This window comes from Ranitomeya imitator, chromosome 4 (assembly GCF_032444005.1).
Source record: "Ranitomeya imitator isolate aRanImi1 chromosome 4, aRanImi1.pri, whole genome shotgun sequence".
NCBI lineage: Eukaryota > Metazoa > Chordata > Amphibia > Anura > Dendrobatidae > Ranitomeya > Ranitomeya imitator.
In genome coordinates, this window is record NC_091285.1 from 134855163 (window position 1) to 134927251 (window position 72089).

Genomic DNA, 72089 nt, shown 5'->3' on the forward strand with positions numbered 1-72089 from the left:
GTCCTCAGAAGAAGCTGCAGCAAGATCCGCATGATTTTGTGTCAATTTGTAGCTGTTAGTTCCCCGTTGAATATATAACGTGGTATTGCGTCTGCAACAGATCTGCTGCTTATGAATATGATCATTTACTGGGAGTGAATTCTACAGTCGGTGTAAAGTGTTTACAGGACTGAGAATTTTGGCCGGGTCACACAGAAAGCCTGCCAGTATCTTGTTTTTGTACATACCTTGGCATAGCGAGCTGGTGTGTCCTTCCAGCATCTTTTTACTGCAATTTCCTGCGTGGTTTGACCAGAGCGGGGTTTCACAATGCAGGTCTTCCTGCACATTTCTTCATCCTCTGATTTCAACCTTTTTTTTTTAACTCTCTTCTTTTCTCCATTTTATCTGAAACTTACCTTAACTTAGGGCAGGTTCCTGAGAAGGGGTTGTTGAGCACTCATACCATTTCTGTCTGCAATGTGCCATCTTCCCTTCTTATTGTGTGACGTGTTGCTTGTCTTACCAATGGATGAGTGCACAAGCTTTGTGGTGTGGCACAGGATATGTCACATAGCAGTGACATGACGACACCCTATGTAGAACCAGGAGGTGGCCCACTGTGCTATCCCAGCTATACTCTCTCTTCCTGGCACACTGAAGCATGGGCACTTACCCACTGATCCCTCTTAGCAGGCGATATGCTTATTGTTGAAAACTGTAGTGAGTACATGCAGGAATATAGCCAAACTACGGCAACAAGATCAGAAACACGTAGCGGTTTTTATATTACTTTATTTTCACTTCATTTATATAATCATTGTATTTGCATCCAAAAATATGATATGTTTTTAAATAATTTTATTAATACAAAATGGTTACATGACAGTTTCTAAATCACATTACAAGTTAAATGTAGAAATAAGAACACCTATTTTACAGACATTTTGCATTGTTGTGCTCATACACATTTCAAGTAAGAAAGTCTGAAGAAGATTTAGAATAAATATGGCCGATACTGAGTAGTAGTTAAAGCTTTCTCTTCACAACACGACTCAGATCAGGCGGTTACGTGTTCGCCATCAGCTTCCAACATTTCATATTCAGTATAAGGCAAATAAGGAGAAACTGCCAAAAATACCCAAAATCTGAACCATTTTACTGGACAAACACTGCACAATGACCAGAACGGCATGTTCATTATTCACGATTTGGATAAGCATGGCAGCTTTCCATGGTTAGTATGTTACAGCTCCAGATCAAACAAGCACTGGACTAAAGCCATCTTATTCTTCTCTGTAGAGCACAAGATCAGTCTTGCTTAAATTTGCTGCACAGTTTAATATTCCGTCAGTTGCTATAAACGGTTTCCTTAGCAACAGACTACACACTGTATTATGCAAAATGAAGCAGGTAGTCTGTTGCTATGGAGCCAGGAGAACATAGAGTGGGAAATTATCATGAAATTGAAATTAGTCTTTTAAATTATTTACATTTTTAGTCAATTTGATAGTGCTTTTTTCACCTACAACATATCAGGATTTTGCATTCGGTTGACGTATCCATGAAAAAAAAAACAACAAAAAACACACACACCAAGATCTTCATTTATGTTGACACCAGCATGGTAGCCTCAATGTAGAACGGAAACTACTGAATTCAGACATCCAATACTACCGTGCCCAATGGACATTATTAAGTTATCCATAGTTTTGACATGGAGAATACTGGTGCATCCCAGTTAGCTTTCCTCTCAAATGGACAGAAGCAACCAACAAAAATGTGAAAAGTGCCTGAAAAGTACATCACAATAACGTGACAGTCAGCCGTCGTTTGTTAAGAAGCTACCGGTAATTAAAAAGTGGAACCAATCTAGCTGCTGATAATTTAGCATTCAGCGCTTGTCATCAGAGACTGACATTTTCCTATGTCTCAGTAACTGGAAAACAAAATAAGTAGCAAATGGAACATCTGCTTTATCAAAATGCTTTATACTCATAACTTCATACCATGTACAGTGCAAAGGTGCAAAAAAAAAGAGATGAAAGGGAATCTCTCAGCTGGTTTTGCTACATACCGTAATCTTACAACAGCAGGAGATAGGGGCTGAAACACAGATTTCAACCATGTGTCCCTTATTAGGTTGTGTACAGTTGTCTACTTACAATGAAGGTTTTATCATCAGGACATTATCACTGTCTGGACTACACGGCACACAAGCACTGGTCTGACCATGCCCCCTCCTCTGATAAGCAGCTCAATGTCAATAGATCATATACATAGAGAACCTTGTGGGGGCGAGGGCAGGGGCAGAATATAAAGCTCTAGCTAGGAACAAGGTATATTTGCAATCTCCAGTGCATCATTTTTCCATACCAGAAGATGACCATACAAAGCAGATGTAAGACTGATGGAAAAGATTCATGCTAAAGCAGTCTATTCTAGTATGTAACCATTTAGCATGATTAAGGACTGCAAGTCCTGGCCTAATCACGCTTCATCGTAGAGATTTACCTAGAACATGTGCCCGTGGTACAGCCATCAGAACAAAGCCTTCATGTGTCCATTCAGATTTCTGTACTATACAGATAACAGTCTATTTGTAGCATCATTGAAAGCAGCATGAAATGAAAGGGACAAACCTTTGGAGGGGTTCACATTTACCAAGCTGTGGGCGTTACACGACTACATGTAAACTGATTGGCGGTTGTTTAAAAGCTTGTTTAGACAGGCTGACCACACTTTCATGTACATGGTGTGATTGTGCGGTGCGAGTAGATTGTAATTGTTCTCAACAGCAAAAGTCCTGTTAAATAGGGAAATGTGCTGCCAAGAACAATGATTTTTAAGCTAGTTTCAAAGCTTCACCCTAGGAACAAGCGTATTGCTCTTTAGTCTGGTAATTGGCAGCCTGTTTAAAGGGAACCTGTCACTAAAAGAGCCACCTTGTGCAGCACTAAGGCTGCATTCTGTCACGGTGGCTCTTCTTTTTGTGCTCCCTTCCAACGCAGCAATATTAATTTTCATAATTTTGGAGCCATACCTTTAGTCTGTCCCGGGACATGTCTTTTCCCCCGGACACAACCGCCTCCCAGCCATCAGTCAGCCCCTCCATGCGCCTGGCCCCGCCTCCTCTATCTTCAGTAACATACACGGCGCTGTGCTTTTCTTTTTCGGGCAAGCGCTGTTTGCGCTGCCCTTCGACTCACATCATCTGATGGAATTCATCATACCCGAAATCCCACCCCGCAGTATGAATAAATCAGAACACACTGCGGGGCGGGATCTTGGGTACACGCAGGCGCGAGATCACCATGTGATATTTTAGTTTTTCTTTTTTAATAAATTTGCTAAAATTCCTGGGGCGTTTTTTCAGTCAAGATGGGGTGCAGAGTGTACATTAATGAGAAAAATATGAACTTTTTGAATTTACCAAATGGCTGCAATGAAACTTTAAAGGGGTCTGAATACTTTCCGTACACACTGTATATTTGTCTGACAAATGTTACACAGTAGAAGGTCTCTGGGCACCGACAGATAATCTACCGATGAAAATTACAAGCCAACGGATAAAGCTCTGTTGGTACATGGTTAGGGGTCCTAAGTTTCCATCAAGCCGCCTGGTATTTTTGACTGTGGAAATAGGACAACACCGCTGGAATGGCACCGGCATGGGAAGCGAGTATTGGTGTTTTTATTTCCACGGGGCAAACATTCAGAGAGAGAAGAGGCTGTCCTAGTGGTGGACAACACTTTTAGGCTACTTTCACACTTGCGTTTTTAGCAATCCGTCATTTTGGGCAAAAAATGGATCCTGCAAATGTGCTTGCAGGATGCGTTTTTCGCCCATAGACTTTTATTAGCGACGGATGGCCACACGTCGCGTCCGTCGTGTGGATCCGTGTTTTTGCGGACCGTCGTCACAAAAAACGTTCAATGTAACGTTTTTCTGCCATTTTCTACCACGCATGCGCGGTCGAAACTCCGCCCCCCCTCATCCTCGGACTTCAGAATAGGCAGCGGATGCGTTGAAAAACTGCATCCGCTGCCCAGGTCATGCACAAATTTTACAACGTGCGTCGGTACGTCAGCCCGACACATAGCGACTGACCCATACCGACGCAAGTGTAAAAGTAGTAGTGCATGGAGGTCTTCATTCATTCAAGGGATGAATCAAGTGAACTTGGTTAGATAGAGCTACACCTTGGCACCACTCATGTTCTAATAGTAGGATTTGTATAGCTGCAGAATCCGCAAAAAGAATTGACATGCTGCGGAAAATAAACCGCAGCGTTTCCGTGTGGTATTTTGCACAGCATGTGCCCTGAGAATTTTGTTTTCCATAGGTTTACATGGTACTGTAAACCTGATGGAAAACTGCTGCAGATCCGCAGGCAAATCCGCAACGTGTGCACATAGCCTTACTGTAGCAGCCGCCATGGCTCTGGTAATATGGCCAGTGAAGTCACTAGAGTATGTAAGGCCGCCATTTGGTGTAATAGTAGTCATTTATTGCGGCTCTGTAGTCAGAGTCATTGCTTATACTTTATTACAAGCTTGTTCACAGGAGAAACAAGACAGAAACTGACAGCAGACAAGGATCAGCCGTGCAGCAGACGGAGGTGACAACTCCACTAGACAATGGACATCCAAGGGACCTGTCAGGCAAATCATACTGTCCAACTATACGCAACATGAAATGACTGGATTTAGAGACACTTTATATGGGTGGTACAATTGTTCAATAAAGAAAATCCATCTAACGTGATATAAAACTAAAAGTTAAAGGGGCAGTCCCATTTCCAAGATCCTATCCCAATGTGTATTAGGTGTAATAATAAAATTAGCAAATACCTTCAATTAGAAATGCAGTATAGTTCTTCTGATTCGCTATGACGCTTACCCCATATGCAGGGCATTGCAGTAGCTGATATATCCATGGTTACAATCAGTCATATAGTGACAGTTCGTTATCTGTTAGTGGTCGTAACAATGGATACCTAAGCTACTGCAAAGCCCTTTGCATGGGGTAAACGACATAGCGAATCAGAAGTACTATATAACATTTCTATTTGGAGGTATTTGCTATTAATAATAATAAACCTACTACATATTGAGACAGGAACTTGGAGATGGGAATACACCTTTAATGGAGGGCATCACTATTCGGGGTCTTCATCTGTCTGGTCAGAGTGGAGAAAAGTGTCTAAGAGCATCTCTCGATCTGGATGACCTGTCTGGACCTGCACTGACTTGAATGAATGGTGTAATTCTTCATGTCCCCTGTGGTGGCGCTGCAGTGACACTGAACACTAGGTTTCCCCACAGATTACGGGTGACTGCTGGGGATTCCAATGAATAGAAGAGACAATCCCTTTACAAATGCTACTGTCCTGCACGGAATTACCTCATGCTGCACACATGGAAATAATGGGGCGACATCTCAAAATAAAATGACTAGATGTCAAATCTGCCAGTGTAGAAGAGCTCCAGAGCGCTGGAGAAAGCCATCACCACCCATATTACCGGGTGGCACCATTACTGTAAGCGGTAATGAATATATACTGGATATAGAGTGGGAAACCTTTGAAATCTCCATAGCTGGTGATCTGAATGCCTACTACATATACGTTACCATGAAGTTAGTCTATCAGCTGCCATCTGCTTGAGGTGGCACAGAGGTCACTCTCTGCAGCCCCAAATAAAACCGTACTTAGTGCACAGATGCTAATAGAATAAGGTGCAGTCCGAGGGAAGAAATCTGGAATAGTAAGTAGTTCCGTCTAAAAATGACCAGGATATAGTAGATGAATGCCTCATTTACAGTACGCTTGCACTAGCGTACAGCATGTCGGATGATATATGCAGATGACCCTCGTCTCATACTCTGCTGTGAGCGAGATCTGAGTGGCATTTACTGTAATACGATTCTCTTGCATACAAGAATCAGATCACAGTGCGGAGAAGACATATTTTTTGTCCATCTTCTCCAATGTGTGAGTCAGACTGCAGTCAGATGAAATCCGAATGCAGTCCAATGTTTTGCATACACCCATAGACTGCCAATCAGAGAATGCAGTGATTTATTTTCCTCATACCGACTAGACAAAAAAAGAAAACGCTAGTCAGCACTGCTCCATAGTATAACATTGCAGCAAGTGTTATCTGATGAAACACATCGTCCAAGTTATACACTGGCTTAAGGCTCAGTCACATTCTTCTTTAGGACTTTTTTGAAGTACCGTAGTTTTTTTTGGAGACCAAAGCTTAATATTGCGACAATTTCCAAGTATTACCATTCGCAAGTGTATCCTCAGAGGGTAGTGGAATGCAGATAAATGTATACATGGGTACATGTACACTGACATAGAAAGGTGCCTGTAGTGTCCTTGGCAAATATACATAGAAAATAAATAAAGCACACCATCATATATACAGAAACTACTGCTCATAAATGTATTACCAGTGGCGGGACTTTAATATCTTCCATATGCCCTACTGTGACCTCCTCTTCAGTGAGTAGACGCAGATTGTGCAATCCATTCAGTGGACGAGCGGAGACATCGATGAGCGGCCTCAGCATTGCTTTGTCACGGACGTCCTCCACACTGAGTAGTCTGGGAAAGGAAGGGGATTTCGTCTATAGCTCAGAGCCCTATAATGCCGTATTTGAAAGAACCTTCAGCTTCCCATTGCTCGGCTTCTGAAATGTCGCACCTTTTTTAATTCCCTTCTTATATTTGAATCTGGAAAGAGATAAATTGGAATAATATGTGTGACACCACTGGACATAATGGCTGAAGTTCCCACAGATTTAGCATTTTTCTTTTCTGAATGTAGTTATTGGTTTTCTGTAATGACTGATGAGGTCAAAACTATTGAATTCTGTCCGAAATAGCGCGATTACCGAGGTTTGGAGCAATACTGTCAGATGTGCCAATGTCTGCTGCTCCTTCAGGGCGGATATAAGTGATAGGAAGGGAGGAGAGGAATACTGAGGGAAGAAGAAAGAATGGCAGAGTGTGGAGGAAAGGGGGTCTGGGGAAAAAAACGGAGAGGGATGTGCAAAGTTACACATGTAACATAGAAAACAGAGGACGAGCATATTAATTAGTGCGAGAAACCGGATATTCCAGAAATCATCATTATTGCGGTTTGTGGGTTTCACTGTCTGTAAGGAGGCCATGAGTTTCTTACTGTACACACATGGTATGGTTTGTAGGACGCCAGGATCTTACACATTTATCCTGGCCCACACATCTGGTCTTCATTTAGCCCACTTACTTAATGGAGACTATGTGATGAGGGAAGCTTCATTACAACATCAGCAGAAGACATGTGGGTCCTTATCGCTGGTACTGTTTGAGCTTTCCAAGTTAGGAACGTTTTTAGGCAGACTGCGTAGGACTGGGACCACAGATTGACCATTTTGTGGATCTTTAAGAGGTGCAGAGGCACACTACCTGCCACTCATCCTCACAATAGGCTCCCCTAAAAAGAGGTATGCATGAGCTGTGCATCAACATTATTTTTAACACCTTCACAACCGGTCAATTTCCGTATTTTGGTTCCACTCCTTCCCATTCCAAGAGCCATAACTTTTTTATTTAGCTGTACGAGGGCTTATTTTTTTCAGGACGAGTTGTACTTTGAATTCATACTTTCATTCATTTTATCATGTGATGAACTACAAAGTGGGAAAAAAAAATCCAAGTGCACGTGCTGTCAGGATTCACTGATATTGGTGGTGAGAGTGGAAAGTCACGTGACAGAAACTATGCGATTTGCATACGTGCGGTCACGTGCCGACTAGACATGCTCGGCTTCTGTCAATTCACTGGTATTGAGAAAAGCCAGGCAAGTCTAGTTGGAATGCGGCCAGAGGCATCTTTGTGATCAAGTGACTCTCCGATCCGGTGACAGCTTGCGGTGTCATTAGTCAGTAGTCTGAAGTCAGACATATTGTGACACATTGGACAACCCATTTATATCTAGCCTGTGCTTTTTTTTTCCTGTTAAAAAATCCCTTCATGACTGAAGTTTTCAGCTATTGATTTTTCATTTTTTTTACTCCTCCTCCATGACCCATAACTTTTTTTATTTCTTCAATGACATAATTATATGAGGGTTATTTTTTATGGGATGAGTTGTAGTTTTGAATGGCACCATTCTTCACCAAGTAATGAACTAAAAAATACAATTCCAAGTGTGGCACAACAAAAACACACAATTCCACTGTAGGCTTTTTGTTTTTACAGAATTCGTTAGTTGTTAAAAATTATTTGGCAGTATTATTCTTCACGTCAGTATGAGTGATGTCAAACTTATAAAATACTATTTTAAAATACATATACGACGTTTTGATCTGATTTTATTGTGCTCTCTGTGGGGGTGTCCAAAAAATACGCCGTTCTTGCATATTGACTTCTTTTCTTTTAGATATATAATATATTGTGAAAATAATTTTATATCTTGATAGATCAGACTTTTATGGATGTGGTAATACCAAATATATTTGTTTTTTTATTTTCTAAATGAAAAGGGGAGCGATTTATCTACATACACATTATACATACACACAGGAGAAGCATGTCTGGTAGAAATGATTAATTAGGGTCCTGCCAGAGAAAAAACGCCTTGTTCTAGCTGGTGAGCACACATGAATAGGCAAGTTTGTGAAAACCTTCATTTTATAAGTATATTCTATAAATCTATAGTGAAGCTTAAATTTGACAATGCATATATCCTATCATATACAGAGTGCTGTTGTACTCTTTGGTTTATATACAGTGCCTTGCAAAAGTATTCGGCCCCCTGGAACTTTTCACCCTTTTCCCACATATCATGCTTCAAACATACAGTAAAGATATCAAATGTAAATTTTTGGTGAAGAATCAACAAGTGGAACACAATTGTGAAGTTGAACAAAATTTATTTGTTATTTTACATTTTTGTGGAAATTCAAAAACTGAAAAGTGGGGCGTGCAATATTATTCGGCCCCATTAACGTAATACTTTTTTGCGCCACCTTTTGCTGTGATTACAGCTGCAAGTCGCTAGGGGTACGTCTCTATCAGTTTTGTTCATCGAGAGACTGAAATTCTTGCCCATTCTTCCTTGGCAAACAGCTCGAGCTCAGTGAGGTTTGATGGAGATCGTTTGTGAACAGCAGTTTTCAGCTCTTTCCACAGATTCTCGATTGGATTGAGGTCTGGACTTTGACTTGGCCATTCTAACACATGGATACATTTATTTGTGAACCATTCCATTGTAGATTTTGCTTTATGTTTCAGATCATTGTCTTGTTGAAAGACAAATCTCCGTCCCAGTCTCAGGTCTTTTGCAGACTCCAACAGATTTTCTTCAAGAATGGTCCTGTATTTGGCTCCATCCATCTTCCCATCAATTTGAACCATCTTCCCTGTCCCTGCTGAAGAAAAGCAGGCCCAAACCATGATGCTGCCACCACCATGTTTGACAGTGGGGATGGTGTGTTCAGGGTGATGAGCTCTGTTGCCTTTACGCCAAACATATTATTTGGCATAGTTCAATTTTGGTTTCATCTGACCAGAGCACCTTCTTCCACGTGTTTGGTGTGTCTCCCAGGTGGCTTGTTGCAAACTTTAAACAACACTTTTTATGGATATCTTTGAGAAATTGCTTTCTTCTTGCCACTCTTCCAATAAAGGCCAGATTTGTGCAGTTTGCGACTGATTGTTGTCCTATGGACAGACTGTCCCACCTCAGCTGTAGATCTCTGCAGTTCATCCAGAGTGATCATGGGCCTCTTGGCTGCATCTCTGATCAGTCTTCTCCTTGTTTGAGATGAAAGTTTAGAGGGACGGCCGGGTTCTTGGTAGATTTGCAGTGGTATGATACTCCTTCCATTTCAATATGATCGCTTGCACAGTGCTCCTTGGGATGTTTAAAGTTTTGGAATACATTTTGTATCCAAATCCGGCTTTAAACTTCTCCACAACAGTATCACGGACCTGCCTGTTGTGTTCCTTGGACTTCATGATGCTCTCTGTGCTTCAAACAGAACCCTGAGACTATCACAGAGCAGGTGCATTTATACGGAGACTTGAATACACACAGGTGGATTATATTTATCATCATTAGGCATTTAGGACAACATTGGATCATTGAGAGATCCACAATGAACTTCTGGAGTGAGTTTGCTGCACTGAAAGTAGAGGGGCCGAATAATATTGCACGCCCCACTTTTCAGTTTTTGAATTTCCACAAAAATTTAAAATGACCAATAAATTTCGATCAACTTCACAATTGTGTTCTCTTGTTGTTGATTCTTCACCAAAAATTTACATTTGGTATCTTTATGTTTGAAGCATGATATGTGGGAAAAGGTTGAAAAGTTCCAGGGGGCTGAATACTTTCGCAAGGCACTGTAGATAACATTTTATTAAGTATTTTCTATACAAAAACTGAATTAATAGAAAAAAATAGAGACCTCAGATATGAGACACTTCAGGCTACAGACTCCTTTAAAGGGACACTGTCACCTGAATTTGGAGGGAACAATCTTCAGCCATGGAGGCGGGGTTTTTGGGTGTTTGATTCACCCTTTCCTTACCCGCAGGCTGCATGCTGGCTGCAATATTGGATTGAAGTTCATTCTATGCCCTCCATAGTACACGCCTGCGCTGTGCAAGATTGCCTTGTGCAGGCATATACTACGGAGGACAGAGAATGAACTTCAATCCAATATTGCAGCCAGCGGGTAAGGAAAGGGTGAATCAAACACCCCAAAACCCCGCCTCCATGGCTGAAGATTGTTCCCTCCAAATTCAGGTGACAGTGTCCCTTTAAACACACACTACTAAGTACAATGTATTGCTATGGTTTAATAAATATGTGAAAAAATCCACAGAGAAGAGTATGCATGTTAGTCACTGTTTGCATATATCTTAGCTGTTGCACTCTTTGGTTAGTATATTAGTCATAGCATCTTGCACCTGTTCACACTTGCTTCATTCTATCAGACGGTGCTGGTCAATTTTTCTTTTGTATTAGGAGACCTGATCAGATGCCCAACTGTTGTATAATATTTATCATTGGGTCAATAGACGACTATGTGTGTCTTGGATACAAAAAAAAATTGTCTGTGTATTACAGCATGCATTATTTAACCCCTCACTGACAACAGCTGTATATGTACTGCGCAAGTCAATAGTGGGTGTATGGAGCGGAGTCACCGGGTGAGCTTGCCTCATAATTGGCAGGCAATGGCCTGTTAAATGGCACTGTCAATTTCTCGGTGGGCCAGTGAGGTTATCGCAGTGCGCTGATTGCTTGCTATGACAGCCAAGCACCCTAGAAACCCAGCCTGTGTCTGGGCTTAAATGAAGGCTGTGATTTTCACTATATACAGCAATACTGGGGTATTGCTGGGTATAGTAAAAGAGTTTGGACGATCACAGGTTCAAGTCCCCGAAGGAGACTAATAAAGACAGTGAAAAGTAAAAAAAAATTTGAGTAAAAACCCCATAAAAGTTAAAATCGCTCTACTTTTCCCCTATTAAAAAAACAAGTGTGCTATTAACTCGTCCAGAAAAATCAAATCTATCAAAATATAAAACTGATCAACCCAATAGGTAAACAGCGTAAATAGAAAACAAATGCACAAAACACTATGGTTTTTTTCTTTGGTCGCTGCAAATCAACAAAAAAAAAATGCTATAAGAAGTGATCTAAAAGTCATCTCCCCCTAATTTTCTCTACCCTATATTGTATCACTCCATGTGCGCTTGTCTCTTTTCTCTCTTGTGCAAATTGTCTCTTCAGGGAGGAAGAGAACTAGAACTCTAGTGCCACCTATAGGAAGTAAGTCATGTGACAAGGCTCGTTAAAGAGTCGATATTGACTTTTAGGATTGCTACTTCCTATACGTGGCACTAGAGTTCTAGTCCTCTTCCTCTATGAAGAGAATTTGCATAGAGGAGCATTACGGCATGAAAGTCTCCTCATCTCCGCATTGTGATGCTAGTCACTTCTAGCGGCCAAGCCTTGAGTCAGAGTGGTCAAGGAGTCCAAGGTCAGAAGCCAGATGGGTACGTCATAGACAGAAGGAAGAGACAAAAGTGAACGAAAGCAAGGCGGTTGCAGCGGTGACGACCAGGGCGCGTCAGAGGGTAAGTAAATCGATATTTTTTATTTTTATTCTTTATTTTACACATGAATATGGATCCCAGGGCCTGAAGGAGAGTTTCCTCTCCTTCAGACCCTGGGATCCATTACAGGATACCTTCCGATATTTGTGTCCCATTGACTTGTATTGGTATCGGATATCGGCGATATCCGATATTTTTCGGATATCGGCCGATACCATCCGATACCGATACTTTCAAATATCGGACGGTATCGCTCAACACTAATTAGCATCTATCGTGTTCCAATAGATGCTACTGCGCAAGCGCCGCCTTCGGCTCCTTGTTGCTGCAGTCCAAAAAAAAAATTACACTAAAAAAAAATGGCGCCAGAGGCGGTGCATGCGCTGTAGCATCTCTCAGTATGAGTTTGAATTTACTGGATTGAAAAACAAACAAACAAAGAAAACTATATAAAGTACTGTAATATTTTCCCCAGATGTAGCTGTGCTGCTGGTGTGTATCTAAAACAAGAAAATTGAAAAATAATTCACCACCTACCCTTTTACTCTAAGCATCTCTTCGATTGTGTCAGGCAAAGGCATACCATGGGTTTCTGGCAGGAACAAGGTAAAAATACCCACCAGAACTGTGAGGCTGCCCATCAGGACAAAAGGCAAATGTTTGTCATAGGCACCTGGAGAAGGAACAAATGTAAAGATGAACATGAGGGAAGTTCCAGAAATGATCTACAATTATAGAGGTAGAATATTAGTGTGGCAGGTGGGCTCACCGAAATTGAAGTAATGGAATTTAAGAGTGATTACAATGCAACATATACCTATGTATCTTAGTGTCCGCTAAGTCCGGCTGCTTTCTGCGCTGGTATACGTATAGTTGTTCATACACACAAAGAATATTACTAAATAAAAACGTCACATTAGCGTCCAGCATTTGTCTAACCGGTAACAAATTACTTATCCAAAATACAAGCTCAGTATCATAACTTCTAGCAGGTATAATTTTATTGAAACATTTATAATGTACCAGGACTTACCAAGGTAAACAAAATAAGGTGATAAAATGCTGCCTAATCTGGAAGCCATAGAACTGGCTCCGACCCCCATGTTCCTTACGACTGTGGGGTACAGCTCAGCAGTGTATACATAAACCATGGAGAACGCAGAAGTGATGCCAAACTTCCCAAGCATGACCAGAAGGAGAGACAGGATACTCAGATCTGCAATAAAAACAGATACGGCATGTTCCCACTGGGGCACCAAGATCAAGAACATATGGCATCTAGATCAAATTACTAAATATTGAGGTCTTTGAGGAACCAAACTGTCTGGGGCCTGGGGACTCAAAACACAGCTCCCACCTCGCCCAAATCACATCAACAAGAACATAAGGAATTAAACGTTTGTGTTGGCTTTGATGTGTAAGTACATTTTAAAACAGCAGAACAAAGAATATTCTGTGTTTTAGGAAAATAATACATGGAATAAAGCAAAGTGAAATGTTAAAGCTAGTCATTCACATCAGGCTGGCTTTTCCAATGGTGAGATATCCAGAAAAAAAGGAGAGGTTCCAACACTAAATTGTTAAAATCCAAAACTTTTATTTCATCCTTTTACAATTGTGCCTCATATCAGGATATGAGTCAAAGCCACTGTCGTTGAAAAGCATGAGCCGTTTTTCAGGGGTGCCTAATCTGCAGCCTTGGTTGAGATGGAGATGTGGTCATGCATTGTGCGGCAAGTTTTATTGTAGTTTTCTGTGAGTAGTGAAACATGTATCCATTTCAGCAACTCACATAACCCACATAAAACATTCATGCATGGTCACCTTTCTGGAGTGCGAACAGGGAGTGGAGTAGAAGACCTCTACTCCTGACGAGTTGGGAGTCCTAAAAGTGGACCTGCCACCCATCACACATTTATGCCATATATTGTCTATGGCATGAATGTCTCAAACATGACAGTGTGCGCCCCTTGGAACAGAAAAGTCGTGCACGCCTACTGTATACGGTGCCAACATGATTCGAATAGTCAGTTGCTGGATCTCCTAACTAATGGTGGATATTTCTTTGGCTTGTCATTCTACAATCATCTGTACACCCTCAGCATAGGCTTAAGCTGTATCATAGTGTGTTTTTGGTTCAATGGTTGTATAAGTAGTCTGCCTAAAATGTATTCAAACAGCAGATATCAGGGAAGAAAAATACTTGGATTTCAACGTCCCCGATCCTTCGTTCTTCTCAGAAATGGGTCACCACCAGAATTATCTGGCAGTGGCTTCCCTTGTGGTCCCAACTGACATAAATATTCACATATCTTAATGCACATATTAATAGTTGCAATAGCTGATATGTGGACAGCATACGTAGTTAACCCCGAATGATACGCAGTGATAAAATTAGTAAAGTGAAATCTTTCTTGGCGTAGGATATTTACTTTGCATTTCCATTGTAAAAACTCTCACAAAATAAAAATGTCACGATAAAAAGGTAACAAGCATCTTACGTTGAGGCACTAGCTGTATGAAAAGAAGAACAACTCCACCAAGGAACAATGTGCTGGATGTAGAGTATCTTCTGGGAAAGTTTCGGAGCAGCAGCCAAGCTATGATATAAGCAGGGACCTCAATGATAGCAGATAGGAAGCAGTTCACATACGGGTCACCGTGTAAATTGGGGGTGTTTAGTGACAAGCCAAAGTAGCCTACAGATATTATCATCCTGCAGAAATAAAACACATGTAGTTCCAGGCTTAGGCATGGGGAATAATGCAAGAAAAGAAAAGCCAAATGGGCCATGCAATGATTTTACATGGATTTAATACATGTAAGGCTATATTCACACTTTGCGGATTTTGCTGCGGATCCGCAGCGGATTTGACCGCTGCGGATCCGCAGCAGTTTCCCATGAGTTTACATTACAATGTAAACCTATGGGAAACAAAAAACGCTGTGCACATGCTGCAGAAAAATCCGCGTGGAAACGCTGCGGATTACATTCCGCAGCATGTCACTTCTTTTCTGCGGATTTTCACCTGCTCCAATAGAAAAGTGCAGATGAAAATCCGCAGAAGAAAACGCAGTAAAAACCGCGATAAATCCGCAGTAAAAACCGCGAAGGGTTTTCACTGCGGATTTTGGAATTCTGCTGCGGAAAAATCCGCAGTGGAATCTGCAAAGTGTGAACATAGCCTAAGACCTGAGCCCACTAGAGTGAGAGAGGCTGTTTGTTAGCAGCATTCTGCTCCACAGAGGGATTCAAACAGGATGCCAATGTATCCTAACAGGCACAATAAGGCCTTAAAGAGAATCTGTCAAGTTTTTGCTACCTCATCTGAGAGCAGCCTGATGTAGGCAAAGAGAAGCTGAATCCAACAATGTGTGACTTAGTTTACTGGGTGCAGCAGTTCTGACACAAACAAAGCTTTTAGATTTAGAATGAAGCAGAGCTGAGGAAGCTAACCCCACCCACAGCTGGCTCTCCATATACAATGACCATACACAGTGAAGTGCCCATCACAGGAGGAGGGTGTGGGACTAGCAAGCACTGATCTCAGCAATGATAAAACAATCACTGTAAGCAAACAAACCTCTGAGCTTGATAAGAGAGGCATCACTGAAATCTGTATTTTAACCCCGACCTCATGCTGTCTTCAGATTACATAGCAAAAACCTGCTTCCAGATTCCCTTTTAATTATCCATTTTCCATGAAACAATATTTTAAACCAATGAGTAACTGATGTACCACCAATGGTTTTCAGCAGCATGTCTGGGTCCCAGGACCTCCCCTTGCTGCCTGATGCTGTATAAAGGGGTCTGGCTGCTATTTCAATGACTAAGCCACACCCCTTCGCTGGCCGTGACAGAGAAAGAGGCTGGCTTAGCTTCTGAAATAAGCCAGTCAGCTAGCTCCTTCATAAAACGGTACAGTCACATGGCTACAGGAAGCGCTCTCCTGTGTCAGGCACAGAGCCAGTGGAGACACTGAGAAAGCAGATAGCTGACGACATCTTGTATTTATAAGTGGGGTATCTATTTTAGGAAACTAAATATTTTTTGGGAAGTACACAACCCCTTTAATAGGACCTCCGTGTCTATTGCACTACTGCAAAACCATTAATTTTACAAACAAATGGAAATCCAGAAATCTCTGATGCAATTCCTAAAGTTTTAGGTAAAGTATGTGGCTGCTTAGTTTAAGAAAATAATATATCAACACAAATTAAACACTTTTCTAAATATCGGTTTCTGCTTTAAAGGGACAGTTAGGTAACATTACTGGTAACTGTTGCTATAAACAGTCTGACTGCAAAGACGGTGCTAAAGCACTATGGGAAGCCGATGCTTGTGTGCAGCTCTTGAAAGTTGGGGTCCCTCAGACGCCGTTTAGGCAGAATTTTCTTTTTTTAATTTATCTAGAAAATTAGAGACAACACTTAGAAACGTGTTTAGTGTGTGGCTGTCTATTCTTTACAAATAGGCAGCCACATATAATGATAAAGAATCTGGCCCACACCTTAGGCTAGGCATGCATTCAGTGTCAGACACATACACTAAGAGGTATGTGCCCAACCGTGCCCACAGCCAGGATGGATTATGATTAGTGATGAGCGAGAGTACTCGTTGCTCGGGTTTTCCCCAGCACGCTCGGGTGACCTCTGAGTATTTATGACTGCTCGGACATTTCATTTTCATCACGGCAGTTGGATGATTTACAGCTACTAGCCTGCTTGATTACATGTGGGGATTCCCTAGCAACCAGGCAACTCCCACATGTACTCAGCCTGGCTAATAGCTGTAAATCATTCAGCTGAGGAGATGAAAACTTAATCTCCGAGCAGTCATAAATACTCGGAGGTCACCCGAGCAACGAGTACACTCGCTGATCACTAATTATGATGTATGCATAGTCTCTAGTGAATGGGGTCCTATGAGCACATCACTGTATATCTCAGGAAAAGCGCCCAACATATATTGTAGACTAAGTGCACAGCCGTCGCGTGAATTTAGGCTTATACCGTTCTGAGACAAATGTTTGCAGTTAATATGGCTGCCCCATACACATCAGATGGCTGAGTGGGCCATCCTTAAAGAGAACCTTACAGGCAATACATGCTACTCAATCCGTGTGGAGCACTGGCTGCACGCTCTCCTCCATTCTATGTTTATTATTCTGGGGACTGAGCCGCGTGGCAGACTAGTCAGACAGGCGGATCCCCGATGGCTTCTCCCCACTCACTGCCTTGGATTGACAGAGGCTGGTCAGTCACGGTCAGCAGGTGGGGAGAAGACACTGGGGGTTCGCCTATGCATCTATGCTGAGTGCGATTCGGTCCCCAGTGGCTATAAGAATATGGTTATTCTCGGAAACGCTGCAGCATTTCAGAAACGAACATAGATGGCTGTGATCGTACAGCCAGAGCCTGATACATGCTTCCCATGGCTTGGGCATCATGTATCAGCTCTATGGCTCCCTTTAAGCTTTCAGACAATATTCACCTAATTAAACATACATTTTCACTTACCAGAGCAAAATTGAAAGAAATGTGACAATACGGATATTTCTTGTTTTCAGCAGGTCTAAAAATGTATATGCCTTGCGAGACTGGTCCTTCAGGTCTTGAAGCTATGTCACCAATGAAGAAAACAAAACAGTGAACAATATACACTGACTTGTGATAAACTAATAACCCCATAGGCAACAGGAAATAATATTGCCTTGAGCAAAAAAAAAAAACAAAAAACAAAAACATAGCATGTAGCGTACAAATCTTCATAAGCGTGAAGATCACTACTCGATGTGAGAGAGTCCTCAATGGTTGTTATCTTTTAATGGCTAGCTAAAAAGATGGTAACACATTGCAAGCTTTCGATACTACGCAGGTCTCTTCATCAGGCATAGACTAGTACAAATTCTGAAGAGTCACATACAGCTCTGGCAAAAATTAAGAGACCACCACATCAAAACCCTGTCATGGCAGCCCAATCTCCAGACCTGAACCCCATTGAAAACCTCTGGAATGTGATCAAGAGGATGATGGATAGTCACAGGCCATCAAACAAAGAAGAACCGCTTACATTTTTGAACCAGGAGCAGCGTGAAAGACTGGTGGAAAGCATGCCAAGCCGCATGAAAGCTGTGATTAAAAGCCATGGTTATTCCACAAAATATTGATTTCTGAACTCTTCCTGAGATAAAACATTAGTATTGTTGTTCCTAAATGATTATGGACTTGTTTTCTTTGCATTATTTGAGGTCTGAAAGCCTGGGTTTTGTTTGTTTTTTTACCATTTTTCTTTGTCAGAAAAAAAATTACAAAATTTATTGCTTGGAAATTCAGAGACATGTTGTCAGAAGTTTATAGAATAAATGAACAATTTACATTTTACTCAAAAATATACCTACAAAGAGAAAAATCAGACAAACTGAACATTTTGCAGTGGTCTCTTAATTTTTGCCACAGCTATATTTATGCACAAAGGGACACAGAAATAATGCAATAGATAAGACAAGTGACGTGAAGCAGAGCTATCATTATTGGAGAGGGATAAACAGTTGTGGCTGTAAATATTGGAAAAGTTCATAGATAAGGAGTGTGAAAGTTTTATTGTCCTGTGATTGAGGTCTGGTCCATGGTTGTGATGCCCCCACAAGGGCTGAGGAGCAAATTCCTTAGTTGATGTAGAAAGACATAAATCCACATAAAAACACATTCATTCCTGCACTGAGAGTGTCAAAGGTTGTCATAAGTTTATACTCCCAGGCTCTTCTGTCTCTCTGAGATTTGAAATTACATTTTAATAATAGTAATTTTATGTCCATGGTGCTGTGATCAGGGATACAAAATTGTTTGGCCACAGGTAGATCTATTCTTTTTTCTTTTATTGTATGGTGATGAGGAAACGTTCAATAATAAGATCAAGTGGCCAACTCCTTTAAATATTTTAGACTCATAAAAGGGAATGTCAGTAGGATCAACCCTCCTAAGCCATTCATATGGTTAGACTGTTAATATCAAGCTGAATAAAATGATATCCTAATATCTGCAATTCGATGTCTTATCCACGTTTCTATTCAATGTAAAAGAGCTGTTCAGGACACTGAGCTGTATGAGAATTTGCCTTCAGAGATAATTTTATAGGAAAGGGGGAGTTACCAATGTGAGACATGTAACTAACACAGAACAGTGCAACTGAACATTGTCTCATAACAAATATGTTAGCAGCTGCAGCTCTCTGAGCTCTGCTGTATTGCAACAATATTGCAGCCCTGTCTGAACTGAGAAGAACCTGCAGATGTGTCAGGTATAATCATACACAGCTCTGTAGTGAGATCAGGAGAGCGGCCATTACACATCACACTGGTAACTCCCGCTTTATATGTAACTAGCTGAAGAGCCCGGCGTTGCCTGGGCATAGTAAATATCTGTGGTTAGTTATAGCACCTCACTTCTCTTATTTTCCCATCACGCCTCTCATTTTCCCAATCACATCTTTCATTTTCCCCCTCACATCTCTCATTTTCTCTCTCACACCTCTCATTTTCTCCCTCACTCCTCTCATTCCCCCCTAACACTTGTCATTTCAACCTCACATCTGTCATTTTCTGATCACTCCACTATTTTTCCTCACTCCTCTCATTTTGCACTCACACCTTTTCATTTTCACCTCATCACCTCAGTATATACATGTTTGTCATCTCCCTTATATATAGTATACATCTGTATGTCATCTCCTGTATATAGTATATACCTGTATGTCATCTCCACTGTATATAGTATATACCTGCTGTGTGTCATCTCCCCTATATATAGTATATACCTGAATGTCATCTCCTTCTATATATAGTATATACCTGTATGTCATCTCCTCCTGTATATAGTATATGCCTGTGTGTCATCTCCCCTGTATATAGTATATATCTGTGTGTCATCTCCTCCTGTATATAGTATATACCTGCATGTCAACTTCTATATATAGCATATACCTGTATGTCATCTCCTCCTGTATATATTGTATATACCTGTAGGTCATCTGCTCCTGTATATAGTATATACCTGTGTGTCATCTCCTCCTGTATATAGTATATACCTGTATGTCATCTCCTGTATATATATGTACCTGTATGTCATCTCCTCCTCTATATAGTATAATACCTGTGTCATCTCTCCTGTATATAGTATATATCTGTGTGTCATCTCCCCTGTATATAGTATATACCTGTGTGTCATCTCCTCCTGTATTAGACCTCGTTCACACGTTATTTGCTCAGTATTTTTACCTCAGTATTTGTAAGCTAAATTGGCAGCCTGATAAATCCCCAACCAACAGGAAGCCCTCCCCCTGGCAGTATATATTAGCTTACACATACACATAATAGACAGGTCATGTGACTGACAGCTGCCGTATTTCCTATATGGTACATTTGTTGTAGTTTGTCTGCTTATTAATCAGATTTTTATTTTTGAAGGATAATACCAGACTTGTGTATGTTTTAGGGCGAGTTTCGTTTGTCAAGTTGTGTGTGTTGAGTTGCATGTGGCGACATGCATGTAGCGACTTTTGTGAGATGAGTTTTGTGTGGCAACATGCGTGTAGCAACTTTTTGTGTGTCGAGTTGCATGTGACAGGTTAGTGTAGCAAGTTGTGTGCAGCAAGTTTTGCGCATGGTGAGTTTTGCGCGTGGCGAGTTTTATGTGTGGTGCCTTTTGAGTATGTGCAAGTTTTGTGTGAGGCAACTTTTGCATGAGTTGCAACTTTTGTGCATGTGGCAATTTTTCCGCGTGTGCAAGGTTTGCGTGTGGCGAGTTTTTGCATGTGGCGAGTTCTGCACGTGGCGAGTTTTGAGCGGCGACTTTTGTGTTTCGACTTTTATGTGGCGAGGTTGGTGTATTTGTGGTGAAATGTGTGCGAGGGTAATATGTGTTCAAGCACGTGGTAGTGTGTGGCGCATTTTGTGTGTGTGTTCATATCCCCGTGTGTGGTGAGTATCCCATGTCGGGGCCCCACCTTAGCAACTGTATGGTATATACTCTTTGGCGCCATCACTCTCATTCGTTAAGTCCCCCTTGTTCACATCTGGCAGCTGTCAATTTGCCTCCTACACTTTTCCTTTCATTTTTTCCCATTATGTAGATAGGGGAAAAATAGTTTGGTGAATTGGAAAGCGCGGAGTTAAAATTTCACCTCACAACATAGCCTATGACGCTCTCAGGGTCCAGACGTGTGACTGTGCAAAATTTTGTTGCTGTAGCTGCGACGCCTCCAACACTTTTCCTTTCACATTTTTCCCCATTATGTAGATAGGGGCTAAATTGTTTGGTGAATTGGAACGCGCGGGGTTAAAATTTCGCCTCACAATATAGCCTATGACGCTCTCGGGGTCCAGACGTGTGACTGTGCAAAATTTTGTGGCTGTAGCTGCGACGGTGCAGATGCCAATCCCGGACATACACACACACACACATTCAGCTTTATATGGTAGAAGATATAATCTCTGGAGGAAGATTCTCATGCAGATCTGTGTGCGGCCCATAGTCATAAACAGGTCATTTACAAATAAGAAAAATATGGATTTCTCTGGAGTAATGCATGAGATTGCACATATCAATGTATTCAGCCTCCTATGACCTACACGCCCATATAGATGGCTAAAGAGGGTTGATCTTACTGATAGATTCCCTTTAAAAAAAAAAAAAGTTATATATATATCTACTATATAATTGTCTAAGGGTCACTTCTGTCTGTCTGTCTGTCATGGATATTCATTGGTCGCGGCCTCTGTCTGTCATGGAAATCCAAGTCGCTGATTGGTCGCGGCAAAACAGCCACGACCAATCAGCGACGGGCACAGTCCGGAAGAAAATGGCCGCTCCTTACTCCCCGCAGTCAGTGCCCGCATACTCCCGTCCGGTCACCGCTCACACAGGATTAATGCTGGCGGTAACGGACCGCGTTATGCCGCGGGTAACGCACTCCATTACCGCCGCTATTAACCCTGTGTGTCCCCAACTTTTTACTATTGATGCTGCCTATGCGGCATCAATACTAAAAAATGTAATGTTAAAAATAATTTAAAAAAACCAAAAAACCTGCTATTCTCACCCTCCGTAGTCTGCCGAGCCACTCGCTCCTGCCGCCATCTTCCGTTGCCAGCGATGCATTGCGAAATTACCCAGAAGACTTAGCGGTCTCGCAAGACCGCTAAGTCATCTGGGTAATTTCGCAATGCATCCTGGGAACGGAAGATGGTGGCAGCCGCGCGCTCATCGCCTGCACCAGAGCCTCGCTGGATTCGATCCCGGCGGGTGAGTATATAACTATTTTTTATTTTAATTATTTTTTTAACAGGGATATGGTGCCCACACTGCTGTATACTATGTGGGCTGTGTTAGATACCGCGTGGCTCTGTGCTGTATACTACATAGGCAGTGTTATATACTATGTGGGCTGTGTGATATACTCTGTGGGCTGTGCTAGATATTACGTGGCCACTATTATATACTGTGTGGGCAGTGTTATATACTACGTCGCTGGACAATATACTACGTGACTGGGCAATATACTACGTGTCTCTGTGCTGTATACTACGTGGCTCTGTGCTGTATACTACGTGGCTCTGTGCTGTATACTACGTGGCTCTGTGCTGTATACTACGTCGCTGGGCAATATACTACGTGACTGGGCAATATACTACGTGACTGGGCAATATGCTACGACGCTGGGCAATATACTACATACTACGTGACTGGGCAATATACTACGTGGCTGGGCAATATACTATGTAGCTGGGCTATTTACTCCATCACTGGGCAATATACTACGTGACTGGCCAATATACTACGTGGCTGGGCAATATACTACGTAGCTGGGCAATATACTACGTAGCTGGGCAATATACTACGTGGCTGGGCAATATACTACGTGGCTGGGCAATATACTACGTGACTGGGCAATATACTACGTGGCTGGGCAATATACTACGTGGCTGGGCAATATACTACGTGGCTGGGCAATATACTACGTGACTGGGCAATATACTATGTGGCTCTGTGCTGTATACTACGTGGCTGGGCAATATACTACGTGACTGGGCAATATACTATGTGGCTGGGCAATATACTATGTGGCTGGGCAATATACTACGTGACTGGGCAATATACTACGTGGCTGGGCAATATACTACGTGGCTGGGCAATATACTACGTGGCTGGGCAATATACTACGTGACTGGGCAATATACTATGTGGCTCTGTGCTGTATACTACGTGGCTGGGCAATATACTACGTGACTGGGCAATATACTATGTGGCTGGGCAATATACTATGTGGCTGGGCAATATACTACGTGACTGGGCAATATACTACGTGGCTGGGCAATATACTACGTGGCTGGGCAATATACTACGTGGCTGGGCAATATACTACGTGGCTGGGCAATATACTACGTGGCTCGGCAATATACTACGTGGCTGGGCAATATACTACGTGGCTCGGCAATATACTATGTGGCTGGGCAATATACTACGTGGCTGGGCAATATACTATGTGGCTGGGCAATATACTACGTGGCTGGGCAATATACTACGTAGCTGGGCAATATACTATGTGGGCTGTGCAATATACTACGTGGACATGCATATTCTAGAATACCCGATGCGTTAGAATCGGGCAACCATTTGGTATATATATATATATATATATATATATCTCTGTTTAAAGGATACATGCTGTTTTTTTCTAAAGTGTAGTCTTGCGGTATAGTATAGAACCAAAAAGGACACCCTTTTGGCTTCTGTCTAGTGATAGAGCCCTAAGGACACATTTTGTTTCTTTGTGGGGTTTGGCTTCTGTCTAGCCATAGAGCCCTATAGATACATTTTGTTTCTTCGTGTGGTGCTGTTCGAGTGCAAGAGCTAAATGTGGTGCAAAATGTGGTGTGAGTAGGCCCATAACTTATAGTATGGAGACTAACCCAAACTCATACCCATTATAAAACCAAAGCTAGCTCTCATTAACATGTCCTAAATGCTCCTTCTAGGTATGGCTGTCAGATGTGCAATTTCTGACTGTACAGGGAGGGTAACAGAAATGATCCAATCCTGAATGTGCAATTTATTCAATGACACAAGTGGAGTGAGAGCCCTGCTCGCAAGAGCTTACTATGGGATCGCACACACAAGCGTATAACTCGGGGGAGTGTTATCTGAGCTTTCATCGCATAGCACTGAGACCAGTGTTATCCTATGGGGCAGCTCATGAGAGAGCCAGAGCACAGTGCACGGACCCTCAGATCAAACTCTGACAGAGTCTGATCCGAGAGGGTTTGCACAAGTGGCCCGATTCTCTCACATGAGAATTGATGGCCATGTGAGCGAGCCCTAAGAGTAAGTATGGGTGACACAAAATGTAGAGGGGGCGAGAATCATGCTTCTATAACCAGTACATGGTAAGCGATTTATGTTAATTTCTCCCAAACGATGCATTTCACACCAATGGAGAACAGCTTACCTCGGAGGGACTGAAGATTATATCGGGTGGTGTTAAGCCATTTTTCTTGGCAGCTCTCCTGATGATATCTTCAGCTTCACTGATCCTGCCCTGTGACAGCAGCCATCTAGGAGACTCAGGAATGACCCTGTAATAAAGCAGTTAGTAGAATATTACCACTTTACTGTAACATCCTATTAGTAGTATGGCCATTTTCTCCTAGTGTGTGATTGCACAGGGTAATAACAGACTTACCTCTAAGGAACATGCACAGGTCTTGAGGCTGACTATATTGGGCCTACTGAAACCCAACATCAGTAGTTAGGGAAGAAACAAAGCCCTCATGCTTATTAGTTTCACTGAAGTCACGGGTCCACTGATCAGATGTGTAAGATATGGGAGGTACGAGGTGAATTCAGTAGCTGAATTTATTCATTCAAGTTGCTTATAAAATGCCAACATATTGCACTGTGCTATACAGACATTGTCATCACTCATGTCTGTCCCCATTGTGGCTCCAAATCTAAAACCTCTCACATACTAGTGCCAATTTTCCTAAGGAGTCACTTAACCTACTGATATATTTCTGGAGCATATGAGCAAAGTCTCTTCAAGAGGTTTCAGCCTTATGCATCCCATAAAATATATCTCTTGGCTGAGTTTGGATAAAGGAGGCGAGAAGGTGTGAGGAGATGAAAGTCACCTCTGCTGCCCCTCTTACAGCCATTTATGGCCCATGTTCTGACGCTATCAAGTCCAAGCTGCTGACTTTCTGTCCACAGTTAGAATCTAACCAAAGCAATATCTGTAAGAACCTTGCAGGGTTTTACAATGTCCTCTTTACCTGCAGGATCCCTCATATAGTCTGCAAGAATCCAGGGAGCATTACTAACCAGGACTGTGATCAAAATGCAAGGAAGTGCCTCCACTGTGGTCATAAGCTTCTCCTAGAAGTCCTTCTCTACTAAACTACTGATTTCCAAATCCATTCCATCTCTCCCGGGTTCTAGTCTTCTTTAGGCTAGTATATCATGTATAAAACCCAGATATAAAAGGAAACACAGCCACTGACATTACAGTACTGCCCCCTTGTGGGAAGGAAATGCATTTCCTCTTTTAAGCAGGCACAATTTTTTTATTTTTTTTATACAAAACTAGCCAATTTAGCACTGTTCTCTACAGAGATGAGCCAATTCATTACTGTTTAACCCATTTACATCAAGGTCTGTTTCAGCATTTTGAAAATCATTGAAAGCCTTACTCCGGAATGGAGTAGTCAGTTACGAGTGAGTGATTATTTATGCTGAGCAAACAGATGAGCTACACACCACAAATCACAGCTTTATACTAAAGGGTATTGGACATGGCCAAAACTGGGGTTGTAACTTTCCAGTAACACTTATTCCCATAATAAATACTTGTTCAACAGAAAGCTCTCTCTCCTGAACCCCCATAAACATGAAAGCTGGGTTTGGCCAAGCATGCATGTTTATTTCAATATCTGGAGGGAGATAATTCTCTGCCAGACAACCTTAGCGTGGTGGTGTCCTAACAGTTTAGGTTGTCAGTCCATCCACCCAATGGACCATGATACAATGGGGAATTGTAGCCTTGTATTAATACCCCAGGAATCAGAAGCGTGACAAGTAGACTTTTTGACTTCTGCGGCACCATCAAACATTACCAAGGCTACCTTGTGTGCTGTGTACAGTTAGCATTACTGTTATATCAAGTCTTTCTGTTTCTGATCATTTGCCGACTTCCTTTGCATCAACACAGGTGTTTTGCTGATATATTAGCATTCCCCTTCTGTAATCAGACACAAGGCCTTTGCCATTAAATCATTCTAGTGACATTGCCTCAGCCATCCGACCAGGATTGCTCTATATGGTATTATGGATGCAACATTACCTATAAATAGGTATACAGCGGTGAATTAAGTATTGAACACGGCACCAATTTTCGAAGTAAATATATTTTTAAAGGTGATGTTGACATGAGATTCTCACCAGATGTGTTAGGACTGGCGGAACGCACCCAGAAAGATGATTTAGATGCGTTCGCAGTCCGAGGTCCACCGTGCAGGTGAAAACCCGCTGCTAGTAAATTGCAGACTATCTGGCGGTACACTAAAGTAAATACACGTGGGTTCAACCTCACCCAGCGTGAAGGAAGCAATCCTGTTGCGTCACAGGACCGCGGTACCGCACCTAAAGTGCGAGCAAGCAGTCAGCGTACTTAACCCCAACAGGGATTGAAGTCCGATTAGACCCTTGCTGGCACTACACCACAACTGGGTGTGTAAGGAAACTAATTAGAAATATATAAATGCACAGGAGTGTGAGCAATGCCGCACTGTCGGACGCCACCAACCACACAGGCTTGTGTATGGAAAGCGCAAGGCAAGTGCACGGCGCCGTACAGGCGAACACAGCAAGAGGACGCTGTAATGTGTGTATCGTGCAGATGGTTAGTCGGGCGCTAGATAGCTACCAACATCCGCGAGCAGACAACAACTCTAGGGAGGGATATTTAGGAGCTTTCATCCATCGACATACATCCATCTACACACACACATATATCATTATGAGACAATACTAGCGCATGGCCGTGCGGTCATGCGCAGTTTATATAGTTGCAGCACAGGAAGTGGCTACAGAACTTTTGCCCTTCCAAGACCTGCCAAGAGGACCAATGGAATGTGCCGCAGAGCCTGAGCACCTGACCCTCGATCTCCAACGGGAGATCTTGCCCTGGGCATGCTCAGTATGTGCAGACAAGGACTTAGTCCCAGAGAAGTCCGCTTGCTGCTGACCAGTACTGGCTTTAATGGCAGGAGCTGGAGAAGCAGCAGTAACTCTTAGAACAGAGTGAGATTGAGCAAGACGCTGGGACCGACGTCTTTGCTGAGCAGACTCCACTGCGGCTGGAACAGAATGGGAGACTGCAGTGGAGATGGCTCGAGATTCCCCCCGTGCAGAAGCGGGAACTCGACCTCTAACATGGCCCCCCCCCTCCTTGGGCCTCGCTACGTTCGAAGGCAGCAATAAGCTGCGGAGCCCAAATGTGCTCAGCAGGCTCCCAGGACCTGTCCTCAGGGCCGTAACCCTTCCAGTCCACCAAAAAATATTTTTTGCCACGTACCACCTTGCACCCCAAGATAGCGTTCACCTCGAAATCGTCCGTAGACGAACCCGATGTCTCGGCAGATGACTCAGAAAACCGGGACATGTATACGGGCTTAAGGAGGGACACATGAAAGGTGTCGGTGATACCAAGGCGTGGAGGAAGAGCCAGACGGTAGACCACGGGATTAACCTGTTCGAGGACCTTGAAGGGACCCAAGTAGCGAGGAGCAAATTTAGTGGACTCAACTCGCAGCCTGATGTTATGGGCGGAGAGCCACACCAAGTCGCCAGGAGCAAAGGTCGGAGCGGGGCGCCGATGAGCATCGGCGGAGGACCTCATTCTCTCCTTAGAGGCCCGAATGGCATCCTGAGTGCGGTCCCAAATATCCCGTGCCTCCACAGCCCAGTCTGCCACCCTGGAGTCTGCGGAGGACACGGGCATAGGCACAGGTACCCGTGGATGCTGACCATAGTTGAGGAGGAATGGGGTTTGTCCAGTGGAGTCGGCTACAGCGTTGTTCAGCGCAAACTCTGCCCATGATAGCAAGGATGCCCAGTCATCCTGCCTGGCTGAAACAAAATGTCGCAGGTATGTGACCAAGGTCTGATTGGCCCTCTCTACCAACCCATTCGTCTCGGGATGATAAGCGGAAGAGAGATTCAACTCAATACTGAGTAGACGACAAAGCTCTATCCAGAACCGAGACGCAAACTGGGGACCTCGGTCACTGACAATTTTGTCAGGCATACCATGTAGGCGGAAGATGTGTTTTATGAACAACGCTGCCAAGGCCCGTGCAGAAGGTAACCGTGGTAGCGGCACCAAATGCACCATTTTTGAGAAATGATCGGTGATGACCCAAATGATGGTACAGCCGCGAGATTTGGGTAAACCCACGACAAAGTCCATCCCGACCATCTCTCAGGGCCTATCTGCCACCGGCAAGGGATAGAGCAACCCAGCTGGCCTTTGACGCGGAGATTTATTTTTGGCGCAGGAGACACACGCCAGAATATAATCCCTGACATCCCGGACCATATGCGGCCACCAGTACGTCCTCGCCAGTAGCTCAGATGTCCTTTTTGTCCCAAAGTGTCCACCCACCCTGGACGAATGAGCCCAAGAGAGAACCTCCGGTCGCAAATTAATGGGCACAAAAGTCTTGCCCGGAGGCACAGACTCCAGTGAAACCGGCGCTACGGTTCTCAGGCTCTCAGCAGGGACAATAAGCCGAGGTTCCTCTTCCTCCTCCTCAGTTGACATAAGGGAGCGAGAGAGAGCGTCGGCACGAATATTCCTCTCCCCGGCGAGATAGTGAAGAGTAAAATGGAACCGGGAGAAAAATAAGGACCATCTGGCCTGACAAGAATTCAGCCGCTGGGCTGTGTGTAAATACACCAAATTTTTGTGGTCCGTGAAGACCTGGAAAGGAAACCGTGCACCCTCCAGAAGATGTCTCCACTCCGAAAAGGCCAACTTCATCGCTAGCAACTCCCTATCCCCGATGGAGTAATTTCTCTCCGCTGATGTAAAGGTCTTTGAGAAAAAGAAGCATGGATGCTTCCGACCTTGAGCATCCTTTTGATAGAGGACTGCTCCAGCACCAACGGATGAGGCATCCACCTCCATTAGGAATGGCTTATCAACATCGGGGCGACGTAAGATGGGAGCGCTAGCAAAGTGGGACTTAATAGAAGTGAAGGCCTTGGAGACCTCTTCCGACCACAATTTGGGATTCGCTCCCTTCTTGGTGAGGGCTACCAAGGGAGCTACCAGAGTTGAGAAGTGGGGAATGAACTGGCGGTAATAGTTAATGAACCCCATAAAGCGCTGCACCGCTTTAAGAGAATGGGGCTCTTGCCAGTCCATCACAGCCTGTAGTTTGGCAGGATCCATAGCCAATCCCTGGGCGGAGATGATATAGCCCAGGAAAGGTAAGGACTCCTGCTCAAACATACACTTCTCCAATTTCGCATAGAGAGAGTTTGCCCGTAGGAGGTCGAAGACTCTGCCAACATCTCTCCGGTGGGAGTCCATATCTGGAGAAAAGATGAGAATATCATCCAGATAGACTACAACTGAGGTGGAAAGCATATCCCGGAAGATGTCGTTGACAAAGTCTTGGAAAACGGCTGGAGCATTACAGAGCCCGAAGGGCATCACCAGATACTCATAGTGCCCATCTCTGGTGTTAAATGCCGTTTTCTATTCGTCCCCCTCACGGATGCGAATCAGGTTATAAGCACCCCGCAGATCTAATTTAGTAAACACTCTAGCTCCCCAAAGCCTATCGAAGAGCTCGGATATCAAGGGCAAAGGATACTTGTTCTTAACGGTGATAGCGTTAAGACCCCTGTAGTCTATGCATGGACGTAGTTCCCCATTCTTCTTCTGCACGAAGAAGAACCCTGCCCCAGCAGGTGACACTGACTTCCTGATGAACCCTCTTGCCAGATTCTCTTGAATGTACTGAGACATGGCCTCCGTCTCCGGGAGAGATAATGGATAAACTCGACCCCGGGGAGGCTCCGCACCAGGCAAGAGATCGATAGGACAGTCATAGGGGCGATGGGGCGGAAGGATCTCCGCCGCCTTTTTGGAGAACACGTCTGCATAAGACCAATATTGCTTGGGGAGAGAGGATAGATCTGCGGGTACCTCTGTAGTAGCAACCTGAACGCACTCTCGGTGACACCTACCCCCACATGATTCACCCCATCCCAGAATTCTGCCAGCGGACCACTCGATGTGAGGAGAGTGGTACCGTAACCAAGGTATCCCCAACAGGACCTCATCAATCCCCTCAGGAATGACGAGCAGAGATATAATCTCCTGATGGGATGGTGACATGGACAGAGTAAAAGGGATGGTCTGATGTGTTATCTGTGCGGGGAGTGTCGACCCATTCACCACTCGTACCGTTACTGGTTGAGATAGCATAACCAGGGGTATTGCGTGACGTTGGGCGAAGGCAGAAGACATAAAATTGCCCTCCGCCCCAGAATCCACGCAGAGCTCTACCGAGTGGGAGGATGAGCCAAAAGTAATTGTCCCCTTGAAAGACAATTTGGAGGCAAACGTCGCAGTGTCTAGTGCACCTCCACCTACTACCACTAGACGCTGATGTTTCCTCGACCGCTGATGACATCTGGTGGCAAGATGTCCTGACTGTTGGCATACATGGCAAACCTGGAGTGCACGGGCGGTCCGGGACTTAGATCCCGCTCGTGACACCACCTTAGGTCCATGGGACTCAGGAGCCTGGACTGGAAATTCTAAAGGTTTGGCGAAGGTGGGAGCCAGCCGAAACCTCTGCCTACACTGGGCTCGCTCTAACCTCCGCTCGTGAAAACGGAGGTCAATACGAGTAGATACAGTTATTAATTCCTCCAGTGTGGCGGGAATCTCCCTAGTGGCCAGGGCGTCCTTAACGTGGTCAGCCAGCCCCCTCCAAAATATAGGGATAAGGGCTTTATCCGTCCACTCCAGCTCAGATGCTAGAGTGCGAAAGTGGACGGCAAAAAGGCTGACCAAGGACGAGCCCTGAGTCAATGCCAACAGTTGGAGCGCCGTATCATGGGTGACACGAGGTCCTAAAAAGACCTGTTTCAGAGTGCTCAGGAATAACGGAGCACTCTACACCACAAGATCGTCACGCTCCCACAGCGGCGTAGCCCACTGCAACGCCCTGTCCGACAATAAGGAAATGATAAAGCCCACCTTAGCCCGCTCTGTAGGGAAACGAGAGGCCAGAAGCTCGAGATGTATTGAGCACTGACTCACGAAACCCCTACAGGACTTACTGTCACCAGAAAATTTCTCTGGTAGCGGGAGGCGAGATAGCGTCGGTACAGGAGCGGCAGTGGACAAGGTAGCTGCAGCCACACTTGCAGCCTGAACAGCGACAGCAGTAACATCCACAGCTGAAGTTGAACGCTCTAGAGCCGCCAACCTTCCCTCCAGCTGCTGGATGTACCGCTGTAAACGCTGATCGTCCGCCATTTACTAGCCAGACCTTGGCGCTAGTATTATGTTAGGACTGGCGGAACGCACCCAGAAAGATGATTTAGATGCGTTCGCAGTCCGAGGTCCACCGTGCAGGTGAAAACCCGCTGCTAGTAAATTGCAGACTATCTGGCGGTACACTAAAGTAAATACACGTGGGTTCAACCTCACCCAGCGTGAAGGAAGCAATCCTGTTGCGTCACAGGACCGCGGTACCGCACCTAAAGTGCGAGCAAGCAGTCAGCGTACTTAACCCCAACAGGGATTGAAGTCCGATTAGACCCTTGCTGGCACTACACCACAACTGGGTGTGTAAGGAAACTAATTAGAAATATATAAATGCACAGGAGTGTGAGCAATGCCGCACTGTCGGACGCCACCAACCACACAGGCTTGTGTATGGAAAGCGCAAGGCAAGCGCACGGCGCCGTACAGGCGAACACAGCAAGAGGACGCTGTAATGTGTGTATCGTGCAGATGGTTAGTCGGGCGCTAGATAGCTACCAACATCCGCGAGCAGACAACAACTCTAGGGAGGGATAATTAGGAGCTTTCATCCATCGACATACATCCATCTACACACACACATATATCATTATGAGACAATACTAGCGCATGGCCGTGCGGTCATGCGCAGTTTATATAGTTGCAGCACAGGAAGTGGCTACAGAACTTTTGCCCTTCCAAGACCTGCCAAGAGGACCAATGGAATGTGCCGCAGAGCCTGAGCACCTGACCCTCGATCTCCAACGGGAGATCTTGCCCTGGGCATGCTCAGTATGTGCAGACAAGGACTTAGTCCCAGAGAAGTCCGCTTGCTGCTGACCAGTACTGGCTTTAATGGCAGGAGCTGGAGAAGCAGCAGTAACTCTTAGAACAGAGTGAGATTGAGCAAGACGCTGGGACCGACGTCTTTGCTGAGCAGACTCCACTGCGGCTGGAACAGAATGGGAGACCGCAGTGGAGATGGCTCGAGATTCCCCCTGTGCAGAAGCGGGAACTCGACCTCTAACAAGATGTTGTAATAGGGATGAGCGAATATCTTCGTATAACTCATTATCCAAACAGGTTCTCCAGGTATGTGTCGTAACTGCCACACAGCCGTGACACATTCAGCTGCAGTGCCGATCAGCTGATTATTGGGAGCGCTCAGGGTATCCGGGTTCCCGATGCAGCTATTCGGTAAGCGCTATAGCTATTTGGATAAAGAGTAATCCGAAGCTATTCGCTCATCCCTAGTCGGTAACAACTCATCCAATCCACACAGGCAAATAAAGCAAACCATAGATGTCCATAAATTAAGTTATGTGTAATAATGAGAAAAAACACAGGGAAAAACTATTGAACACATGAAGAAAGAGAGGTGCAAAAAGCCATGGAAAGCCGTGACACCAGCTGAAATCTATCAGTAATTAGACAGCAATTCTGCTACTTAGTGAAAAATAATATCAGCTGTTTCAACTAATGGCCTATAAAAAGGTATCTCATTACCAAGGTGCCACACAGGAAACTTATCATGATGGTAAAACAAGTGAGCTGGCTCAAAACCTTTGCGACCTTATTGTTGCAAAACATACTGATGTATTGGTTACAGAAGAATTTCTACGCTGTTGAAGGTTCTAGTGAGTACTGTTGGAGCCATAATCTGGAAGTGGAAAGAACATCATTTCACCATAAACAGGCCAGGGCAGGTGGTCCCAGCAAGATTTGAGACAGAGGAATGAAAAGAATTATCGGAAGAGTTGTCCAGAAGCCAAGGACCACCTGTGGAGAGCTATAGAAAGACCTGCAATCAGCAGGTACAATTGTTTCAAAGAAAACAATAAGTAATGAACTCAACCTCCATGGCCTGTATGCACACTCACCATGCAAGACTCCATTGCCGAACAAAAAGCATGTTCAAGCCCGTTTAAAGTTTGCTCATAACATCAACATTTAAACAAGCCTTTGAAATACTAGGAGAATATAGTCTGGTCAGATGAGTTCAAATTGAACTCTTTGGATGCCATAATACACGTCATGTTTGGAGGAAAAAAGGCACTGCACAATCACCCCAAAAACACTATACAAACAGAAGTTTGGAGGTGGGAATATCATGGTGTGGGGCTGTTTGTCATCTCATGGCAATGGAAAACTTCTTAGGATTGAAGGATGGATGAATGGACAAACTTACTGAGACATTATTGATAAAAATCTGCTGCCATCTAATAATAATCTTTATTTTTATATAGCGCTAACATATTCCGCAGCGCTTTACAGTTTGCACACATTATCATCACTGTCCCCGATTGGGCTCACAATCTAGAATTCCTACCAGTATGTCTTTGGAATGTGGGAGGAAACCGGAGTGCCCGGAGGAAACCCACGCAAACACGGAGAGAACATACAAACTCTTTGCAGATGTTGTCCTGGGTGGGATTAGAACCCAGGACCCCAGCGCTGCAAGGCTGTAGTGCTAACCACTGCGCCACCGTGCTGCCCTACCATCATCTACCAGGATGATGAATATGAAACGAGAGTGGACATTTCAGCAAGACAAAGATCCCAAACACATAGCCAAGGAAACACATTGTGTTTAAGAGACAGAAAATAAAGCTTCTAGAATGGCCCACCAATCACCTGACCTGAATCCAACAGAAAATTTATGGAAAGAAGTAAAGCTAAGAGTTCACAGAAGGACAAACGGAACTTTCCGGATTTGAAGAGTGTTTTTGTGAAATAATGGGCCAAAATCATACCTGAGCAATGCATGCAACTAGTTTCTCCATACAAGAGGCATCTTGAAACTGTCATGACCAACAAAGCCTTTTGTATGAAGTATTGCATTTCAGTAACCGTGTTCAATACTTTTTCCCAGTGTCATTTCTCATTATTACACGTAACTTTATTTATGGACATCTATAGTTTGATTTTTTGTCTGTGTGGTTTGGATGGGCTGTTACTGACATCTGGAGGGAATTTCATGTCAATAACATCTTTAGAAATATATTTACTTTACTTACATGGGCAGCACGGTGGCGCAGTGGTTAGCACTGCAGCCTTGCAGCGCTGGAGTCCTGGGTTCTAATCCCACCCAGGACAACATCTGCAAAGAGTTTGTATGTTCTCTCCGTGTTTGCGTGGGTTTCCTCCGGGTACTCCGGTTTCCTCCCACATTCCAAAGACATACTGATAGGGAATGTAGATTGTGAGCCCCATCGGGGACAGCGATGATGATGTGTGCAAACTGTAAAGCGCTGCGGAATATGTTAGCGCTATATAAAAATAAAGATTATTATTATTACTTTCAATACTTATTTCACCTGCTGTATAATAATGTGTCAATGAATGTTTACTTAACCTCTTAAGACATACACACAGTATATGTAAGGCTAGTTTCACATTTGCATTTAAAAACGCAGCCTTAAAAATGAAAACGCATGTGGTGAAAAAAACGCATGTAAACGCGTGCAACGCTGCGTTTTTTAGATGCATGCGTTTTCGCATGCGGTAAAAAAATGCGGCGTTTAGACGCGTTTACATGCGTTTTTTCCTGCGTTTGCGTTTTTGAAACGCATGATAGGAAGTGTGTGACAGCTGCCAATCATCAAAATCAACTAGAAAACCCACTAGAAATAGCTAGGGTTAGGGTTTGGATCCCTAGGGTTAGGGTTAGGGTTTGGATCCCTAGGGTTAGGGTTTGGATCCCTAGGGTTAGGATCCCGTTATCACCTTGATGGCGGGGGTTTAGGGTTAGGATTAAGGTTAGGATTAGGGTTAGGGTTTGGATCCCTTTATCACCTTAGGGTTAGGGTTAGGATCCCTTTATCACCTTGATGGTGGGGGGTTGGGGTTAGGGTTAGGATTAGGGTTAGGATTAGGGTTTGGACCTGGATCCCTTTATCACCTTGATGGTGGGGGGTGGCTTATCAGTGTGTAGACTTGTTTTTTTCTTTGGAAACGCATGCGTTTTTTTGCGGCAAAAAAACACCTCTAGAAATTACTACATGTTGCATTTCTGCAACAAAACGCAAGCAGAGTTTTAATGTTAAATATAGGAAAAAAAACGCATGCGTTTTTTTGTGCTAAAACGCAGCGCCAAAAAACGCAAATGTGAAACCAGCCTAAGGCATGTGGGGGTGAGCTTTTACATTGGCATGGTTTAATGTATACCATGGGTTTAAAGCTCCTGGCTGTGCAATAAAACATGATAAAAAAAACACAGTGCCCACATCAATTTAGCCACTCTGGGACTATATGAATTATATATTAAAAAGTGTAAAACAATAAAATTGTTAAAAATGTGCTAAATGAATTTACTAGCAAAATAAGTTGGGGCCAATAAATCGTCAAATGGCCAATTGGAAACAATACTTCTGCAACTTCATGAATTGTTCCCTTAATGGCAGTGATTACGTGACTGTACTCTAGACTGATGGGCAGAACTATTTGCCTTTACGTTCCAATGGCCCTGAGAAAGACAAAGCAGTAATCTGATTGCTATAGATAACTCCCATCATTTTTTCAGTTGCCTTCATCTTCATAAGGGTACCGTCACACAGTGAAATTTTGATCGCTACAACGGTACGATCCGTGACGCTCCAGCGTCGTAACAATATCGCTCCAGCGTCGTAGACTGCTGTCACACTTTGCAATGTACGACGCTGGAGCGATAATTTCATGACGTATGTGCGATGTAGAAGCCGTTGGTTACTATGCGCACATCGTATACGATATATGTTACACCATGCGATCATGCCGTCACAGCGGGACACTAGACGACGAAAGAAAGTTTCAAACGATCTGCTACGACGTACGATTCTCAGCGGGGTTCCTGATCGCAGGAGCGTGTCAGACATTGCGATATCGCTCGAACGTCACGGATACATCGCTCGAACGTCACGAATCGTGCCGTCGTAGCGATCAAAATTTCACTGTGTGACGGTACCCTAAGTCTCCCCTACTGGTAAGTGGTAAGGATACTTACCACCACAGAGGAATACAGAACAGGCCAGGAACAGTGAGCGCCATCAGAAGCCAGCGCCAGTCTCTGATGAAATATGCAATTAGCGGCAGCAACATGTATCCAATAGCATAGAAAATACACACACCCAGCGTAGAGAATATGATGCGCACTGACTTGCCAAGTATCTCTGCCCCTATTAATAAAAAGATAAAAGGCGACATTTAGTGGATGGGTGATGCCGCTTTATATAAAACCTAGTGAAATATTGAAAATACAAAATTCACCACGCATAGCCAAAATGAATCCAAGAGTAACAATTTGTTGACTAGAGCAAGAAGGAAAACGAAATTAAAGCACAATATCAACATTTGGAATAATCTGCCTTTGTCTAGGGTGGCTGGATTTGCTCAAGCCAGATGGGCACAACGATGCCTAGCCTGAGGCCGGGGTCCCTGGGAGCTTCTCCCCACCTTGCTCACCTGGACTGACAAGTCTATCCCTACACATACGAAGACACCTGTCAGTTAACAGGATTGGGACTGTGAGAGCTGGGGACCGGCCTCATGAATGAGCTGGGGACCGGCCTCATGAATGAGCTGGGGACCGGCCTCATGAATGAGCTGGGGACCGGCCTCATGAATGAGCTGGGGACCGGCCTCATGAATGAGCTGGGGACCGGCCTCATGAATGAGCTGGGGACCGGCCTCATGAATGAGCTGTCGACCGGCCTCATGAATGAGCTGGCGACCGGCCCCATGAATGAGCTGTCGACCGGCCTCATGAATGAGCTGGGGACAGGCCTCATGAATGAGCTGGGGACCGGCTTCATGAATGAGCTGGGGACAGGCTTCATGAATGAGCTTGGGACCGGCCTCATGAATGAGCTGGGGACAGGCCTCATGAATGAGCTGGGGACCGGCCTCATGAATGAGCTGGCGACCGGCCTTATGAATTAGCTGGGGAAAGGCCTCATGAATGGGCTGGGGACCGGCCTCATGAATGAGCTGGGGACCGGCCTCATGAATGAGCTGGGGACCGGCCTCATGAATGAGCTGTCGACCGGCCTCATGAATGAGCTGGCAACCGGCCCCATGAATGAGCTGGCGACCGGCCTCATGAATGAGCTGGGGACAGGCCTCATGAATGAGCTGGGGACCGGCTTCATGAATGAGCTGGGGACAGGCTTCATGAATGAGCTGGGGACCGGCCTCATGAATGAGCTGGGGACAGGCCTCATGAATGAGCTGGGGACCGGCCTCATGAATGAGCTGGCGACCGGCCTTATGAATGAGCTGGGGAAAGGCCTCATGAATGGGCTGGGGACCGGCCTCATGAATGACCTGGGGACCGGCCTCATGAATGAGCTGGGGACCGGCCTCATGAATGAGCTGGGGACCGGCCTCATGAATGAGCTGGGGACCGGCCTCATGAATGAGCTGGGGACAGGCCTCATGAATGAGCTGGGGACCGGCCTCATGAATGAGCTGGGGACTGGCCTCATGAATGAGCTGGGGACCTGCCTCATGAATGAGCTGGGGACCTGCCTCATGAATGAGTTGGCGACCGGCCTCATGAATGAGCTGGCGAACGGCCTCATGAATGAGCTGGCGACCGGCCTCATGAATGAGCTGGCGACCGGCCTCATCAATGAGCTGGCGACCGGCCTCATGAATGAGCTGGGGACCGGCCTCATGAATGAACTGGCGACCGGCCTCATGAATGAGCTGGCGACTGGCCTCATGAATGAGCTGGGGACCGGCCTCATGAATGAGCTGACACTTTAAACAATCTCCTTTCTAAACTCATATGGCAGCCTGTCTATCCCCAAATTAGGAGGATAATTTACCTCCCAGGTTAGACAATTGATTTTCACCGCCCCCTGACGAAGCTGACGCGAAACACGCGTTGGGGCCACGGCGTGGATCTCCTCTGTTGCCAGTATATGGGTAAGGACTCGGGGTGGGTTTTTTCTGACTACTAACATAGTGATCGATCGGAGCCTGTGTACAGGGCTCAGTGATCTTACCACACGGACCCTATTTATTCATACAGACCCTATATACCCTGGTCTTATGCCTGCTTACTTGTTGCACTATGCACTTTATAATGATATTAATGGCATCATGTTTTTCCACGCTGTGTTTTTGATCTGTGCTACCTTCACTTTCTCTTTGCTTGCAATAACTTTTTGTGGAATATAATTGTAAAGATATATTTGATTGTTGTATTTTTGCAATCAATAAATTTGTAATATTATTATGGATATGCACTCCGTTTTTCTCTATGTAGACAATTGGTTTTTCCTGGACAAAATTAGATATAAGGCTAGGGTCACATTGCGTTAGTGCAATCCATTTAGCGCTAGCGGATTGCGCTAACGCAATGTTTTTAACGGGGCCGCGTTCCAGGGTCGCGGTAACGTCCCCGTTCTCGCAGATCCCCGATCTGCGAGAGCGGGGAACGGACCGCGGGCGCGCCTCAGACGCTGCAAGCAGCGTCCGCGGCGCGCCAGGAAACACTGGCGCGTCGCTAGTGCGTGCCGAACATGGCACGCGCTAGTGTTGCGCGTTCCCATTGCCGTGAATGGGCGCGCTAACGGACGCGTTGCACGGCGTTAATTTCGTCGTGCAACGCTGTCCGTTAGCGCGTTCCCATTAACGCAATGGGAACCTAGCCATAGGGGGGATATTACTCATTTGCACGTAAGAATTTTTTCTTAAGAATTTGGAGCATTGAGCTCCTTAAAATATAAGTACTGCTTTCTTTATATATTTTTTAATGAGACATCGAAAAGTCGAAAGGGAATTTTTGATATCACAGATTTTTTAATCATGAGAAAACACTTCCCTTCCCTTTCTTTACAGGAAAAGATTTTTGCAAATATTGATAGAAATGTGGATTACTGTATGGCCCAGATACATCAAGACTGGCAATTTTCTAGTTGGTGTATGTGAGGGGGCATGTTGGAGCCAGATGCTCCCGATTCCTTAAAGGGGCACTCCGCTCACCTATTTGCACAAGATATGGCAAAGACACAGCAACTTCCACAAAATATGGTTATGTTTGGTTACTAGGGAGTCAAAAATACTAAGAAAAATCTATAAAAATTAATAGTCTTGGTTCCCACTGACCCTTCCATTTGTGTGCTAGGTGTCACTGGGTGTCTGGGCCCAACCAAAATGGACACTGGGAAACAAAAATTAATATCTGAACTTTTGCTTTTTGCCAAGCTAATCATTGCAAGGATCTGGACTAGTATCACGGATCCACTTACTGAGATGCGGGCCAATGTTATAACTATGAGAAATCATCGAGAGATAACTGAAGCGTTACAGCTACAAGGCACAAGTTTAGACTACGGAAGGACAGTTTCTTTTGTTGTAGTCCGAGTTCTTTTTAATCATCTTCTATTCTCCTCTTCTCTCCAAATAAGGTGGAAATGTTTTTTGTTTTGACAGTTTCATGAAATTGCTGTCTCTGTGGATATTGTTTAATTTTGGGTGTAAAATAAAGTTTAATGTTAAAAAAAGAAGGAAACAGCATTTTGCTTACATCTTCAGGACTCCAAAAGGCACCCTCAGATCAGCATGAGGCAAAAGAAAGGGCACTGAGCTCCAGCATGGAGGGAGATTGTTAAGGTGAGCTAGATAAATCCAAAACAGATCTACTAATATCTACAGATAGTAGAAATGAAGAATTAAATATCTTATTTAATGGAGTATATTGATTTTATAATGAGCGTACTGATATTGAACAAGGTGTCTGCAGTTTTTACCTGCTAGTAAATGGTTAATCTGCAGGTAAACAGTGTTAAAAATCAGGCCTGGCTGCCTTGTTTAAGCAGCGGCTACAGAGAGAAAATAAAGTTATGCTCTTCCTGTAGCCACTTGCTTCCAGTCATTGGGGCAGTGCAGGGAGTCTCTGCTCACTACATAGTGAGGGCACTGTAATCACTACCCGGCACACTGACTGACAGCCTGCTTTGCAGCGTGTGTATGTGCAGCAGGTTGTCAATCAATGGATTATTGAGTGATTATAACCTATATAATACTATAGCAATTTTTGGACATCACAGGTTCCCTTTAACTCCGTTTCTCCCATTAAGTCTGGACACCTTGGCCTATACTAGTGGGCCTTTTTATAAGTCAATAGTATCCATTGGTTGCTGAAACCCCAAAGCAGAGGTGAACAAAACCTTAACTAGGATATTTATTTTTACTATTATTTTGTATATATATTGATAGATCTCTTTGGGACCTGTCAAGCTAGATTTAACACTGTCCCTCCATGCAATAAGTTAATTTTCTCCCTGTAACCGCTGCTCCAATAAGGCAACCAGCATGATTTTAAGGCTCTTTACTTGCAGATGAACCCGAAAAGTGTTTGGACATGACAGGTTCTCTTGAACTACATCACTATTTCTCCCATCAAAAACAACGGCATCTGCAAAAGAGGCTCAATGGACAGATATAATTATAGGGTGTATGTTGGGGGGATGAAATCAGTGCATACATTATACAGAACAGGAAAAGAAGACCCGTAGGCATGTCTTACCAAGAATAAAAGCTGCCACATAATTGGAGATCTGTCCCATCCCAACAATGAGGAACAGCACACTAAACATTTCCCAGCTGACAGAGAACACTTGCACTATGCTGAATCCAGTCTGCACAGCCATGGTAATAAACAGGACCTTCTTCCTTCCAAACCTGTGAACGAGTTAGTAAAATGTCACTTTAAGCAAGTCTACAGTTACTCCAATATGTCAAACATTTCAGCCAATAAAAATCAAGAGTGACATACAATCTACATTTAACATATGAACATGACTGAGTGGAAAGTCCACCATACACATCAGGTTCAAATCATCCAAGCTCATCAATATCCAAGGGATAGGCAGGCCATATAATGTGTATGGGGGTCTCCCTACTCACCCCCTACAGATGATGATGGAAGAGAAAAATAGGTAGGTTGAAATTCATATGCTTGATCCTTGTGTCCTGTGGAGCATAAGCCAATGCCAGATCTGTCTGGCAGAAGTTTACTCCAGCTTTCACTGAAACCACATGAACCCTCTATTGAGCTTTGCTATGTATGGTGCAGTCATAGTTACACAGGTTGAAAAAAGACCCAGGTCCATCAAGTTTAGGGCTCATTCCCACTTGCGATGAAATTGGACGAACGAAATCCGATAAAAAAATAATGAATTAAATTTGGACCAATGTTATTCTGTGATTGTGTGTTCATCTGCGTTTTTTTTTCCAGCTCAGATCGGATCACGATCGGACTGGAAAAAAGATGCAGCGTGCTGCGATTGTAATTGGAAATTGGATCGCATGCCACAATAGAAGTCAATGGGTGCGAGAAAGAAAAAAAAAAATTTACGCAGCACTTGGACCATACAAGTGCTGTCCGATTATTTTTACACACCAATCGCATTTGAAAAGCCGGAAATTCATATGCCGGGTATGGTAAGATCACACTGACAAGTGAGAATAGAACACATGGTGCTGTCTGACAAGTCCTGCGAGTTCACGACCAATGAACTCAGTTCACCTATTTGACGTCGGCGCGAGTGCCTTGGGAAATTTTCCCACGATGCACGTGCTGGTGTCAGAAAGGTGAAGCGAGTTGATTGGCCGTGAACTCGCAGGACCTTTCAGACGGCACCGTGAGCAGGAGAACTTTCTCATGCTCGTAGTGCCCACAGAGAATAGCAGTTCACAAGCAGACACTGAGCACACAGTGCTCAGTGTCTGCTGGATGACAGGCTGTATGGATGCATCATGCATCCATGCAGCCTGTCATCTAGATGTAACAGAGCTAGACATGTTGTGGGACAAATGGATTAAAAGCATCTCTGCGGAAAGGTGAGGAATATTGTTATTGGTTTTGTTTTTTTACCAGTTTTGCAGATGATGAGGTCGTAAGTATGGTTTAATTAAGAATATTAAAGATGTCTGTGTCATTCTATCAATTAAGGGACTTTTTTTCTGGGTGTCTTTTCTTACAGTGTGACTATGGGGTTAGTAATGGGGGCGTCTTATGGACACTTCTCCATTAATAACCTTGGGGCTTGATGTTAGCTGACAACACAAAGTTGACATCAACCTCCCCCACCTATCACCCCACTTGCCACTGCTACAGGGCAGGTGGGAAGAGCGAGGCCAAGTGCCAGAATTGGAGCATCTTAGAGATGCGCCTTTTCTGGGGTGGCTGAGAGCTGATGTTTTTGGCAGGGGGGCAGTATCCATAGCCCCTTTTAATAGCCAGTAAAGGCTAAGTATACAGTTGTGAGCTGATATTCATAGCCTGGGAAGCTCCATGGGTATTACCCCCTTCCCAGGCTATAAACATCTGCCCCCAGCCATCAGCTTTCCCTCTGCTGGTAACGAAAATTGTGCGGGAGCCCATGCCACTTTTTAAAAAAAATTATCTTTTATTAATTAAATACACGTACAGTAAGCTGCACACACACTGTACTAATTGTATTTGTCACATACATCTATATATCTATTCTATTTGTATTTACTGTATGTAATCCATCTCTTCTATCCTGTCGGTTCCTGCTGTGATTTTACAGTACATGGCACATGAATTGCTGGCTTTTCTTGTATCTATCTATGCAATTTAAATACATACATATGTGTGTGTATCACTGATATCTATATATCTATGTATTCTATGTGTATATATCTATTCTATCTTTTCTATTCTAACCTGTCACTCTGTGATTTTACTGTACGCGGCACATGAATTGCTGGCTTTTATTTTATTGTATATGTTTTGAAGAATATTTCCTTTGAAAATGATGTGTAAATGACAGAGAATTTCTCTATGTAAAAGCTCATGTTAAAATTGCATTGCAGTTAGATAGCAATCAGACTACATTTGGATGTAAATCTGATGCTGGTGTGAAAAATTGGATTGTACTCGCGTAAAAAAAAATGCATGACACTTGCATTACACTCGTCCGACTCTCCTGCATCAAAATTGGACTGATTTTAAAATCGCTAGTGTGACTCCAGCCTTCACCTTTCTCCACCCTGAGGGAGCGATGCTCTCCGGATTGACTTATACAGGTGTATGGGCACCTTTAATCTGCCATCTACTCTGAGCAATGGTAAAGATGGATGGCAACATGGGATGCACACAGTGATGCCACCAAAGGAGCTAGTGGCACAAATGTCAACGTGTAGCCAAAACACTGGGACCACTATTATTGTGGACCTGCCATGAATCCACGTAAGTCTATTGCAGATATTCTAGTAATCGTCTCTAGTTTTGACTACACTTGGCCTTTGTCATAAACTGGCCAATGTTATTCCCAGGCACCCTGCCAGGATTGCACAAGGTTATTATGGGTGTGGTATTGACAACAAATGGATATATAATAAAGTCTATTTATTGAGTCTGTATTGGCCACCAAAAATAGGTTGAAACATTGTAGGATTCATGTTTCCTGCGGATAGGAGATACTAGTGCACGGGTGATGATGTTCATGTACACCAACGAAGCATTATACTAGATCTAAGCAAGATGAGGATCTAACCAGATATTTATTGCAAGATTCATTGGCAGTTAGTAGTGAGGAGCGAATATACTCGTTACTTGAGATTTCTCGAGCATGCTCGGGTGTCCTCCGAGTATTATTTAGGGCTCTGAGATTTAGTTTTTCTTGCCGCAGCTGAATGATTTACATCTGTTAGCCAGCATAAGTACATGTGGGGGTTGCCTGGTTGCTAGGAAATCCCCACATGTAATCAAGCTGGCTAACAGATGTAAATCATTCAGCTGAGGCAAGAAAAACTAAATCGCCGAGCACTAAAAAATACTCGGAGGACCCCCGAGCATGCTCGAGAAATCTCAAGTAACGAGTATATTTGCTCATCACTAGCAGTTAGGAATGACACTAGATTAATAGAAAAGCAACTTACCTGTCTGACATCTGTCCTGACAAAAATGAGCCCAGCAGCACCCCCAAAAAGAACACTGATGACGATAACGGCACCTTCCAGTCATTATCGCAGATGAGGTTCCACTGGAGGAACAAACCAAAAAAGCTTTAATCAAGAGGAACAACAGGAAGGTTAATATCAAACTTCATTTAAAGGGTTATTTTGATCTTCGTAAACAGCTATTGTTGGATAGTGCCTATAAATACAAGACATTTTGCCACTTACTGCCTTTTAAAATTTTCAGTTATTTGAGATATTAAAACCTTCCCTTTATTTATTGTTTGTCGTCTTGGAAACCGACCATCACTGCTAGACGGCAGAACATGCAGTGATTTTTAGCTCTTTTCTATTGAGCTTGTAAGCACTGTTTTGAATATGGCCAAGATCGGTAGAGGGCGCTGTAACCTCCTAATCCCGCCCAGTTCAGCGCATTGCTACAATATCTCAAGAATGAAAACAAGGATCGCAAATACATAATGTGAGATAACGGGTCCCGGCGAAAATCCCGCCAGTGAGCCCCAGGCTCACTAAATCCGCTCAAAACATATCATAGTTCAAGGAGAGAAAACTGAGCATTGATGAACAATTTTTATAAGCTTTATTCCAAAACCAATAAAATAACATTAAGTCTCATGTCAAATATCATAGAGTAATATGAACAAAGATGAAAGCTTGAAATATGCTGACAAGTAGCTCCCATACCCCTACTCCCCCAAACCCCTACCCACCCCCCCAAAAACCGAGGGAGGAAAAAGGCTGAAGCACAAAATGTTGATAAAAATACGCACATAGACACAAATGTGTCCAACCTGAGAAGAACCTAGCCCCATACACTGCGTGACAGTATTTAATAGGACATCATAATGGTACCAAAAACCGTGTAAATTAGCATAAAAACAGTACCAGGGCTTATAAGGTCCACAGGTAGATAGAAGCACCAATGTGCCTCAACCTAAAAGGTAGGCGCCCATGCGCACAGAAGTGCCATCCAGGCTGCAGCTATACAAAAATACCTAGAGTCATAGTGACCAGCGTGGTAACACAGGCTTACCTAATTATAGGGCAGGGTGGAGAGACAGTCAGGAGGTGGTCCCCGACGTGCGTTTCGCGGCCTCAAACCGCCGCTTCCTCAAGGGGATAGCTATAATGTGCCCAAAAGGACCCTGAAATAGCCCCTGACCCCGGTCACATGGTACCCGGCGGCCAATGGCAGTGGCGCGATCGGCGCATGCGCACTGCGTCCGACAGGTCCTGGCAGTGCAAACCAGCGTCAAGGCAAGCGCGCACGTGCAGGAAAAACCTGCAGCGTGCGAGCGAGCCCTAGAGACGCTAGTGCACGCCAGGACAAGACAGGACGGAGCGCGATGCGCACTGCCACCAATGTGTAAGAGAATGATGGTTAAAGGTGGTCTGAGCTAATACACCCGTCCAAAACTCCGCCCCCACCACTCGGAACAGAAGCCAATCTGACGTCAATCCCCCAAATCCCATATATAAGACACAAAGACGCGCCCATAGACACATACAGAAGCATTATTAAAAAAGAGTAATCCAGTCTCAGTGCGTCAATTCACTACTGCGATGCATATATTCCTCGCTTCATAGATAAAGTGTCCATAGTGTTGGAAGGGAGACGTCCTATTCAGTTGCACTGTGATAGTAGTTGATGAAATCTTTATGTCACAGTTGGTGCTAGAGATTGACGGGACCACAGGATGGCATGACAGGGAACACCTTTAGGCACAACATTACTTTGGTTCACTATTGATATAGACATAAAGAAATTAAAATCACATAAACAAAAACCAAAAAACATTTAAAATAACATAAAAACAACCACCCGACTGCTATCGGGCATGGAGGCCCCGGTAAGGAGAGATATTAGTACTATATTAACATACAAATTCAGGACTGCACAGGAGGTAAGTAATAAAGTAAACACGCCAAGAGCAATGTGGAGCAATGCCTACAAGTAGGGGGCAAAACTCAATGCCTCATTTAGGCCCTTTGGATAGTGCAACTTGGCACTATGGCACCATTTTGTTTCTTTTTGCGCCAGCAGCTTTTTATTGTCCCCACCCTGAACACCCAGATGTAAGACGTCAATACCTCTCACACTCAGTAATTTTGCATCACATTTGTGGTGCAACCTGAAATGGCGTGGGATTGATTTAAGTTCAAAAACATCAGGCACCGTCCTGGCCGCACCAATGTCCCGCACATGCTCACGGACCCTAACTCTCAATTCACGAGTAGTTAGGCCCACGTAAACCATTGGGCAGGGACACGTATAGTAAATCACGTTAGTTGTGCCACAAGAAATTCGTTCTCTGATGTCATATTTTCTAGTCCCATCCGTAGATGTAAAACTAGAGCATCGCAGGACATTGGTGCAGGCAAGACAGTGCCCGCATGGGAAACAACCCTTATTGGGACCCCTCGTACCAAATGGGTTGTGCGGGGTGGGGACATAGTGGCTACGCACCAGTAAGTCGTTGAGGTTTTTACGCCTCCTCGACGTCATCTGTGGATTAGGGCCAAGGAAGGCCGCCAGAGGGGGTTCAGTCCCTAAAACGGACCAATGTTTGGCAAGGATGGAGCGCATATTGCCACACTCGTGATTGTACGTTGAAATAAAACGAATGGTACCAGCCCCATCCCTGTTGGTCTGCTTACTGAGTGAATGCAATAGAGTCTCACGCGGCGTTCTTCTGGCGCGATCATAGCCGTATTTAATAGATCTCCGGCTATAGCCCCGAGCCAGAAAGTGACCTTTCAGATCAGAGGCTTGTGCCTCGAATCTGGACTCAGAAGAGTAAATTCGCCGCATCCTGAGGAACTGTCCGACCGGGACGGCCCTCACCGTGGACGGGTCATGTGCCGATGAGGCATGTAAAAGTGAGTTAACAGAAGTCGACTTTCTGAAGACATCCGCCTGGATACGCCGAGAAGAATCGACCTCCAGGCGGATGTCTAGAAAATCGACCATGACATTACTGTACGTATATGTCAATCTAATGTTGAACATATTGTTGTTTAAAGTACCCATAAAGTCCTCGAGCTGCCGGACGGTCCCGTCCCACAAAAATAAAATATCATCAATGAAGCGATACCAGCACAGCACATGGGAAGCGGCCCACGGGCCCTCGTCGCCAAAAAGGAATCTCTCCCAGTGACCCAGGAAGAGATTAGCGTACGAGGGCGCACAGGCCGCGCCCATGGCTGTGCCACGCTTCTTTAAATAAAAAACGTCTTTAAAGACAAAAAAGTTGTGGGTAAGGACATAGTCAAGCAGCTCGAGGACAAGTCCACGTAGTGGGCCGTCCAGGTCGGAGGTCCCCAGGAAGAAGCGAGCCGCCTCTAAGCCACAAGAGTGTTCTATGCAAGTGTACAAACCCTCCACATCAGCAGTGACTTGGAGGGTTGTATCGTCCACAAGGATGCCATCAACCCGTGCCAGGACGTCAGTTGTGTCACGAACATATGAAGGTAATGTTTGGACCAGGGGTTTTAGATAGAAGTCTATAAATCGACACACATTGTCGCATAAACCCCCAATACCGGACACAATGGGACGTCCCGGGGGGTTGAGGGCATCCTTGAGGACTTTTGGTAACAAATAAAACGTTGGGGTCCTAGGGGACCTGACCATCAAGCCATCAAAAACATTTTTAGGGATGATGCCCCCCTCCTGGGCACCAACAAGGATCCTCTCCAGCTCCCGCAGGTACGTGCCCATCGGATTGAAGGATAACTTGAGGTAAGTACTGGAGTCCCGAAGCTGGCGAAATGCCTCCCGTTCGTACTTCTCGCTTGGCCAGATCACGATGTTCCCCCCCTTGTCCGCAGGTTTAAATACAACATCCCGCATTGATTGTAATTGCGAGATTGCCTGCCGTTGTTTAGCATTTAAATTGTCAAAAGTCCGTCTAGTCGATGATTTTAAAAAACTATCACCTACCAATTTGGTAAATATTTCAACTGCCGGGCTCAGGGACAAGGGGGGGAACCTGGTGGATCTGGGCAAGACAGAGGAGGGGAACCTACCTGCACTCGGGGACTCCTGTTCCTCAAGTAAATCCTCCAAATCACGAAGTGCCTGTGCCTCAATCTCACTCATGGACTGTAGTGTAGAATTTTTACCATGTAATTTTTTTAGGATTAACTTGCGGGAGAATATCTCAAGAATGACTGTAAATTTCAAAAAGCAATAAAATTGAAAAAGTGCTTCATTCTACAAGTTGAATCTATCTATGGAGATGGGAATAACCCTATAACAGCCATATTACATATTTTACCTTTCATTCTTGGGAGCAAAAGGGAAAAACGTCTACAGCTGGAAGCATGCAGGAGCATCCACATGGGAATCACACAGCATATCATCGTTGTGAGGGACACATAAGTGCGACCATGAAGGCGTTTTTTTATTTTATATTGTAATATAGTGGGAACAGCTACACATACAGGTAAAAAACTGTCTGATAATTCATGTGGAGCAACTTTGTCAACATTCAACATCTTGGGAAATGTCCTCATCCTTCACAAGCATTGGTGTACTGGGCAAGGAATGGAGACCTGTGCACATCTCCCCAGGTTTGGGAAGTAGAGGCCACCAGAACAATGCCAGGAAACACCGACATACCTTGTATGTAGACACTTTCCTGTGTCCCACTGGGATTAATGCATCACCTACATGGGAGCAGGGTTGTAAACATTACTAATCCATTAGCTGGAAGCACTTTTAGTACACCACAATAACTGTGCACTTTAGCCCCTGGAAAAGCCGATTAGATTACTCTGAAAACGTGAAAGTAGGTGAGAGTGCACCCGGCTTATTGTCGGCACTGAAGATAAGCAGCACAATGAGCTTGAGGTTCTTGTCACCAACATGATTCTGCAAATATTGTACAATGCAAAAGCCACAACTGAGATAATAATAATAATCTTTATTTTTTTTTTATATAGCGCTAACATATTCCGCAGCACTTTACAGTTTGCACACATTATCATCACTGTCCCCGATTGGGCTCACAATCTAGAATTCCTATCAGTATGTCTTTGGAATGTGGCTGAGATGCAGCCACATGATAACCGATGGCCCACATAGCGGGGAAATAGTCATGTTCTGGCCTGCCATTATTCTGCACGATGGATTCCCTTTAACTAGTCTACTTTCTAAGGCTATGTTCACATTCAGCGTTACTGCAGCTTAACAGCTGCTTTTTATAGTGCCAGCAAAAGATATGACATTTCAGAAATCTCATGGACGTGTTTGTTTTTTGGATTTCCTCTTGACTGAATGTGAGAGCTACTGGGTCTTTTTCAACCTCATTCAGAATTTGGCCGGTATCACACATACGAGAAACACGGCCGAGTCTTGCATGTTAATACCCGGCATTGCCGCCGTCATTCAAGAGCGGAGCGTGCACCTCCATTTATTGCTATGCGGCCGCAGGCTCCGCTCCGGAGTGCAGGCGGCAGGGCCGGGTATAAACATGCAAGACTCGGCCGTGTTTCTCGTATGTGTGATCCCGGCCTTTGAGTGTTGTTTTCACTCAAAGAAAGCAAAAAGAGAAAATGAAAATTTTCAGAAAACGTTTTTTAAAGCATTTTTTGTGAATAAAAATTAACATAATTAAACACGTACTGTAGACAAACAGAATCCGCATCCAAAAAATTCTGCAAAAAAAAAAAAAAAAGCATCAAGAATGCAGGTTTTGATCTCAGCGCTTTTTTTCTGACAAAAGAGCAGATTTTGGCTGCAGAGAAAACCCATAGCAAAAACGTTATGTGTGAACATAGCCTAACCCTTGTCTTTGAGCCCATTCTTAGTTTTAGGATGTCCAGCCTTATTTCCTGCTCCTAAGGGTAAAAGACCCAATAGGATGATAAGTGGTGGGCCAACAATGAAGGTGCGGGCAAATGAAGAGGCTCTGTGTCTATATGCAGAATAACTAGAAGGTGTTTTTTACCAATTACTATAACTCCTTAGTAATGCCGATATTTCCAGTATTGCTGCAGGGCTAACCAAACTTAAGAGGAAATGACCATATGACTAAGTGGGACTCGTCACGATTTATAGTTCTTTCAGAAATCACGAGACATTGTCTTGGTACCTTAACACAAGGTTCAAGGAAATATTAGCTTATCTTAATATTCTCATCCTTCTCATAATAATATGTCTAAAATACAAACTGGATCCAAATTCTTAGCTACAAAGAATTCATGGTGGCCTACACCACAGCACAGCGAAAGCTGAGAACCCTGGAATGGGGAAAGCTGACAGCCGTAACTGGCTTTTTGCACTATTTTTGAGACATTCTACTAAACGTACGACTTTTTGCACTGAAGGGTCATGAAAAGATTAAAGACAATTAATGACTGCGAAAATTCATATCGAAAACCTCTATCACTCCAGCCCTTTTCCCCACCCAGCACCACCTCCTCCTGAGGGCTTCTTTGCCTAAAGACACACAGTACAGGGACCATCAGTCATACAGGAGGCAGCAGCGCTGGGTGGGGAAAAGAGCTGGAGTGACGCAGGCTTCAGATACACCATATCACTGTTCTTCAGCATATCAATTAAAACAGGAATGGAGGAATAGATTGGTCATGTAAATGTATTGCTGGACATGTCTTTGAAAGAGCTACATGTGCATATAAATAGTTTGGGAAAATAAATCCTTTTGATTTAAATAAGCACTCCATTCCCCCCCCCCCCCCCCCCCCATGCCCCTTCATGTTACACATTCACATTCTACATTATTGTGGGTACTTTTCTCTTTCTTAAATTTACATGCGAGTTAGAATTTCAGCTGAGGCGGGAGATCTTCCTTTATTCCTATGTTGTGATTGTTCCAAATCTAGTGATATATTGCTGATTGCTGAGAATCCCAATGCCAAGACCTTCATTGATCCTGGGAATAGGGCTCAGAGGGGCCATTCATTGTCTATGGGACTGCTGTAAATTGTCCTGTGGACCGTGAATGGAGCTCTAGTTGCATGCTTGTACGCTTCTCCATTCTGACATAGCACTTCAGAGCCTTCTTGGGATTGTTGGGTGACCTCCAGTGATCCTATGGATAGGTGCTAAATTGGGACAACCCCTTTTAAAGTTCGAACTTCATTTGTTGATGCATACCAGATTGCAGAAGTGTAATTTGGTACAAAGTAAATTAGATGTTTAAAAACATGGTACCAATGTTAGAGTGGTCCATCCGATAACTGGTTACCTTTAGAGTAGCACTGTGCCTGTATCAAGTATAGCATTCCAAACGTCTTCATTCCCATGACATTAAAGCCAGCCAAATCCACCGATTTCAACAGCCATCCAATGTATTTGAAGGACTGGAAGCAGCTTACTATGCGCTCCCCATAATGTTATCATTGTTCCAGTGGACAGAAAGGTAAAGCCACTACATAGAGGAGGCTGAGTGGCCCTACCTGCACAATGGGCTGCAGGACCCCCACTGAATTAATATACTCTTCTTGGTGAGTCGGGCCCTTTAAGTAATTACTTGTCAGGATGAATGCTTTTGTACTTGATAGTCTCTTTGTAAAAACGTTCCTGTCCTCCAGCGATTCTGGCTGCCCTCAGCGAAGACATTTGTTTCTGTCATTCTACGCTACGTTCCATATCATGAATTCCTTCTCGGAGATTCCTAACTAGACAACGGTCTACAACATCCAGTAACTTACAGTTGCTACAAATACACTTTCCCACTACATGGCATGATTAACACATATCGCGGGATGAGTGTGCATTAGCGTTAGGCATCTCCATTTGAAACCAAGAACCTCTGAATTCTGTCTAAAGTTCTGCTCTTAACCCCAAGTCAGCGTGTCCACAAATCCTATTCTACAAATTAGCTTTCTATCTGGAACTTTAACAGTGGTCCATGCCAAAATGTGGAAAACTTACCTCAGCTTATCCTTAAATGTGTCTCCTCAACACAAGAGAATATAAGAACATGTCCAAATGTGAAGGTATTGCTGCGAAACCAGAAAATGGTGCAGAAGAAAGGCTTCTGCAGCATAGTCTCTCCTGCCAAAACTGCTTCTCTAGCTGCCCCTCACCAACAATTGGGGGTGTCAGGAGGACGTTATGGAAAACCCTTCTGTATTGTATACATCCTGGTCATGATGACGGGCCATTCCTAATGTAGTCAAGTCACAAGAGTGGCCAATTATGGCTCTTCTGCTCCACATGGATGTCTCCAAACCCTGCCATTCCCCAGACTACCTTCAGCTTCAGAACATACTCATTTGGAGTACAGACGATAGCAGTGAAAGGAACAACTCAGCACTTATGTCTGACTGATTCCGGGCATAAGCTGCTAATGCCCATGTGCCACTGCCATTTTACTGGAGTTAATTATTATTATTATTTTTTTAAAGACCACAATATTAACTGCGCAAGCGCAGTATTTAATATAGGAGGCAGGTCACTGAGGGATCAGTCACCTGGCATTTTTGCCCAGAAGGATGACAATGAGGCCAGAGCACCACATGAAGACCTCCACAGGCCGCCCCGAAGCACCAGAACCTCATTCACTGAAAATAAAGATGAAACAACAACCACAAGACGGATTTCTTCAACTCAGGTGTCATTTTAATCAGTCTAACGACGCCAACCTGACAGTGTCTGTAGGTTACTGAGCACAATCCTGATGACAGATTCGCTTTAAAGGGGAAGTCTTGCAATATTTTGCTTAAACCATAATGAATGTTCTAAAAAATAAAATAATGGTAATCGTGATACCAATCCTCCACCATTACGCTTGAAATGCAGCCTGCGTTTCCTGTCGATCTTGGCACTTTCTGTTCGCCTGGAAGGACATAGGAACGATGAGACCAATCACTGGTTGTAGCGGTGATGCGTTAATCACAACTGCAGGAAATGACTGGTCACATGTCCACCTGGGGCAGACTAGAAGTATGGAGACACCCATCAGATAGCTGTTGGCCTAAAAATATCGGCCAGCTACCCTTTCTGACTCCCCTACCCATGGACTATCGGCTAGGCCAACACCTCCAGTGTGTGTGTGGGTCTATAAGCAACAGTGGAAGAGGAGCAGCGGGTGGTCAGTAAGGTGAGGATACTTCATTTTATTATTTTGGAGCATGGTGGACAATCTCTTCTCAGGGTTATTCCAGTTTTTTCTGATTAGTGTTTGGAATAGGAAATCATGCACTCCTGTATCACACATGTATTTTATACGCATTGATAGGAGAACTGAGTAGGGCTAAACATGGCATCAGCCATGCCATCCATATGTGGTCTGTTTTTCGTGGACTGAGTGATAGAATTTTTAGAAACCTCAGAAAACTGATGAAGTTGATGGTAATGATGAAAATCAGATAAATACTGTCAAGATTTGCACACAAGAAAAACCACTAATGTCTGAATGAGGCCACACAGTGCATTTTTGATAAGGTTGTGATCACTTTTACGCATAGGGCCAGACAGGGATGAGCAACATTTTTTCGATCAAATAATTAAATCTTCATTTAAAGTGATTGTTTGGGACTTTAACATGTATGACCTATCCTTAGGCCCTGTTCACACAAATTCAGAAGTGGTGATGTATTTCTATTATACTTTCCTCTGATCGTTCCACTCCTGGTTTATACTGACCAAATACTGAACCTTGCGAACGTGGCCTAAGGATAGGCCATCAATGTTATTTCAGTGCTATAAAAATAATCAGTGTCACTGAAGACTGCTATATACTCATCAGGCATAACATTAAAACCACCTATCAGCAAAACAGCGCTGGACCTATCAAGTCATTAACTGTGAAGACGTCCAGCGAGGATCATTCTTGGCAATCTCTCCTGTGGTGCACACTTCTCCTGTCTACGGTTCTTCCCTTTCTCCGTACCAGGGATTACATGTACGGTATTGCACTGTGGGTTGTGAAAGATTCATGTGAGATCTCTGGAAATGTTCTTACACAAGGGCATGCAAACTGTGGTCACAAGTAACGACTTGCAAAGTGGCAGGCCCATGTTTGTGTGTATATGTGCTCCTAGAAGAATATTGCCCAGCATAAGGGCTCGACCACTCATATTGCACTCCGACCAATGTTATTCAATCAGGCAGTGCAGAACTGTGTGTGTGTATATATATATATATATATATATATATATATATATATATATATATATGCTGGTTTAATTATTGCCTAATTTATCATTAAGGTGACAAATATGGAGTGGAAGAGTAGAAGAGAGTACACTAACGCTTTGGCACAAACAAGATCCTTTTTTTTGTGTTTCTTTTATTTACCACTTTTCACATCCCAGTGGTTGTAGCATGGATCTGTGGAGCGCAGTGGTTCCACCCATACATCGCTGCGGAGGTGTAGTGTCCACAGTGCCAAGGTTTGTTGTCGATACGGAGCATTGCCGGTGTTTGCCACGAGGCTCCAGTTACGCAGGCAGGTAAGATGACCATTCACAGGATTGTGTCTATGCTGTTCTTGTAAGATCTATGTCAATGTACTAGTGAATGATATGCAAAATATGTATATGGGCCGGAGGAGTTTTCTTGTATATGAAAGGCACCACCTCTCCATGATTCCACCAATCGCAGGCCAACGTTAGCGCTGGGACACCCTCCTATCCCCAGAATGGGGCTCTGACATGCCCACAGTGAGTACAGACCTCTGCTATCTCCACCAGTAAAATAGATGAATAGAGCGTGGGGCCGCGCATGCCCAGCCGCTCCATTCAGACGGTGTATGTCTAAGGCTCGTTCTCTGGGGTCTCAGCGGTTAAACAGATCTGCACGTTTTACCTCCTATCCATAGGACAGGTCAGCGTTAAATGTTTGAGATGAACCTTTAAGTGAATATCTGTGATTACACTCAGTGATGCTTTAAAAAGGTCAAAAAAATTAGTCAAAAAAAGATATAAAATAACAAAAGCGAACATACCGCCGGTGCCCCCCTACTGTGCCAATGGCACTGGTCCGCGGTCTCTGCCAGGACTGAATGGCCAGGTTCCATATTCACCGGACTGAATATTCTTTATTAGTGTACTCCCTGACTTTGGCCATTACTGGTGCCCCCCATTTCACAGGCAGACCACCCCTATATACAGTACACCCCCCGGGGAGAAGCAGACACAGCCGGATACAAAGGTTTACAAACAAAAGCTTTCTGTTCACTAAAAACAAACAGAAATGTGGCGAATATAAAGACAGCCGTAGGGCCGGAGACTGACCTCGGTGACCACCGTGCTGTGGTACAGGTCCCGGGCATACTGCCAGCCGTCCACACACTTCTCCCTCTGGATGGCGCTGACATTGACGTCCACCCCGGGCAGCAGCCCCAGCGCCGAGTAGTTGGTGAGGGCGTCCAGCCGGTACCGCCAGCACCTGCTCTCCACCTGCCGCCCGTCCCGCTCCTCCAGGGGGATGCTCACATTCCGCCACGCCTGGCTCAGGTTGGCACTGTCGGGCACCAGGCACCGGTGCTCCGGGATAGCGACCAGGAAGACAGCGGACAGACCGGTGAAGCCATTAGGGATGATGCTGGCGCTGAGCAGGAAGAAGATGGTCAGCTGGAAGGGTCCCCAGTCCCCCAGGAAAGAGGTGGCTTCATCATAGTCGCGCATGGCTGGCGCTCCGGGTAGAGGCGGGCGCCGCGGCGGAAGAGGAGGAGGATGAGCCGGGCACGGCGGGCAGCCGGTGCTGTGGTCGGTTGTGTCTGCACTGGTCACCGGCACAGAACTACACCGGCCGGGCGGAGGAGGTGCGGTGACTCCCATTATTACAGGGTGACCCTGGCCAGTCCCAGAGCTGCCATAGAGTCCGCCCTCTACTCCCCACAGAGGGCACACGGTTATCGGGCACCTGGCGTGTAACGTGCTGGGCTCCGGGACACTGCTGGGTGCGAGGAGCCGGCAGGTGGCGGATAGGCATCCTATGTACAGAGCCATACCCAGCCTCTGCCCTCCAAACACATGCCCAACCCAAATAGCTACCATATGAAACCAGACCAGGTCTCTGCCATGTTTACTGCTCTTATTGTAGTGACAACAGGCTCACAGGAGCAATGCACACACGTTTGCCAGCCCAGGTATCACACAACACTGTGTACCAGCCGTGATAATTAATAGGTGTGCCAGCCCAGATATCCTACAACACTATGTGTCAACCAGGTCCCTCAACAATGTGTGCCATCCCAGATACCCAATAGGTGTGCCAGCCCAGATACCCAATAGGTGTGCCAGCCCAGATATCCCTCAACAATGTGTGTCAGCCCAGATACCCAATAGGTGTGCCATCCCAGATACCCAATAGGTGTGCCAGCCCAGATATCCCTCAACAATGTGTGTCAGCCCAGATACCCCACAACACTTTGTACCTTACCTGCCCAGATATCTCACAACACTGTGTGGCAGCCCAGGTATCCCACAACACTGTGCCAGCCAAGATATCCCATAACACTGTGTGCCAACCCAGATATCCTTCAACAATGTGTGCCATCCCAGATACCCAATAGGTGTGCCAGCCCAGATATCCCTCAACAATGTGTGTCAGCCCAGATACCCCACAACACTTTGTACCTTACCTGCCCAGATATCTCACAACACTGTGTGGCAGCCCAGGTATCCCACAACACTGTGTGCCAGTCAAGATATCCCATAACACTGTGTGCCAACCCAGATATCCTTCAACAATGTGTGCCAGCCCAGATATTCCTCAGCAATGTGTGCTAGCCCAGATATCGCACACCACTGTGTGCCAGCCCAGATATCCCACAACACTGTGTGCCAGCCCAGATATCTCTCAAAAATGTGTGCCAGCCCAGATATCCCACAACACTGTGAACAAGCCCAGATATCCCACAACACTATGTACCAGCCCAGATATCTAATAGGTGTGCCAGCCCAGATGTCCCACAACACTATGTACCAGCCCAGATACCCCACAAAACTGTACCAACCCAGATATCCCACAACACTATGCAGCAGCCCAGATATCTAATAGGTGTGCCAGCCCAGATGTCCCACAACACTATGTACCAGCCCAGATATCCCACAACACTATGTACCAGCCCAGATACCTAATAGGTGTGCCAGCCCAGATATCCCACAACACTGTGTGGCAGCCCAGATATCCCACAGCACTGTGTACTTGCCCAAATATCCCACAACACTATGTACCAGCCCATATACCTGATAGGTGTGCCAGCCCAGATATCCCACAACAATGTGTGCCAGCCCAGATATCCCACAATACTGTGTGCCAGCCCAAGTATCCCACAACACTGTGTGCCAGCCCAGATATCCCACAACACTGTGCCAGCCCAGATATCCCTCAACAATGTGTCCCAGCCCAGATACCCAATAGGTGTGCCAGCCCAGATATCCCACAACACTATGTGCCAGCCCATATATCCCTCAACAATGTGTGCCAGCCCAGATATCTCACAATACTGTGTGCCAGCCCAGATATCCTTCAACAATGTGTGCCAGCCCAGATATCCCTCAACAATGTGTACTAGCCCAGATATTCCACAACACTGTGTGCCAGCCCAGATATCTTTCAACAATGTGTGCCAGCCCATATATCCCACAACACTGTATACCAGCCCAGATACCCCACAACACTGTGTGCCAGCCCAGATATCTAATAGATGTGCCAGCCCAGATATCCCATAACACTATGTACCAGCCCAGATATCCCACAACACTATGTACCAGCCCAGATATCCCATAACACTATGTACCAGCCCAGATATCCCACAACACTATGTACCAGCCCAGATATCCCACAACACTATGTACCAGCCCAGATATCCCACAACACTATGTACCAGCCCAGATATCCCATAACACTATGTACCAGCCCAGATATCCCACAACACTATGTACCAGCCCAGATATCCCATAACACTATGTACCAGCCCAGATATCCCACAACACTATGTACCAGCCCAGATATCCCATAACACTATGTACCAGCCCAAATACTTGATAGTGTTGTGGGATATCTGGGCTGGCACACTTATGTGCCAGCCCAGGTAACCCTCAACAATGTGTGCCAGCCAAGATACCCAATAGGTGTGCCAGCCCAGATATCCTTCAACAATGTATATATTCACTCCAAAAATCGGACAGCGCGAAAAAAGGAATATTACATGGCATACAGTATGGAATCTAATTTTTATGGATATCTTACAATTCTGTAGTATAGGAAACTGTACATGATCCTGAAAATCTAATATATAAAGGGGTGTGTGTGTGTGTCCGTGATTTGGCATCTGCACCGTCGCAGCTACAGTCACAAAATTTTGCAGTCATACGTCTGGACCCTGAGAGCGTCATAGGCTATGTTGTGAGGCGAAATTTTAACCCTGCGCGTTCCAATTCACCAAACAATTTTGCCCCTATCTACATAATGGGGAAAAAGTGAAAGGAAAAGTGTTGGAGGCAAATTGACAGTTGCCAGATGTGAACAAGGGGGACTTAAAGAGTGAGAGCGATGGCACCAAAGAGTATATACCGTACAGTTGCTAAGGTGGGGCCCCGACATGGGATACTCACCACACACGGGGATATGAACACACACACAAAATGCGCCACACACTACCACGTGCTTGAACACATATACCACCCTCAGCACACATTTCACCACACATACACCAACCTCGCCACGTAAAAGTCTTAACACAAAAGTCGCCACTCAAAACTCGCCACGCGCAAAACTAGGCTCATGCAAAACTCGCCACGCGTGCCAAACTCACCTCATGGAAGACTTGCCACACGCAAAACTAAGAAAGTCGTTTATCAAAAGGCTCTCGAATAAGTAGTAGATTACTTCACATTACTTGGCCAATTTAGTTAAATCTGTGTGGAATATCTCTGGTGTTGAAATATATGTTGTGAAATGCTTCTATTAGCTTAGTTTTTGCCTTTTAATAATTACATTTCTATCTATTTGTTTTGTGGTTTTTTGTGTGCAGAATAAATTTTTGTTAACACATTCTATTTTGTTAACAGCAGTTATTAACCCGGGCGAAGCCGGGTAGTACAGCTAGTGATTAATAAATGCTGAGTTAAATAAATAAATAGGGAGTTTTTTTGGAAGTGCATTGAACAGCAAGGTGGATTGCAGCTGAGGGGAAAAAGAAAAAAAAATCTTTAAATCTTCAGCTTAGCGAGTGTGACCTGAGCATAAGTGTGAACGGCGGTAAGTGTGATTTGTGATTCAGTGACTTTGGATTCAGGGAGTTTCCAAGGCAGGAATTACTGAATTGCTGTCTGTATTTTATTAATACTTTGCATTTTTTTTGTATGATTTTTTATTTAACGGTTCTGTCTGGTGCAATCCCCATTAGGAAATGTGCTCCACTCTTGTTAATGCCATCCAGTGCACATCTTGCCACATGTATGCAATCCTTGATCAGCCGGTCGAGGGTGCATACTGCTGTGTGAGATGTGAGCACGTTGTGCATTTGGAAGCCCAGATTCTGGATCTAAATGTGCAGCTGGCAACACTGAGATCCATTGACAACATGGAAAGGAGTCTTCTGCGCACCGAGCAGATGCTCAATGGGATAGATGAGGCGGGGGATGGTAGGATGGAGCTGCAGGACGGTGAAGTAGCAAGCTGGGTGACAGAAAGCCGGGTAGAGGGAAGAGTGCCAGGGAGGCTAGTCCTGATCTGGCACACCCCAATAAGTTTGCTAAGTTGGAAGAGGAGGGGGGTGCCAGTACAAGGGTAGCACTGCTGCAGCAAGGCATGTCCTCTGAAAGCCGGAGGAGTGACTGCTCCAGTAAGGAGGGAAATAGGCGAGCAGGGCTGGCCAGACAGCTGCTGGTGGTGGGGGACTCAATTATTAGGGGAACAGATAGGGCAATCTGTCACAAAGACAGGGATCGTGGAACGGAGTGCTGCCTACCTGGCGCTCGAGTCCGACACATCGCTGATCGGGTGGACAGATTACTGGGAGGGGCTGGTGAGGACCCAGCGGTCATGATGCACATTGGCACAAATTACAAAGTTAGAGGTAGGTGGAAGGTCCTTAAAGATGATTTCAGGGAATTAGGCTGCAAGCTGAAAGCAAGGACCTCCAACGTATTTTCCGAAATAATGCCTGTACCACGTGCCACGCCAGAGAGGCAACGGAAGATTAGGGAGGTTAATAAGTGGCTCAAGAATTGGTGTAGGAAGGAGGGGTTTGGGTTCCTGCAGAACTGTGATGAAGCTGCGACTCAAGGAGAAGTCATTATTATGGGGGACTTCAACTACCCTGAAATAGATTGGGGAACAGAAACCTGCAGTTCCAGCAAAGGTAATCGGTTTTTGACAACTATGAGAGACAATTACCTTTCACAACTGGTTCAGGACCCAACAAGAAGGGGGGCACTGCTAGACCTAATATTAACCAACAGGCCAGACCGCATAGCAAATATAAGGGTTGGGGGTCACTTGGGGAATAGCGATCACAAAATAATAAGTTTTCATGTATCCTTTAATAAGATGTGTAATAGAGGGGTTACAAGGACACTAAACTTCAGGAGGGCAAATTTCCAACGGATGAGAGATGATCTTGGTGCAATTAACCGGGACGATATCCTGAGACATAAAAATACACAAAGAAAATGGGAGACGTATATACCGTATGGGAATAAACATACTAGAAATAGGAGGAAACCAATATGGTGAATAGAGCTGTAAGGGGCGCAATAAGTGACAAAAAGAAAGCATTTAGAGAATTAAAGGAAGTAGGTAGTGAGGAGGCATTAAATAAATACAAAAAATTAAATAAATTATGTAAAAAGGAAATCAAGGCAGCAAAGATTGAGACAGAGAGACTCATTGCCAGAGAGACACAAAAGCGCACAGCGAGGTCAAAAATACTCTGTTGTAAAAAAGTCACAGTAAATAAGCAAGTGCTAGTCAAAAAATGAAAAAAATACAGGGTATTTAGTTAATACTTTTTTTGCAAAAAAAATGTATATTAAGCTGCTCCACCAATCATCAAGGTATACCCATAATAGAGCAGTCCTATCTAATGTATATCTAATGTATATAATCCCTATCTGATGTATTTAAAAACCTGATCATCTGTATAGTACCTGTATAAGCAGGGTTCAGAGAGAAAATATCCATGTGGACATGCAGGATGGAACAGCTTCAATGCAAATGACCCACAGAGGAGTGGTGAACTCTCCAGTCTTGTAGAAAAACTGTGTTTTTGGTTCTATCATTGCCAGAGAGAGTAAAATAATCCCAAAATATTCTTTAACTACATAAATAGTAAGAAACTAAAAAATGATAGTGTTGGCCCCCATAAAAATAGTCTGGGTGAAATGGTGGATGAGGATCAGGAAAAAGCCAATATGCTAAATGACTTTTTTTCATCAGTATTTACACAAGAAAATCCCATGGCAGACAAAATGACTAGTGATAAAAATTCCCCATTAAATGTCACCTGTTTAACCCAGCAGGAAATACATTGGCGTCTAAAAATCACTAAAATTGACAAATCTCCGGGCCCGGATGGGATACACCCCCGAGTACTGCAGGAATTAAGTACAGTCATTGATAGACCATTATTTTTAATCTTTAATGACTCCATAATAACAGGGTCTGTACCACAGGACTGGCGTATAGCAAATGTGGTGCCAATATTCAAAAAGGGGACAAAAACTGAACTTGGAAATTATAGGCCAGTAAGCTTAACCTCTACTGTGGGTAAAATCCTGGAGGGCATTCTAAGGGATGCTATACTGGAGTATCTGAAGAGGAATAACCTCATGACCCAGTATCAGCACGGGTTTACTAGGGACCGTTCATGTCAGACTAATCTGATCAGCTTCTATGAAGAGGTAAGTTCTGGACTGGACCAAGGGAATCCAGTGGATGTAGTGTATATGGACTTTTCAAAAGCTTTTGATACGGTGCCACACAAAAGGTTGATACATAAAATGAGAATAATGGGGATAGGGGAAAATATGTGCAAGTGGGTTAAGAGCTGGCTCAGGGATAGGAAACAAAGGGTGGTTATTAATGGAGCACACTCGGACTGGGTAGCGGTTAGCAGTGGGGTACCACAGGGGTCAGTATTGGGCCCTCTTCTTTCTTTTTAACATATTTATTAACCCCTTTACCCCCAAGGGTGGTTTGCACGTTAATGACCAGGCCAATTTTTACAATTCTGACCACTGTCCCTTTATGAGGTTATAACTCCGAAACACTTCAACGGATCCTGGTGATTCTGACATTGTTTTCTCGTGACATATTGTACTTCATGATAGTGGTAAAATTTCTTTGATAGTACCTGCGTTTATTTGTGAAAAAAACGGAAATTTGGCGAAAATTTTGAAAATTTCGCAATTTTCAAACTTTGAATTTTTATGCAATTAAATCACAGAGATATGTCACACAAAATACTTAATAAGTAACATTTCCCACATGTCTCCTTTACATCAGCATAATTTTGGAACCAATTTTTTTTTTTGTTAGGGAGTTATAAGGGTTAAAAGTTGACCAGCAATTTCTCATTTTTACAACACCATTTTTTTTTAGGGACCACGTCTCATTTGAAGTCATTTTGAGGGGTCTATATGATAGAAAATGCCCAAGTGTGACACCATTCTAAAAACTGCACTCCTCAAGGTGCTCAAAACCACATTCAAGAAGTTTATTAACCCTTCAGGTGTTTAATAGGAATTTTTGGAATGTTTAAATAAAAATGAACATTTAACTTTTTTACACAAAAAATTTACTTCAGCTCCAATTTGTTTTATTTTACCAAGGGTAACAGGAGAAATTGGACCCAAAAAGTTGTTGTCCAATTTGTCCTGAGTACGCTGATACCCCATATGTGGCAGTAAACCACTGTTTGGGCGCATGGGAGAGCTCGGAAGGGAAGGAGCGCTATTTGACTTTTCAATGCAAAATTGACAGGAATTGAGATGGGACGCCATGTTGCGTTTGGAGAGCCACTGATGTGCCTAAACATTGAAACCCCCCACAAGTGACACCATTTTGGAAAGTAGACCCCCTAAGGAACTTATCTGGATGTGTGGTGAGCACTTTGACCCACCAAGTGCTTCACAGAAGTTTATAATGCAGAAACGTAAAAATAAAAAATCATATTTTTTCACAAAAATTATATTTTTGCCCCCAATTTTTTATTTTTCCAAGGGTAAGAGAAGAAATTGGACCTCAAAAGTTGTTGTCCAATTTGTCCTGAGTACGCTGATACCCCATATGTGGCAGTAAACCACTGTTTGGGCGCATGGGAGAGCTCGGAAGGGAAGGAGCGCAGTTTGACTTTTCAATGCAAAATTGACAGGAATTGAGATGGGACGCCATGTTGCGTTTGGAGAGCCACTGATGTGCCTAAACATTGAAACCCCCCACAAGTGACACCATTTTGGAAAGTAGACCCCCTAAGGAACTTATCTGGATGTGTGGTGAGCACTTTGACCCACCAAGTGCTTCACAGAAGTTTATAATGCAGAAACGTAAAAATAAAAAATCATATTTTTTCACAAAAATTATATTTTTGCCCCCAATTTTTTATTTTTCCAAGGGCAAGAGAAGAAATTGGACCTCAAAAGTTGTTGTCCAATTTGTCCTGAGTACGCTGATATCCCATATGTGGCAGTAAACCACTGTTTGGGCGCATGGGAGAGCTCGGAAGGGAAGGAGCGCAGTTTGACTTTTCAATGCAAAATTGACAGAAATTGAGATGGGACGCCATGTTGCGTTTGGAGAGCCACTGATGTGCCTAAACATTGAAACCCCCCACAAGTGACACCATTTTGGAAAGTAGACCCCCTAAGGAACTTATCTAGAGGTGTGGTGAGCACTTTGACCCACCAAGTGCTTCACAGAAGTTTATAATGCAGAACCGTAAAAATAAAAAATCATATTTTTTCACAAAAATTATATTTTTGCCCCCAATTTTTTATTTTTCCAAGGGTAAGAGAAGAAATTGGACCTCAAAAGTTGTTGTCCAATTTGTCCCGAGTACGCTGATACCCCATATGTGGCAGTAAACCACTGTTTGGGCGCATGGGAGAGCTCGGAAGGGAAGGAGCGCCGTTTGACTTTTCAATGCAAAATTGACAGGAATTGAGATGGGACGCCATGTTGCGTTTGGAGAGCCACTGATGTGCCTAAACATTGAAACCCCCCACAAGTGACACCATTTTGGAAAGTAGACCCCCTAAGGAACTTATCTGGATGTGTGGTGAGCACTTTGACCCACCAAGGGCTTCACAGAAGTTTATAATGCAGAGCCATAAAAATAAAACAAAATTTTTTTCCCACAAAAATTATTTTTTAGCCCCCAGTTTTGTATTTTCCCTAGGGTAACAGGAGAAATTGGACCCCAAAAGTTGTTGTCCAATTTGTCCTGAGTACGCTGATACCCCATATGTGGGGGGGAACCACCGTTTGGGCGCATGGGAGGGTTCGGAAGGGAAGGAGCGCCATTTGGAATGCAGACTTAGATGGAATGGTCTGCAGGTGTCACATTGCGTTTGCAGAGCCCCTAATGTACCTAAACAGTAGAAACCCCCCACAAGTGACCCCATATTGGAAACTAGACCCCTCAATGAACTTATCTAGATGTGTTGTGAGAACTTTGAACCCCCAAGTATTTCACTACAGTTTATAACGCAGAGCCATGCAAATAAAAAATATTTTTTTTTCCACAAAAATTATATTTTAGCCCCCAGTTTTGTATTTTTCCAAGGTTAGCAGGAGAAATTGGACCCTAAATGTTGTCCAATTTGTCCTGAGTACGCTGATACCCGATATGTGGGGGGGAACCACCGTTTGGGCGCATGGGAGGGCTCGGAAGGGAAGGAGCATCATTTGGAATGCAGAGTTAGATGGATTGGTCTGCAGGCGTCACATTGCGTTTGCAGAGCCCCTAATGTACCTAAACAGTAGAAACCCCCCACAAGTGACCCCATATTGGAAACTAGACCCCTCAATGAACTTATCTAGATGTGTTGTGAGAACTTTGAACCCCCAAGTGTTTCACTACAGTTTATAACGCAGAGCCGTGAAATAAAAAATTTTTTTGTTTTCCCACAAAAATTATTTTTTAGCCCCCAGTTTTGTATTTTCCCAAGGGTAACAGGAGAAATTGGTCCACAAAAGTTGTTGTCCAATTTGTCCTGAGTACGCTGATACCCCATATGTTGGGGTAAACCCCTGTTTGGGCACACAGGAGAGCTCGGAAGGGAAGGAGCACTGTTTTACTTTTTCAGCGCAGAATTGGCTGGAATTGAGATCGGACGCCATGTCGTGTTTGGAGAGCCCCTGATGTGCCGAAACAGTGGAAACCCCCCCCAATTATAATTGAAACCCTAATCTAAACACACCCCTAACCCTAATTCCAACGGTAACCCTAACCACACCTCTAACCCTGACACACCCCTAACCCTAATCCCAACCTTATTCCCAACTGTAAATGTAATCTAAACCCTAACCCTAACTTTAGCCCCAACCCTAACTGTAGCCCCAACCCTAACCCTAACCCTAGCCCTAACCCTAGCCCTAACCCTAACCCTAGCCCTAACCCTAACCCTAGCCCTAACCCTAGCCCTAACCCTAACCCTAACCCTAGCCCTAACCCTAGCCCTAGCCCTAGCCCTAACCCTAGCCCTAACCCTAGCCCTAACCCTAGCCCTAACCCTAGCCCTAACCCTAACCCTAACCCTAGCCCTAACCCTAACCCTAGCCCTAACCCTAGCCCTAACCCTAACCCTAACCCTAATCCTAGCCCTAACCCTAGCCCTAATGGGAAAATGGAAATAAATACATTTTTTTTTATTTTTCCCTAACTAAGGGGGTGATGAAGGGGGGTTTGATTTACTTTTATAGCGAGTTTTTTAGCGGATTTTTATGATTGGCAGCCGTCACACACTGAAAGACCCTTTTTATTGCAAAAAATATTTTTTGCAATACCACATTTTGAGAGCTATAATTTTTCCATATTTTGGTCCACAGAGTCATGTGAGGTCTTGTTTTTTGCGGGACGAGTTGACGTTTTTATTGAAAACATTTTTGGGCACGTGACATTTTTTTATCGCTTTTTATTCCGATTTTTGTGAGGAAGAATGACCAAAAGCCAGCTATTCATGAATTTCTATTGGGGGAGGCGTTTATACCGTTCCGCGTTTGGTAAAATTGATAAATCCGTTTTATTCTTCGGGTCAGTACGATTACGGCGATACCTCATTTATATCATTTTTTTATGGTTTGGCGCTTTTATACGATAAAAACTATTTTACAGAAAAAATAATTATTTTTGCATCGCTTCATTCTCAGGACTATAACTTTTTTATTTTTTTGCTGATGATGCTGTATGGCGGCTCTTTTTTTGCGGGACAATATGACGCTTTCAGCGGTACCATGGTTATTTATATCTGTCCTTTTGATCGCGTGTTATTCCACTTTTTGTTCGGCGGTATGATAATAAAGCGTTGTTTTTTGCCTCGTTTTTTTTTTTTTTTTCTTACGGTGTTTACTGAAGGGGTTAACTAGTGGGACAGTTTTATAGGTCGGGTCGTTACGGACGCGGCGATACTAAATATGTGTACTTTTATTGTTTTTTTTTTTTTTATTTAGATGAAGAAATGTATTTATGGGAATAATATTTTTTTTTTTTTTTCATTATTTTGGAATATTTTTTTTTATTTTTTTTACACATTTGGAAAATTTTTTTTTTACTTTTTTACTTTGTCCCAGGGGGGGACATCACAGATCAGTGATCTGACAGTTTGCACAGCACTCTGTCAGATCACTGATCTGACATGCAGCGCTGCAGGCTTCACAGTGCCTGCTCTAAGCAGGCTCTGTGAAGCCACCTCCCTCCCTGCAGGACCCGGATCCGCGGCCATCTTGGATCCGGGGCTCGAGCAGGGAGGGAGGTGAGGAGACCCTCGCAGCAACGCGATCACATCGCGTTGCTGCGGGGGGCTCAGGGAAGCCCGCAGGGAGCCCCCTCCCTGCGCGGTGCTTCCCTGCACCGCCGGCACATCGCGATCATCTTTGATCGCGGTGTGCCAGGGGTTAATGTGCCGGGGGCGGTCCGTGACCGCTCCTGGCACATAGTGCCGGATGTCAGCTGCGATAAGCAGCTGACACCCGGCCGCGATCGGCCGCGCTCCCCCCGTGAGCGCGGCCGATTGGCTATGACGTACTATCCCGTCCAGGGTCAGATAAGCCCAGGGCACCTCGACGGGATAGTACGTCTAAGGTCACAGAGGGGTTAATGACCTTGTAGGGGGCATTCAGAGCAGAATTTCAATATTTGCAGACGACACTAAACTCTGCAGGGTAATCAATACAGAGGAGGACAATTTTATATTACAGGATGATCTATGTAAACTAGAAGCTTGGGCTGATAAATGGCAAATGAGCTTTAATGGGGATAAATGTAAGGTCATGCACTTGGGTAGAAGTAATAAGATGTATAATTATGTGCTTAATTCTAAAACTCTGGGCAAAACCGTCAATGAAAAAGACCTGGGTGTATTGGTGGATCACAAACTCATATTCAGTGGCCAGTGTCAGGCAGCTGCTACAAAGGCAAATAAAATAATGGGATGCATTAAAAGAGGCATAGATGCTCATGAGGAGAACATAATTTTACCTCTATACAAGTCACTAGTTCGACCACACTTAGAATACTGTGCACAGTTCTGGTCTCCGGTGTATAAGAAAGACATAGCTGAACTAGAGCGGGTGCAGAGAAGAGCGACCAAGGTTATTAGAGGACTGGGGGGTCTGCAATACCAAGATAGATTACTACACTTGGGGCTATTTAGTTTGGAAAAACGAAGACTAAGGGGTGATCTTATTTTAATGTATAAATATATGAGGGGACAGTACAAAGACCTTTCTGATGATCTTTTTAATCATAGACCTGGGACAGGGACAAGGGGGCATCCTCTACATCTGGAGGAAAGAAGGTTTAAGCATAATAACAGACGCGGATTCTTTACTGTAAGAGCAGTGAGACTATGGAACTCTCTGCCGTATGATGTTGTAATGAGTGATTCATTACTTAAATTTAAGAGGGGACTGGATACCTTTCTGGAAAAGTATAATGTTACAGGGTATATACACTAGATTCCTTGATAGGGCGTTGATCCAGGGAACTAGTCTGATTGCCGTATGTGGAATCGGGAAGGAATTTTTTTTCCCCAAGGTGGAGCTTACTCTTTGCCACATGGTTTTTTTTTGCCTTCCTCTGGATCAACATGTTAGGGCATGTTAGGTTAGGCTATGGGTTGAACTAGATGGACTTAAAGTCTTCCTTCAATCTTAATAACTATGTTACTATGTATACAGATGACAAGTGAGAAAAAAAAAATGTTCCACTCTCCTGGAAGAGAATTTGTCCAATTATTTATATGCCAGTGTGAGCGAGTCCTTAGGCTGTGTGCACACGATGCAGATTTGTTGCAGAATTTTCTGCATAAAATCTGCACTAAATCTGCATCTCCTGGCAGAATCCGCAGGTGCGTTTTTTGTGCGTTTTTTATGCGTTTTTATGCGTTTTTTATGCATTTTTTTCAGTGCAGTTTTGAAGTGCGTTTTTTTATGCGTTTTTTATGCGTTTTTTCATGCAGTTTTGTAAGCGTTTTTTAAAGCTAAACTATTAAAGTTAAAAAAAAAAATTTGTCCATGTCATGATGTCATTTCCTAACCCTAGCCCTAACCCTAACCCTAGCCCTAACCCTAGCCCTAGCCCTAACCCTAACCCTATTCTAACCTTAGTGGAAAAAAAAAATTATTTATTTTTTTATTGTCCCTACCTATGGGGGTGACAAAGGGGGGGGGGGGGGTCATTTACAATTTTTTTTATTTTGATCACTGAGATAGGTTATATCTCTGATCAAAATGCACTTTGGAACGAATCTGGATCGGAGCACGGGGGGGTGGATCGGAGCACGGGGGGGTGGATCGGAGTGCAGGGGGGTTGGATCAGAGCACGGGGGGGGGGGGTGATTGGAGCACGGGGGTGAGCGGACAAGAGCACGGGGAGAGCCGGAGCAGTGTACCGGACAGATCGGTGGCTTGGGGGGGATCGGTGGGGTGGGGGCACATGTTATATGTTGTATGTAATGTATGTTTTATGTGTGTTTGTGTTTTTAACCCATTGTAGTCAGTCGCCTGACGATGGGACAGCTCTCCCATCATCACATTTCGATGGGAGAAGTAGTCCCACCCGACGAATGACTACAATGAGTCACTACTGACAGAGAGACAGACACACAGACCGACACACACACACAGACCGACACACACACACACAGACACTACATACCATTTCCACCATGCTCTTCACATCGATCCCCATCCGACGGTACGACTCCATTTTCACTACACTCCGCCCACACACTTCCTCCACATCACTGACGTCACTTCCGTCTGCTGCGGTTTTGACACCCAAATCCGCATAAAATCTGCAGATGGTTTTTACATCTGCAGTTTTTATGCAGATTTGACCCACAAAATGGGAGCCTATGGGTGCAGAAACGCTGCAGAACTGCACAAAAGAAGTGACATGCACTTCTTTGAAATCTGCAGCGTTTCTGCACGGATTTTTCTGCACCATGTGCACAGCTTTTTTTTTTCCTATTGATTTTCATTGAATTGTAACTCACAGTGCAGTTCTGCAGCGTTTCTGCTGCAGAAATGCACTAAATCTGCATCGTGTGCACATACCCTTACTGTGCCATATTTAAAGGGTGTTCTCAAGTTTACAGTTACCTATTGCTGGGAGTCCGACCACTGTGGCCCCAACCAATCTCAAGAACTGGAGCTCTGAAGAACCCTGGGTGAATGGAGCGGAGATAAATCATGTGCAGTACAGCTCCATTTATTGTTAATGGGAGCGCAAGAGATTACTGGTCTAATAGAATAGTAAGGTACTGCGCATTATCAATCTCTGCTCCATTGAGCCAGAGCCAAGGTATTCTGACACAGTGATCAGAGAGTTGGCCCTTATACTATTGATAAGGGATAACTTTCAAACTTGAGAACACCCCTTTTATCTGTGATCACAGTGGAGCCATCTTTGTGAAGAGGGTTGTCTCAACTCTACAGGACAGATGCTAAAATGCTGATCAGTGAGGACACAGACAGCCATCCATAGAACAGAGCTCTGACATGCCCTGATAGAGTGCAGTGGAAGCTGTGCAGGCTCCCCAGCCGACAACCCCCAGCAGGCCCTCCAGCACACAACCCCCAGTGAGCCCTCCAGCATACAACCCCCAGTGGGCCCTCCAGCACACAACCCCCAGTGGGCCCTCCAGCACACAAGCCCTAGTGGCCACTCCAGCCCACAAACCCCCATCGGCCACTTCAGCCCACAAACCCCCAGTGGCCACTCCAGCCCACAAACCCCCATCAGCCACTTCAGCCCACAAACCCCCATCGGCCACTCCAGCCCACAAACCCCCATCGGCCACTCCAGCCTACAAACCCCCATCGGCCACTCCAGCCTACAAACCCCCATCGGCCACTCCAGCCCACAAACCCCCATCGGCCACTCCAGCCTACAAACCCCCATCGGCCACTCCAGCCCACAAATCCCCAGTGGCCACTCCAGCCCACAAATCCCCAGCGGCCACTCCAGCCTACAAACCCCCATCGGCCACTCCAGCCTACAAACCCCCATCGGCCACTCCAGCCCACAAACCCCCATCGGCCACTCCAGCCTACAAACCCCCATCGGCCACTCCAGCCCACAAATCCCCAGCGGCCACTCCAGCCCACAAATCCCCCAGCGGCCACTCCATCCCACAACCCCCAGCGGCCACTCCAGCCCACAAATCCCCCAGCGGCCACTCCAGCCCACAACCCCCAGCGGGCCCTTCAGCCCACAACCCCCAGCGGGCCCTTCAGCCCACAAACCCCCATCGGCCACTCCAGCCTACAAACCCCCATCGGCCACTCCAGCCTATAAACCCCCAGCAGCCACTCCAGCCCACAAATCCCCAGCGGCCACTCCAGCCCACAAATCCCCAGCGGCCACTCCAGCCCACAACCCCCAGCGGGCCCTCCAGCCCACAACCCCCAGCGGGCCCTCTAGCCCACAACCCCCAGCAAATTATCACCTATTGCCAAATTGAGATACCCCCCCTTAAAGTTTGTCAAAGGTTTTTTTTTTTTAATAAAAAAGAGTCTCATTTTTCCAGGAACTAAAACCACTCATGTCAATAGTCTGTGTATGGCATTACAGCTAAATCATCTTACTCAGTATCACATGGATGAACTGCAATACCAACCAAGGGCCATGGACAAATGGGGCACTACTTTCAGGAAAAAGCACACCCTTTGACTAATTGTTGTCATTAATAAAACCATGCATTTTTAGAAAACTGCATAACAAGTGACACCCTAATGTACAGTCTATGAGGGACTGCTCTGATAACGGAGCCGTGTACCAGACGGG

General features: G+C 44.5%; 1 protein-coding gene across 1 annotated transcript; it reads right to left on the reverse strand.

Annotated features, from left to right (window-relative positions):
- Positions 1–762: 762 nt before the first annotated feature.
- LOC138675575 (organic cation/carnitine transporter 2-like) lies at positions 763–56582 on the reverse strand. Its single transcript, XM_069763939.1, has 10 exons — positions 55861–56582; positions 44611–44714; positions 41228–41382; positions 36695–36866; positions 24616–24742; positions 17631–17731; positions 14612–14826; positions 13144–13326; positions 12648–12783; positions 763–6725 (listed from the first exon to the last, which is right to left on the reverse strand). The coding sequence occupies exons 1-10, from the start codon at positions 56575–56577 to the stop codon at positions 6635–6637; spliced, it is 2001 nt and encodes a 666-aa protein (XP_069620040.1). The 5' UTR covers positions 56578–56582; the 3' UTR covers positions 763–6634.
- Positions 56583–72089: the final 15507 nt, after the last annotated feature.

Coding starts and splice junctions, on each gene's coding strand:
- LOC138675575 (XM_069763939.1), bottom strand. CDS start 56,577: ATGGCTCTGTACATAGGATGCCTATCCGCCACCTGCCGGCTCCTCGCA. Junction 44,715..55,860: donor ACAGCACGGTGGTCACCGAG/GTCAGTCTCCGG, acceptor TTGTTCCTCCAG/TGGAACCTCATCTGCGATAA. Junction 17,732..24,615: donor TAATCTTCAGTCCCTCCGAG/GTAAGCTGTTCT, acceptor TTGGTGACATAG/CTTCAAGACCTGAAGGACCA.